Source organism: Phyllobates terribilis, unplaced genomic scaffold, assembly GCF_046119375.1.
Source record: "Phyllobates terribilis strain yellow unplaced genomic scaffold, ASM4611937v1 Scaffold_5__5_contigs__length_657084704, whole genome shotgun sequence".
Taxonomy (NCBI): Eukaryota; Metazoa; Chordata; class Amphibia; order Anura; family Dendrobatidae; genus Phyllobates; species Phyllobates terribilis.
The window spans coordinates 378,776,396-378,847,862 of record NW_027362765.1 but is presented as its reverse complement, the minus strand read 5'-3'; the positions used below and the strand labels follow the sequence as shown (position 1 = coordinate 378,847,862).

General features: G+C 47.2%; 2 protein-coding genes across 2 annotated transcripts; both read left to right on the top strand.

The window, feature by feature from the left end:
* The first annotated feature begins 35,350 nt into the window (after nt 1–35,350).
* LOC141273266 (tumor protein p63-regulated gene 1-like protein) lies at nt 35,351–39,348 on the top strand. Its single transcript, XM_073684864.1, has 5 exons — nt 35,351–36,570; nt 36,775–36,866; nt 37,232–37,408; nt 38,017–38,173; nt 38,893–39,348. The coding sequence occupies exons 1-5, from the start codon at nt 36,400–36,402 to the stop codon at nt 39,085–39,087; spliced, it is 792 nt and encodes a 263-aa protein (XP_073540965.1). The 5' UTR covers nt 35,351–36,399; the 3' UTR covers nt 39,088–39,348.
* A 4,269-nt stretch (nt 39,349–43,617) lies between these two features.
* Nucleotides 43,618–64,368, top strand: P3H3 (prolyl 3-hydroxylase 3). Its single transcript, XM_073684863.1, has 15 exons — nt 43,618–44,072; nt 47,170–47,322; nt 47,428–47,605; nt 48,002–48,133; nt 48,318–48,451; nt 49,473–49,562; nt 55,644–55,696; nt 56,973–57,004; nt 57,257–57,381; nt 58,222–58,317; nt 58,970–59,117; nt 59,198–59,315; nt 60,266–60,341; nt 62,049–62,189; nt 63,101–64,368. Exons 1-15 carry the CDS (start codon nt 43,713–43,715, stop codon nt 63,284–63,286), a joined length of 2,022 nt encoding a protein of 673 aa, XP_073540964.1. The 5' UTR covers nt 43,618–43,712; the 3' UTR covers nt 63,287–64,368.
* The last annotated feature ends 7,099 nt before the right edge of the window (nt 64,369–71,467 follow it).

Genomic DNA, 71,467 nt, shown 5'->3' with positions numbered 1-71,467 from the left:
TGCGGCACAACTTCCCCTTGTAAAGGAACAGTCGACTCTTCTCAGCCCACAGTTGTTTGGCTTCCTCCGGAGCGTCTGGGTCAAGGCGAGCCTCTGGCCGAGTCAGCATCTCCTTCACCAGTCGGACGGCAGGGTCACTGTCTTGCGTTTCCTCCCAGTTGTAGTGAGGCAAGGGGTTAAACGTAGCGGCTTGCTTACTCCTTACCCGATGGGAATACTGGATAGTCCCATGACGGTGGAACGCGGGGAGTTCGACTTCTTCCAGTCCCTCTGGATCTTCTCCTACGTCCGCTAGGTTTGGCATCCTGGACAGGGCGTCCGCGTTGGTATTGGAGCGTCCTGCCCGGTATTTGATTGTGAACTCGTAGTTGGACAGACGGGCCATCCATCTCTGCTCTAGGGCACCGAGTCTTGCCGTGTCCAGGTGTGTCAACGGGTTGTTATCCGTGTACACGGTGAACCGGGAAGAAGCGAGGTAGTGCTTAAAGCGTTCGGTGACTGCCCACACCACTGCCAGGAACTCTAGCTTAAATGAGCTGTAATTCTCAGGGTTTCTTTCGGTGGGTCGCAGTTTTCGACTGGCGTAAGCGATTACTCGTTCTTTCCCCTGCTGGATCTGGGACAGTACGGCTCCTAGCCCGATGTTACTTGCGTCGGTGTAGAGGATAAAGGGCTGGCTGTAATCAGGGTACGCCAGGATTTCATCCCCCGTGAGGGCCATCTTCAGCTGGCGGAAGGACTCTTCTTCTAACTTCTCCCATTTGAAGGGCGGCTTCTGGTTCTTGGCCTTCCGGGACTGGCCTATCAGGAGGTCCTGCATAGGAGCTGCCTTTTTGGTGAAACCGGGGATGAATCTGCGGTAATAGCCTACCAACCCGAGGAACTGCCGCACTTCCTTTACACTGGAGGGACTTGGCCATTCCTTAATTGCGGTGATCTTATCAGGGTCGGGAGCCACTCCGTCAGCGCTCACCACGTGTCCCAGGTACTGCACCTTTGGTTTTAGGAGGTGACACTTGGAGGGTTTTACCTTTAGGCCGTAGTTTGCCAGAGCTTCGAACTCTTCCGCCAGGTGTTTCAGGTGGTCCTCATAAGTCTTGGAATATACGATGACATCGTCCAGGTACAACAGGACCGTCTCGAAGTTTTTGTGGCCCAGACAGCACTCCATTAATCGTTGAAAGGTTCCTGGTGTGTTACAGAGTCCGAACGGCATGCAGGTAAACTCGCTAAGTCCCATCGGGGTGGTGAATGCGGTCTTCTCCCGGTCCGCCTCTGCTACAGGAACCTGCCAGTACCCGCTAGTGAGATCCAAGGTAGAGAAGAAGTTAGCAGATCTTAAAGCAGCCAATGACTCCTCTATCCTTGGTAAGGGGTACGCATCCTTGTGTGTGATACGGTTGATTTTCCGGTAATCTACACACATCCTCATGGTGTTGTCTTTCTTTTTGACTAAGACTAGTGGAGCTGCCCAGGGGCTACAGCTATCCCTGATCACCCCAGCCTCCTTCATGTCCCTAAGCATCCCCTTGGCATGTTGGTAGTGTGCAGGGGGTACGGGTCGATACCTCTCTTTTATGGGAAGATGGTCTCCCGTGGGGATGTGGTGTTCTACCCCCTTGACTCGCCCGAAGTCTAACGGGTGTTTACTAAACACTCTCTCGTACTCTTGAACCACCCGATAGACTCCCTGTCTCTGGTGTGAGGGAGTGGAGTCAGTACCCAAATGTAGTTGCTGACACCAGTCCTCCATTGTTTCCTTAGAGCCGTTACTTTCCTCCGGGGAAGATGGAGGCAAGGGTTCTACGGACTGTATGGAATTTTGATTGATGGTATACAATTTGGCTAGCGTGGCATACCGGGGCAGGTACACTTCCCTCTTCCCGATATTTATTATGCGAACGGGCACCCTCCCATGGCGTACATTGACCACCCCCCGTGCTGTCAAAATGGTGGGCCTACTGTCTGAGTAAACTGGTTCTACCATTGCCTGGTAATCTCTACCTCTCAGACCAATAGCTGCCCGGCACCAAATCATCATTTCACTTTTTGGGGGCATGGCAATAGGGAAAGGGTCACACATTCTTACGCTACCAATCTCACCACCGGAGAGTTCTATCTGTTGCCGTCGCATCAGTGCCCGGATCTCTTTCTGGAGCACTCGCTGCTGGCCGGAGCTGGCGTTCTTGGCAACCTGCTGTAAAAGGAAAATCACCTCTGCAAGACAATTTTCAATTACATTAGTTCCTAGAGTTATCTTTGGGTGACTCTCGTGCTTGTCAATGTCTACAATGATCAGTCCCTGTGCCGCCAGTTCAACTCTACCGATTTTAATGGTCACCTCTTTAAATCCAATCTGTGGCACGGGCTGACCATTGCTGGCGATGATACTCAAATCATCGTCAGGGTAGCGGGTGATATCCGAGTCATTCCAGTACTGCTTGAAGAGCACGTACGGGATAGTGGTAACCTGTGACCCGGTATCCAGTAGGGCACTCATAGGGATGCCATCCAGTACCACAGGCAAGACTGGAAGTCCTCCCACATATTTGTCGCGCCAGTTCGATGGGCCTGATGATCTTTTTCCTGGGGTTTGGCCCTCTACCCCAGGTTGTGCCAGTTTAAAGGACAGTACCTTGCCATATGTCCGGGTTGATTGCAGCGGCGGCAGATGGGTTGTCCGTCCTCGTTGTATCGGTCGCTGGGTCTTCCTCTGGCCGGTGGGGTCCTCCTTGGTCAACGCCACGGGATGTCCTCCGGTCCGGATGCCAGCTGGATCTTCCCTGGAGTGGAAACCTGTAAAGACTGCACAGTTCGGGTTAGCGCGGCAACGCTTTTAGCTAGCTCTTGGACCTGATGGTGCAGGTCTGGAGCCGGGTCATTGTTCAAAGCCTGCGCATCAGCTCCCACAGGCCCTGCCGACAAGGGCGCCGCCTCCTGGTGGTAAGTGGTAGTGGGGCGTCTGTGGGTCACAACGCCACCTGGTGCCGGTTCTCGGAGCACCCGGATGGCTCTGTCCTTGAACTGTGCAAATCCCAGATGAGGGTCCTGTAAGGCCATTGCCCGCAACTGGGTTCGGTGGGCATTGCAATATAAACCCTCTATAAATTGTTCAGTCAACAGCCTGTCCTCGTCTCCCACGCCGTCAGGGTCGGTCTGCTTAATGGCTCTCAGGGCCTCTTGTAGGTTCAGGGCATAGTCCCTTATACTCTCGTGTGCTCGCTGCTTGCACCCGTAGAATCTAAGCTTGATCTCGGCTGAGGTGCGGGTATCAAAGGTGTCCCTCAGCCGGGTTAGTATCCCTGCAACAGTCCTCCCCCCAGGTGGCCAGGACTTTACCTCCCTTTGGGCTGCCCCGGTTAATTGGGCCACCAGGATGCTCACTTTTTGCTCTTCTGTGAGGGGATACACCTGGAAGAGGCTATCCAGCTTTTCTCTAAAGTCATGCAGGGTATGGGACTCCCCTGAGTACTGGGGTAGCCAGGCCGCTCCCGGGATATAGGGCATGGTGAAAGGCATGACTGCAGCAGCGGTGGCGCTGGCGGGGGTTGAGGCAGTGAAGCTCTCCTCCGTATCCGACATCTTCCTCCCCCCTAGTGAACCGTGACCTACCTTGCGATGATCCTCTTCCGTAGGCCGCGGCTCCGCAGTGGATCGTCAGGGTTGAGGACCTTCCGTCGCGCTCCTGTGACGTCGGCGTCTGCTGGGCTCCTTCCAGGACCTTACGCAACGTCCGGACGTGAGGCGGGGCTTCAGTTCTCGCGCGCTTTCGGAGTCCACGCCCCTCTTCTTCCCGCGCGGCATCTTCAAGATGGCGTCCAACGGCGGGAAAACTCCACGGATGGCGGGAAGAAGGCAGAAGATGGCGCCGGATGGCGGGAAAACTTCGCGGATGGCGGTAAGAAGGTAGAAGATGGCGCCGGATGGCGGGAAACCTCCACGGATGGCGGGAATCTTCACCACTGGTAAGTTTGAACAGTCTTTTTCAGGCACGCAGTACCCGGTGGTTGCGGGCACGAAATCCTGCCGACTACGCCAAAAGCTGACGCACCCCTGGGCCTGTGTCGCACAGCGTTGCGCATGCAGGAGCTTACCCGGAGCCGGATCTGTTGAGGGTTGTAGTCTCGTGGCGGTGACCCGGTCCGTGCCCAGAGAGTCAGACTAAGTGGCGTTGTATTAGCGGTAGATGTTGGACAACTACGCCACCCGTTGAATGCAGCGAAGGAGCTGCCGCTGCAGGGCAGACCGCTGAGGCCGGTGGTAGGATTGTGCAGCGTGATAGTATCACCCCCAACGGGAGGGGTATGGCCTCAGGGCAGCCGACGTGGATGATGGGAGTAGCAGGAATCACTCAGAGACGATGCGGTGTAGTTCAGGGTCTTTACTGGTGATAAAGATAGACCCTCCCGGAGTACTGGCTAGCGATCGGGGCCTGGTCAGTCCTTGAGCAGATGGGATCTCCCCTGGCCAGGCGGAGTTGTAGGCCTCCCAAACTGACTGTACTCTTCTGGCTACCTTGCTAGAGGCGGGTATAAGTAGCCCACCTCCCTGAGTGTACCGTGTGGTGCTCACCCGTATGGCCGGTGACTCGGGGCCTTCTAGTGGCGTCCGCTCCACGACGGCGGTGCTGGTCCCACGCGTGTGACCGTGCCTTCGGGTTTCTTGGCCAGAGGACCTGAAATCCCCTGCCGGGCGGTTTCTGCTGCTGGGTAAAGATTAGTCCCCACAGCCTCGGACTCCGGGTCCGGTGATAGCTTCTCAGTCAGGGCGAGCTCTGCAGCTGCCAGCCCCTGACTCCTTATAGCACTGCTCCCACAGAGCTCCTGATGTTCTTTTCCTATATCTGCTGCTCTTCTCTGTCTCTACTTCTTCTCTACTCACTAACCCTGCCTCAGCCCTAGGTTTATATAGGGGAAGTTCTTCCCCTCCCAGGACTGGGCAGGAGGTGTGGCATGCATAGGATCCCTGACCAAGAGACCTCCCACCTGCTCTCAGACGTAATATCTCTATCACTGTGGCAACCAGACCCCTGGGGTGTCACAGATGCACTGCGCATGTCCAAAAAATCTTCCTGCTGTCTGGTGACCCGGATGTTGTCATGACGACATCGGGTCATCATGGCAACATCCTGGAAGCCACGGCAGTCAGCGCTGGAAGCCGGAAGAGGAGGTGAGTATCTGCGATCACCTCCCCTTGCCACCGCAATGCTGCGATCGACTGCGATTGACTTCGATCGCAGCATCGCGGGGCTTAATGTGCTGGGAGCGGTGCGTGACCGCTCCCTGCACATAGTACCGGGTGTCAGCTGTGACAATCAGCTGACACCCGGCGGCGATCGTGCCCGCACAGCCTGTGTGCGCCATGACGTACTAATACGGGTCTGGCTCTTAAGTCCCAGGGCACAGACGCATATTAGTACGTCAAATGTTGTTAAGGGGTTAACCTAGTCGGGGTTAAGGATGTGTCAGTAAAGGTGGGAAGAGTGGAACTGAAGGACCAGGGACTAATTGTAGTAGAGACTAATCCTGATGATACAGACTTGTATATGGTACTTGACACTAATATTGTTAGTAACTGTTTGAGAGAAGTGTTGTTCTTGCTCCAACAGATTGCTGACACTGCCAGACCAGGGCAGAGAAGGGCGCTGCAGAAAGAGATCCGAGCCCTTATGTATAAGCAACAGGTAAAGCTAACAGGCGGTGAAATAGGTAATGTACAGGTGACAGACCGGTACCCATTGTGATTCCCCCGATGAGTGAAATGCTGATTTGGTGTAGAGCAGCAATAGGTCTCAAAGGACGGAGCTACCAGGCGGTAGTAGAGCCCCTTAGCTCGAAACATAGGCCTACACTAGGGGTAGTGGATGTACGCAATGGGAGGGTACCCATACGCCTCTTAAACTATGGGGAGGACGAGGTTAGATTACCATGCTACGCCACTATTGCCAAACTGTACACAGTAAATAGCAACTCCATACACACGGCGGAGTCCTTAACCTCAACAGACGAAGTGGAGGATAATGACCCGGCAACCCAGGTGGAGGATTGGTGTTAACAGCTCCATGTTGGGACAGACACCACTCCTGCCCATCAGAAGCAGGGTGTACACCGGGTGGTTCAGGAATACGCGCAGGTATTCAGTAAGTACCCACTTGACTTTGGGAGGATTAAGGGGGTTCAACACCATATCCCCACAGGTGACCATCCACCCATCAAAGAACGCTACAGGCCTATACCACCAGCACACTACCAGAAGGCGAAGGAGATGTTGCACGCCATGAAGAAGGCAGGGGTAGTAAGGGATAGTTATAGTCCCTGGGCAGCTCACCTAGTTCTGGAAAAAGGACAGAAGCATGAGAATGTGAGTAGATTACAGACAAGTAAATCGCATTACACATAAAGATGCATACCCTTTACCACGTATAGAGGAATCCCTGGCTGCCTTAAAGTCTGCAAATTACTTCTCCACCCTTGACCTCACTAGTGGGTACTGGCAAGTAGCTGTTGCTAAGGAGGATCGGGAGAAGATGGCCTTCACCACCCTGATGGGACTCTGCGAATTCAATAGCATGCCGTTTGGACTCTGCAATGCCCCCGGAACGTTCCAGAGATTGATGGAGTGCTGCTGTGGCGCCCCTGAGGGTTCGGTCGCAACAGGGGAACTGCATCTCTTTAATGAGGTGTGGTATCTCTTACCTTCGAGGTAAGGATGGTGCAGCTGTCAGGACTAGTGTTGAGCGATACCTTCCGATATCGGGAAATATCGGATCTGATTGGATCGGACCGATACCCAAAAAATATCGGATATCGCCGATTCCGATACCAGAAACCAATGCAAGTCAATGGGACACTAATATAGGAATGAAATCCCAGCGTGAGAGAATTCTCCTGATTGTTTAAAAGCCGGCGTGTGGCAAAAAGCCGGCCGGCGGAAAAAAGCCGCCGGCTTTTAAACAATCACACCGCCCCATACTGCTTCCCCGCAGCCTCCCATCTCGATCCTCCGCTCCCCCCGCCACCTCACATCCCGATCGTAAGTTAGGACCGGGCGGGGAGCGCAGCACCAGGGAGCGGGGAGCTTAGGACCTGGGCAGGGAGGCCGGCAGTGAAAAGACTTCACCGCGGGCTTTCCCGTTCTGTGCTGCGCTCTCCCGCCGGTTATTTCAAATAAACAGCTGAGGTATCAGCTGATGCTGATCAGCTGTTCATTTGAAGTAGCCGCGGTGCCCTCAGAGGGTTCATGTGAGTTCATGCTTCACTGCATGAACTGACATGAACTTTCCCACGGCCGCACAGGTCAGCCACACCTCCCAGACCATCCCATCAATCCAGGAAGACGAGAATCCCATACCATTCCCGTCTTCCTGGATCATGGCTGAGCACCTGGGGTGGTACAAGAGGATGGAGATGATTGGTGTGTGCGCGGTGTCTGCGGGTGTTTGCGGGTGTCTGTGGGTGTTTGGGTGTGTCTGTGGGTGTCTGCGCTGTGTCTGTGGGTGTTTGTGGGTGTCTGCCGGTGTTTGCGCAATGTCTGCGGGTGTCTGCGTGCAGGCAGACATAGGCCGATGTGACACTACTACTCCCATCAGCCTATGTTTGTCCCCCGTCCACTCGTGCCAGCAGGATCAGCTCGATGGGAGCAGTAGTTCCCATCAGCCTGATCCTGCTATTTAAACTGCCCCATATGTTATTTTTGCCCCTATACATCTTTTATTCTTTTAGGCCCCCATATATTTTTTTTTGTTTTTGGTCCTCAATAAATTTTAAATACATTTCATTGGTGGCCAGTGGTTACCTAAAATAAATTAGTTTATACATTACCTGTCCCCGCCCATCGCCACCTAAAATAAAGTAAAAAATAAAAAAATACACCTATACTCACCTAGACACCTAATTCCCCGAAGCCATCGATCTCCTGTAATAAAATATAAAATAATAAACCACAACCTTATCCTAACCCCTCCGTAGTAGTCCACAAGTGTCCCACGAAGATCTCCAGTTTAGAGCAGCCACATAAAATGTGACCGCTCTAAACCGCTGCCGCCGCCAGAATGACGGGGCCGTAAAGCAGCCCCGTCATTGCATAAGTGGGTTCCCCGGAGTTCAGGCAGCGCTGTTCCGGTTAGCTCCTTTACGGCCCTGCTGTACCGTGAGAAATTCCCACGGTACAGCAGTGCCGTAAAGGAGGTCACCGGAGCTGCGCTGACTGAATGCACTCCAGTGACCTCAGTCAGGGGCTCACGCTGCCGGGAGTGGACGTGTTCCCGGCAGTGTGAGCTTACAGCAGCCATGACAGCTGTCACATCTCCAGATGTGACAGCTGTGCATGGGAGATCAGCGCAGGAACGTGGACAGGTAACTACTAAAAAAAAAAAAAAATAAGAATTAAATAAAATGGTGTGTTTTATTTCAAATAAATTATTTTTTTCTGGGTGTAGTGTTTGTTTTTTCTTTTTAACACTTTGTAGGTTAGTATTGGGGGTGTCCTATAGACGCCCATCATTACTAACCTGGGCTTCATGGCAGCAGGCGCTGACATGAACCCCACCACTATTACCCCCTGCCACCGCACCAGGGCAGTGTGGAAGAGCGAGGCTAAGCGCCAGATTTGGCGCACAAATAGGATGTGCCAAATCTGGGGCGGCTGAGGGCTGATATTATAGCCTGGGAGGAGGCCTATAAACATGGCCCCTTTCTAGGCTATTAATATCAGGTCAGAGCTGTCCGCCTAGCCTTTGCTGGCTCCAATTTATAGGGGGGCCCTATTTATTTATTTTTTTGGGGGGGGGGGGTCCCACCTGTAGAATGGGCTGTAAAGCCTAAGCTAACTGCTGCGGACTGATATTAATAGCAAGGGAAGGGGCCATGATCCTTGGCTACTTCCCAGACTATTAAATCAGCCCTCAGCCTTCCCTCATTTCCTTAAAAATACGCGTGAGCCCACCCTTTTTTTTTTTTTTTTTTTTATACATTGATTAGGGGTTGGACTAGGAAATGACATCAAATTGGCCTTTTTTTATTTTTTTTGTCTTCACTAACTTTATTTGTCTTCAAAAACGCACATAGAATCCGCATGCGTTTTTCTGGCAAGGAGATGCGGAAATGGTCAGGAAAATTTCTGCTTCATTTCTGCATTGTGGGCACATAGCCTAATATTGGCGTGACCCCATGAATTTCGGGCTTAGGGCCAGCGGATAATACAAAGCTGGCCCTAACCCCTTTATTACCCAGTGAGCCACCGCACCAGGGCCCTGGATGAGCTGGATACAGCGCCAGAAGATGGGGCTTCCATGAACATGACATTTTCTGGGGTGGCTGCGGACTGCAGTTCGCAGCAGGGGGGGGGCCCACAAAGCTTGGGCCACCCTGTGCTGTGGATTCCAGCCCCCAGCTGCTTAGTTGTACCTGGCTGGACGCAAAAATAGGGCGAAGCCCCACGTATTTCTTTTTTCTAATTATTTCATGAAATAATTAAAAAAAAAGGGCTTCCCTATATTGTTGTGTCCGGACAGGTACAAATAGGCAGCTGGGGGTTGGGGGCAGCCCGTTCCTGGATGCTGTACCTGGCTGGCATACAAAAATATGGCGAAGCCCACGTCAAAATTTTTGGGAAAAATTAATTTAAAAATTAATAATAATTTAGGGACTGCATCTTTATTAACCCCTCAAGTGTCATTTAGTGTTAAAATAAAGGATTTATTAAAAAAAAAATTGGCGTGTGGTTCCTCCTCTAGCGAAGGTTAAGCAGACACCTGGGGCAGATGTTTGAAGTCTGGGAAGGGGGTAATAACCACGGAGTTTCCCAGGCTACTAATATCAGCCCCCAGCTGAATACCTAGCCTTTACTAGCTATTAAAATGGGGGACCCCCAAAAAAATGAGGTGGGTTCCCCTTATTTTAATAGCTAGCAAAGGCTAGGTAGACAGCTGGGGGCTGATATTAATACTCCAGGAAGAGTGCCATGAATATTGGCCCCCTCCCAGGCTATAATATCAGCCCTCAGCCGCCCCATATTTGGCACATCCTATTTGTGCGCCAAATCTGGCGCTTAGCCTCGCTCTTCCACGCTGCCCTGGTGCGGTGGCAGGGGGTAATAGTGGTGGGGTTCATGTCAGCGCCAGCTGCCATGAAGCCCAGGTTAGTAATGATGGGTGTCTATAAGACACCCCCATTACTAACCTACAAAGTGTTAAAAAGAAAAAACACACACTACACCCAGAAAAATCATTTATTTGAAATAAAACACACCATTTTATTTAATTCTTAGTTTACTAAAAAAAAAATAGTTACCTGTCCACGTTCCTGCGCTGATCTCCCATGCACAGCTGTCACATCTGGAGATGTGACAGCTGTCATGGCTGCTGTAAGCTCACACTACCGGGAACACGTCCGCTCCCGGCAGCGTGAGCCCCTGACTGAGGTCACCGGAGTTCATTCAGTCAGCGCAGCTCCGGTGACCTCCTTTACGGCCCTGCTGTACCGTGGGAATTTCTCACGGTACAGCAGGGCCGTAAAGGAGCTAACCGGAGCAGCGCTGCCTAAACTCCAGCGAACCCACTTATGCAATGACGGGGCTGCTTTACGCCCCCGTCATTCTGGCGGCGACAGCGGTTTAGAGCGGTCACATTTTGTGTGGCTACTCTAAAGTGGAGATCTTCGTGGGACACTCGATTTGGACTACTACGGAGGGGTAAGGATAAGGTTGTGGTTTATTATTTTATATTTTATTACAGGAGATCGATGGCTTCGGGGAATTAGGTGTCTAGGTGAGTATAGGTGTAGGTTTTTATTTTTTACTTTATTTTAGGTGGCGATCGGCGGGGACAGGTAATGTATAAACTAATTTATTTTAGGTAACCACTGGCCACCAATGAAATGTATTTAAAATTTATTGGGGACCAAAATCAACAAAAAAAATATATGGGGGCCTAAAAGTATAAAAGATGTATAGGGGCAAAAATAACATATGGGGCAGTTTAAATAGCAGGATCAGGCTGATGCGAACTACTGCTCCCATCGAGCTGATCCTGCTGGCACGAGTGGACGGGGGACAGACATAGGCCGATGGGAGTAGTAGTGTCACATCGGCCTACGTCTGCCTGCACGCAGACTCCCGCAGACATCGCGCAAACACTGCTAGACACCCGCAAACACCCACAGACACCGCACAGACACACGCAAACACCCACAAACACCCGCAAACACCCGCAGACACCGCGCACACACCAATCATGACCAGGACATTCAGGTCCATCCTCTTGTACCACCCCAGGTGCTCAGCCATGATCCCGGAAGACTTGAATGGTATGGGAATCTCATCCTCCTGGATTGATGGGATGGTCTGGGAGGTGTGGCTGACCTGTGCGGCTGTGGGAAAGTTGATGTGAGTGTGGCACCCCAGGGGTCTGGTTGCCACAGTAATAGAAATATTATGTCTGAGAGCAAGTGGGAGGTTTCTCTGGTCAGGAGCCCTAAGCATGCAACACTGCCCGCCCAGACCTGGGAGGGGAGGAATCTGCCCTTATAAACTGGGTCTGGGGCGGGATTAGAGAGTTAGAGCTTGGAGAGGGAAAGATACAGCAGGAACTCTGTAGGAACAGTAGCTGAAGACCAGGGGCTGGAGCTGAGCAGAGCTCGCCCTGGCTGAGGACACTACAACCGGACACCGGAGTCCGAGGCTGTGGGGACTGATATACACCCAGCAGCAGAAACCAGCCGGCAGGGGATTCCAGGTCCTCTGGCCATAGAAGCCCGGAGGCTCAGTCACAAGAAAGGGACCAGCGCCGCCATCCAGGAGCGGAGGCTAACAGAAGGCCCCAAGTCACCAGCCATAAGGGTGAGCACCACACGGTATACTCAGGGACGTGGGCTACTTGTAACCGCTTACAGCAAGGTAGCCAGGAAATAGTGCAGATAGACGGGGAGGCCTACAACTCCGCCTGGCCAGGGGAGATCCTGCTTGCTCACAGACTGACCAGGCCTCTACTGCTAAACAGTACTCCAGGGAGGGTCTGCTTTATACCATCAGTAAAGACCCTGAACTGCACCACACATCTCTGTGTTTCATCGCCGCACCAGCACCATTAGTACTGGGACGCTCACACCATCACTCCCATCATCCAGACTAGCTGCCCTGAGGCAATACTTATCCCGTGGGGAGTTATCCCATACTTGGCTGCGCTTACAACATCAGCCTCAGCGGTCTGCAGCGCAGCGGCGGTCCCCACTGACCGCAATCCACGGGTGGCGTAGTTGGACATTTGTTTTTACACTAAGACTGCCACTGCTTTGACCACCCTGAGCCACGGACCGGGTCGCCGCCACACTGAGACTACCACCCCCAGCTTCCCACCAGAGGCCCGGTTCCGGGTTCCCCACGCGGCCCAGGGGGCGCGTCATGAGTTCATGCAGTCAAGCATGAACTCACATGAACCCTCTGAGGGCACCGCGGCTACTTCAAATGAACAGCTGATCAGCATCAGCTGATACCTCAGCTGCTCATTTGAAATAACCGGTGGGAGAGCGCAGCACAGAACGGGAAAGCCCGCAGTGAAGTCTTTTCTCTGCCGGCTTCCCCGCCCGGGTCCTTCGCTCCCCACTCCTTGGTGCTGCGCTCCCCGCCCGGTCCTAACTTACGATCGGGATGGGAGGTGGCGGGGGGAGCGGAGGATCGGGATGGGAGGCTGGGGGGAAGCAGTATGGGGCTGTGTGATTGTTTAAAAGCCTGCGGCTTTTTACTGCCCGCAGGCTTTTTACCGCCCGCCGACTTTTAAACAATCAGGAGAATTCTCTCATGCTGGGATGGCATTCTGATGACAGGCTGGATCGCAGCTGAGCGCTGCCATCCAGCTTGTCATCCTTCAGAGACACTGCAGAGCGCAGGCATTATGGGAACTTCCGATTCCGATATCCGATATTCTAAAAGTATCGGAACTCAGTATCGGAACTCCGATACCGCGAATATTGGTCGATACCCGATATTACAGTATCGGAATGCTCAACACTAGTCAGGATCCCACCTCTGCATTCATCACTATATCTCTCCACCTGTAGGGGGGGGCTTATATGCACTAGGGTGCTGCCCCAGCCGGGATAAGTGGAGATGGGGGAACCAAAAAAAGGGGGAATCTAGTAGTGGGTGAGGGTGGAGGACACACTTAGAGGTTACACATACTAAATTCATATTTAATAGCCAGCCATCTTAAGTTCAAGGTCTTTTGATTGTGATCTTCATCACTGAACGTGGCTTTCTGTGTGAACCTGCAGTTGATGGGGACACAGTCTTCGTACTCTGGCCTTGAGTCGAGGAGCGGACAAGAGTTAACGGCTGTCTCTACCTGGTCAAGGTCCCTACTTAAGAAGGCCTGGAGGGGAGCGGAGGAGTAAAGCTCCACAGGCAAAAGGATCCCGGAGAATACAGACGGAGCGGCATACGCCACCTGTACTCTTTATTCTGGCTTAGTCAGAGGGACTCCTGCTGCAAAAGGGGTACTGGCCCCTGATACCTGACTTTGTCACTTCATGTCCTAGTCAGGAAAGCCCGGAAGGCTCAGTCGATCCCACCGGGTAACGGACGGAGCGGAGTCGCCACCCATACCCTTGTTCTGTGCATAGACCAGAGGGAGACCTGGCCTTACCACACGTAGTACACCCGGACAGGAGAGGACTTAGTAAGAAGTCTAGGAACACTCTGGTGCGGGGTCCTGTCTAAAACACCTGAACTACTCGGAGGTTGTCGGACCCCCGGCCCTGGTGGCCGCAGAGCGCCGTGAGGAGCAGGGAGAAGCCTTGCAGCTGCATGCTCTACCGTAAGTAAAAACCTGGAAGACTACCCCTATGGCCTCCGGTCCTTTATTCTCGCGCCGCGCCGCACGGCACCAGAGTTCACTACTACTCCCTCCATCCGCGTCTCTGCCCTGAGGCCCTGCTCCACCTGTGGGGAGTAGCACCATCCACAGCAGCCACTATATCCCGCCTCGGAGGACTGACGCAGCGCTGGTGGCCATCACCAGCCACCACAGGTGGCGTAGTCAATACAACCACTCGATTAACACCAACCCTGAAAGCCCATTAAATCTTTTATGTGATGGCCCTGGGCATGGAACGGGTCCAGGCCACGGCTGCAACCCCCAACATCTGACCCGGCTCCGAGTACCCCCATATTCCCAGGGAGGGCTGAGAGCGTTACACTGCCTGGGACACCGCAACTTCAAGACTGTACTACTATACCTGGACGATGTGATAGTGTACTCCAAAACGTATGAGGACCACTTGAAGCACCTGGCGGAGGTATTTGAGTCGCTGTCCCGGTATGGGATGAAGCTGAAGCCCTCAAAGTGCCACCTGCTCAAGAGGAAGGTACAGTACCTGGGGCACATCGTTAATCCAGAGGGAGTAGCACCAGACCCAGAGAAGGTCACTGCCATCCAGAAATGGCCAGAGCCGAAGAGCCTCAAGGAGGTACGTCAGTTCCTGGGACTAGTCGGGTATTACCGGAGGTTTGTGAAGGACTATACTAAGAAAGCGGCGCCTCTGCAAGACCTCCAGGTAGGACAGTCCCCCAGAGGCAGAAATCCCCCGTTCCAGTGAGGTAAGGAGCAGGCTGAATCCTTTAATGTGATGAAGGAGATCCTGACCGGCGAAGAGATCCTAGCCTACCCTGACTACAGCCAACCATTCCTGCTGTACACTGATGTCAGCAACGAAGGATTAGGAGCTGTACTGAGTCAGAAGCAGAATGGCAAGGAGAAGGTGATCGCCTATGCAAGCAGGAAGCTCCGCCCGACCGAGAGGAACCCGGAGAACTATAGCAGCTTCAAGTTAGAGTTCCTGGCCCTGGTCTGGGCCATCACCGAGCTGTTCAAGCACTACCTAGCCTCCAGTAAGTTCACTGCCTTCACTGATAATAACCCCTTGACTCATCTGGAAACAGCCAAGCTAGGAGCCATGGAGCAACGATGGATGGCTCGGCTGTCAAACTACCAATTCACTATTAAGTACCGGGCGGGCCGCAAGAACGCCAACGCCGATGCCCTGTCCAGGATGCCTCACCAATTGGACACTGAAGAGGAAGTGGATGACCTGGAGGAGATTGAACTACCTGCCTTTCATCGGAATGGGATGGTCCATGAGCAACGAGACTCCAGGAGGCAACGTGGTAAGACGTTAAACCCCCTGCCTCACCACAGCTGGAAGGAGACCCAGGACAGCGACCCGGTTGTCAGTCGTATCAAAGAACTGATAACCCAGGAAGATTCCTCCCTGGAGAAGGAAGCGTCTCTCCAAGCCAAGCAGCTGTGGAGTGAGAAGAGCCGGCTGTTCATCTATAGAGAGAAGCTGTGCTGGAGGTACGTCAACACCAAAACCCATGAGATGGTATGACAGATAGTGGTGGCCAAGACAGACATCCAGATGGTGTTGGAGGCCTACCACGATCAGGCAGGGCACTTTGGCTGGAAGAAGCTAGAAACCCTGCTGAAGTGTCGGTTTTATTGGGCAGGAATGCGCAGTCCCATCGAGAGGTGGTGCCGGAAGTGTGGACCCTGTAGCCTCAGAAGAAAAGACTACAGGAGCCAGAAGGCACCCCTGCAACCCATCAAGACGATTCGTCCCCTGGAGATTGTGGCCCTGGATCATGTCAAGCTGTCACCCAGCAGGTCAGGATATTCCTATGCCCTGACCATGGTGGATCACTACTCCCGGTTCCTGGTGGTCGCCCCCGTCAAGGATCTGACGGCAGAAACTGCGGCGAAGACGTTTCAGGCGTACTTCTGCAGGCCCCATGGATACCCGGAGCAGGTGCTGACAGATCAAGGCTCAGCCTTTGAGGCCGAATTGTTCAAGGAGTTCTGCCATCTGTACGGGTGTAAAAAGATCTGGACTACACCGTACCACCCCCAAACCAACGGTCTCTGTGAAAAGATGAATAACATCGTCATCGACCTGCTGAAGACCTTACCACTAGAGGAGAGAAATCAGTGTCCAGACCTACTACCTGACCTGGTAGATCTGTACAACCACATACCTGTGAGTTCCACCAATTGTACTCCAGCATATCTCATGCGAGCCAGGCCCGGGAAGTTGCCCATGGACCTGGAGCTTGGTGTAGTAGAACCAGAAGCACATATGTCCACTGAGGACTGGGACACGACCAGACAGGAGCAGTACAGAAGAGTACAGGCCTGTGTCGAAGACAGTCTCACTCGGGTAAGGAACAAGCAGGAAGCCCACTACAATAAAAGTGCGCCCGCAGAACCCTTCACACCAGGAGAAGTGGTGTTAAAGAGGAAAAGGAGAAACCACAAACTTGATGACCAGTGGGAGAGAGAACCCTACACTGTGTTAAATTCAAGATATGATAATAGGAAGACCTGCCTAATTAGCAGAGACGGAGAAAGAACGACTGCAACGGTATCTAGAGACCATCTGAAGTTGTGTCTAGACCTGCTAAAGCCCCAAGAAGAAGTGCCTCTCATTATCCAGGAGGAACCTAAAGAAGCAGTACTCCATACTGACTTAAGAGATTTCCCAGCAGATTGGCCTCAACTAGGAGGAGCAATAATAATACCTATGATCCACTTCTTTCAACAGCCAGAAGACCCTCCACAGCAAGTAGAGCCTGTAAGTGCTTCAGAAGAGCCTGCTCAAGAAGAATCCCCAGAAGAAGGATCTCTGGTTGGAGCAGAGCAAGAAGGCCCAGCCAATGGTATACTTGCCAGTCCCTTAGAGAGGTTAAGGCAACCCTGCAGTTCCCCAACACTTAGAACTGACAGAATGGGAGGTAGTGCAAATACTAGTGCCTCACGCATCCCAGAACCACGTAGGTTGACACGTAGCACATGAGGTCAGACCCCTGTCAGATACAGAGAGTAAAGAAGGAAACTCTGACAGTGTAGATAGTTGCCCTTGTGGTATTATATTGAGTATTTTCATGTATATGTATTTATTAACTTGTGTTTTGCCTTATAATGGACAATCTAAGTGAAATGGACACTTTTCTTGCTTGCCTCTAACTACCCATCAGGGTACATCAAGAACTTTGTGGCTGAGAACTGTGTGCAGCCCAAAAACTATTTGCTGTAAATAATTGCACTCCCTGGAGTGCCCCTTTAGGTGACCTCAGAACAAAAACCTGTCTGGTGTGGCACAAGCGGAGGTCCAACTCAGGATCGCCATGCCCTGCAGCCACCCCAGGGCCTATGTGGAGGGTTTGCTTTGGACAGGTCCCTCAAGCTACCATGTACTCTAACCTGTGAGATGGACATCCTGTGGGGGAACCTCTCCGCAAGAGACTTGAAATCTGAGGTTGCTTATTGAATTGCATATACCTATTTATTATTTATGATGTTTTATATGTAACGTTTAAGCAAAGTGCCTCCCATAAAGGGAAGAGTTATTGTTATTGTTGTTATAAAAAGTACTTCAGTCCGGGAGTACTGAGCTTTGCTAGGGGGAATGTGGCGTCCTGCTGTGAATTGGTGCCACAGATCCCAGAGGGGTGCATGGACGGATTCCTCCACAAGAGGCCCTCCTAGCATTCACACATCTCCACCTTCCACTTCAGACCACCAGAGGGAGCCCGTTAGGGATATAAATAGGGAAGGTGGAGCTAGGCAGAAGTTCGGTCTGGTCTGAAGTCTAAGTCTGGAGTCCACAGAGAGTGCAGTCTGTGAGGAAATCAGTCCAGCCCGGACTCAGGCAATTTTTCTCATTTTTCAACACATTATATGATAAAATGAATGGTGTTGTTCAAAACTACAACACTATGCGTCAGCACACTGTGATTTGCAAATCTGTAAGATGCGTTCTTTGTGCTGTGAAAATACACAGCTGTGATATCTCACCAAATATTCATCGTGGGAACTTAAAATTATGTTTTTCTGCTATGATTAAGGATGGTTTGGATGTATGAAACATGTTGATGTTTTATTTCTATCTTTGTGGAATTAAGGCTGCATGAATCTGTCACCAGCCATTATCTGTATATGTACAAATATTAAGTGCTACTGAGTGCTGTAGGAAAAGCTTAGAATAGTGAGGTGATTTGATAGTCCTGCCACAAATAATCTGTTTCTACTGCACACTTAAAATCGCTGATAGTAGGAATGAACCTGATTGTCTGCAGTAGTGCACTCCTGAGAGGTGGGGCAGCAGAGAAAATGTCTTGGACATGAGAGTGGGAGGTCCTGATTATGGAGGATGTTAATCTTAGCTCATTGGAGTGTAGATATGGTAATAGACAGAGATGCAGGACTGTGCAGCAGTGTGGAGAGCTTTGTGGATGAGTGCAATGACTGGTACAGGGTGGAGGGACCAGTGTAACTGCTGGACAGAAATATGATTGACTGACTGCTGCATTAAGGATAATGAGAAATACATTTAGTGAGAAGAAGAGCAATTAGTGAGTTACAAGTATTTGTGAATTCAAGACAAAAAAGAATCAGAGCAACAGTAACTGATTTTACTTTTTTTTAATTAATAATGGGATGAATAAAATTGTGAACATTATCAATAGACTAAATCAAAGTCACGAAGATAGCCGGGGTCAGATACCAGGTGATCAGTAAATGACAAGTCAAACGAGCAGTATGAATACCGCGGAGCCCGATGACAGAGGCGTTACTGAAACTTGTCCAGGTTGACCAGTCAGAAGGCCACAGGTAGATGGTGAAGGTCCTTCTATACAGCTCCAGCAGTGATGGTGGATCTGCTGGACTTCAGGGCGCTGGATGCTTAGGTGTCCCGTCTTTTAGATGGTTTTAGGGCAACAGTGACAGCATGCAAATGCGCGAGCAGCCCTGGATAATCCACGCCGGCAGGATGATAAGATCCGGCGGAAGATGGAACCTATGAGAAGAGAAATAAATATAATGTAAGTGATGGGACTCCATATTACATGATAATGCTGTGCAGTCACTGTGGCCGGACGGCAGAGGAATATTATCATACAGAGGTCAGGGGTCATTGTCAGCCATCATACATGTGACAATCCCATCACTGACAGATGACATCTACTCCACATGAATTATTCTCACTGACATCACACAACATGGAGTTGATTCTCACACTTACCTCGTCTCTTTTTCCCATTTTTTCCATTTTCTGAGTTTTGTTGCTCCATACTCAGATTTTTTGCCGATTTTCTTTCTTCATGAGATGGAAATTCTGATGAAAAATTAAAAAAAAAATCAGTAACAATATATTCTTATAGGATCTGCTTTGTCATAATATGGATAACATAAGAGACCTATAGTATTGTATAAAAACCATGTGGGAATATTTGAGCCTTAAAGTCAACATTCACATTGCTGGTGCTGTAGACATGTACATACCTGGCAATGGGGACGAGGGTGGCAAGATGGTAACAGCATCGTCTGTATTACATACAGGAACAGATACTTTCTGCCTGTTTGAAGAAGAAAAACATGTAAATCTCAAGTAAACTCCGTATAAAAGGAGTTGTCTCACTAGAAGAACACCGACTATAAGGCCTAGTAGGACATATGACTGTCATAGTGGGGAAGGTCTTCTGCTCAAGACTACCTTTTATAGAGAGCTGAGAGGAAAACAACTACCAAGAATGGCCGGCATGTCATACTACATCTCTCCTACAGTGAGGGCAGCACTAAAAGTGCATGACCGGCCACAATCATGGGCTGTTACCTCCAACAATTCCGAAAGCTGAAAGCACAATGACCGATAACCATGGGGCGGTGGATGCTGCATTTGATATTATGGTATTTATGTCCTATATTTGGTGTTGTGCACATATATCAGCCTGGAGCTCCCAGTAATGACCCCATAATCTACTCACATTTCTGAGATGTTTGTGTTGGATTCTGGTGTACACTCTGGAGGGGCCTTGGGATCCTCGTTGTTCACCATCCCGTTAGTGGTGGTAGAGTGCTAAATGTGGATAACAATAAGTTATTAAATATATATACTTTTTAATTTTATAGATCCTTTTTTGTACATATTTTGGATTTATCGATCACATACTTACTTTAGAAAGCCTCTCAGAAGATGATGATGCAAATATTCGGAAGATAAAGTTCTCATCGTCCTCACTTGTGCCCTCCTTATCCTCTGAGACCAGATGGTTGTTTTCATCAGAGTGATCTACAAGACATAGGTAAGGAAGGATTGTTAGAGGGTGTCAGTATAACACAGTCGCTATATCTCACTAGGTTACTAGATGATACAACGTAATATACAGAATACATGAAAAAAAACTCCTGTACAAAATTAGGGAAATAGGGATACAGTACGAACCCATGGTCAACATAGCTGAGATCCATGAAACATGGATAACATAGTAGACCAGAAAAACCATGTGGAAATATTTGAGCCTTGAAGTCAACATTCACATTATTGGTGCTGTAGACATGTACATACCTGGCAATGGGGACGAGGATGACAAGATGGTAACAGCATCGTCTGTATTACATACAGGAACAGATTCTTTCTGCCTGTTTGAAGAAGAAAAACATGTAAATCGTAAGTAAACACAGTATAAAAGGGGTTGTCTCACTATAAGAACACTGACTATAAGGCCTAATAGGACATATGACAGTCATAGTGGGGAAGGTTTTCTGCTCCAAACTACCTTCCATGGATCAGAACACAACTACCAAGAATGTCTGGCAAGTAATACTACAGCTCTCCTACAGAGTAGGCAGTGCTAAAAATGCATGACCTGCCACAATTATGGGCTGTTATCTTCTGCATTTTCTGAAGCCAAAAGTACAATGACCATTAACCATGAAGGGGTGGATGCTGCATTTGATATTCTGATATTTATGTCCTATATTTGCTGTTGTGTACATAGATCAGCCTGGAACTCCCAGTAATGACCCTTTATAATCTACTCACATTTCTAAGATGGTTGTGTTGGATTCTGGTGTATACTCTGGAGGGGCATTGGGATCCTCATTGTTCACCATCCTGGTAGCGATGGTACAGAGCTAAATACGGATAAAAATAAGATATAAAATATTTTTTTTATGTACTTTTAGAGTTTTTTTTTATTTTTTTTACATATTTTGGATTTATTAATCACATACTTACTTTACAAAGCTTTTCAGAAGATGACGTAAAATTTTGGAAGTCAAGGCTCTCATTGTTCTCACTTGTGCCTTCCTCATCCTTTGAGACCAGATGTTTGTTTATATCAGAATGATCTACAAGAAATAGGTAATGAAGTATTGTTAGAGGTTGTCAATATAACACAGTCACTATTTATCACTAATATTAATGGGAACAGATGATCACATATTAGGGAAGATGAGACAAACAGTGGCTTAGTCTAGATGACGTCTCCTTCTACTTACTGATAAATAAGCTGGTGTCTGCATCTGAAACAAGCTGAGGAACATACTCCAGCTCCTTGCTCAGAATGTTGTCAAAGTCCAAGTCACTCAGGAATGGATGAACCTTGATCTCAAATGCTCCTCCTAGAAAAAGAAAAACAAAAGTGATGCGGACATAGTCAGGGATGGCTCCATATCTGAACAGTTTATCTTAATCTGAACTAATGACAAAACTGAGCCGACATGAAGGAAATAAACTGAAAGTCTTAGTTTGGAGAACTAGAAATGCAGTAGATGAGCTGATAGAGAAATGCTGATCTTCATGGACATGAGCGATATGTCCTTGGTCTAATAAGGGAATATTAATACTAGTATATCTGTTACCTGTCCCAAGTCTACGCACAGGATTTCTTCTGAGCAGCTCAGTGATGAGATTCTGAGCATCCAGGGGTGGAGCGCGATCACAATTCCAAATTAGTTCTCCTGTTACATAGAAAATTATAGAAAATAAAACCTCTTTACTGGACTGTAACTTAGAGCAAAGGAAATAACTAAACAAATGTAACCAATCAACGCAATGATCGGATTATTCTACTCACCAATGACAACCCTTTTATAAAGCTCAGTTAGGGAATCAGCATCAAATGGTACACATCCCAGCAGGAATTCATACAGGATGATCCCCAATGACCACCAGTCAACAGGTCTTCCATAGCCTTCTTTCAGGATGATCTCTGGGGCTATGTAACATGGGGTGCCACAGAACTGGAAACCAACAGAACATAGAGATGAGAATCGATGAAACATTTATTATGACAAGTTATCATCGTTAAAACACAATGCAGAAGATAAAATATTAGTGGAAAAGTTCTCTAGAAAGGAAGAACGTAGAGAAGAGACAATAGTGTGATGAGATTTGCAAATAACAAGCTAAGTTCTTGTAGGTGATGCTGACCTCACGGTCCTGGAACTCTCTGGAGATGTCCACTGCTAATTCCTTGTAGGTGTTGGTTTTCGGTATCATTAGACCAAGTTTTGAAATCCCAAAATCGGTAACTTTAATATGTCCAGTAGATGTAATCAGGAGGCTGCAAAAGAGAAGATGGTTTTAGCCTCACAGACTGAATGATAATAAATGACAACTTTCCCCACTTTATTATACTACGGGGGCACTTACTTTTCGGGCTTCAGGTCTCTGTGCACCACACCGTAACTATGCAGGTATTCCACGGCAAGTACCGCCTCTGCAAAGTACAAGCGGGCCATGGGGACAGAGAAAGGACCCCTGGTGCTTAGAAGGGTCCCACAGTCTCCACCTATAGAAGAAAGGAAATATGACCGGTGAGAGGTTTATACAGCAGATAACCATGATATACCACGAGCAGATAACCATGATGTATAATGAGCAGTGAGCGGAAACATCCTGGGGAGATCACACAGATAGTGGCGTACATAGAAATCACAAGACCCCATATCAAAAGTTGTAATTGCCCCACTCCCTAAAAAATAAAAAATAAATATATATATATATCCCTGTTGAAGTAGCTTTGTGTTCTCACCAGCAATACAACTTTTATGCCATTTTAGAGTATGATGCTCCCAAAAATGCCCACACCCACACTCAATGAGTATGGTATCCCCACAGTGAATCCTCCTAAGGAGGCCACCACTTAGAAGGAGGCCAGCCACAACCCCCTACTCGGTGTGAAGGCACCCACAGCAACCTCCCACTCAGGATAATGGTTCCCACAGTCCCTCACACAATATAATGGTCCGCATAACTCCCCACTCAGTATGATGTCCCCACACAGAATGGGGGCCTCCATACAGAGTGAGGACCTCCACAGCACCCCACTTAATATGATGACCTCCACTCAGCATTCACAGTCCCCCCATATCTATTCATACGGCCCCCTTTCAGTATTTTGGCCACTACTAGCCACCGACTCAGTATTTTTGCCCCCACCAGCCCCACCTCCTTGAAGAAGCAAATACCGCTGAAATTGTGATGACAGGTGGAGGGATGCTGCCCACTGCCGAGCGTCGACAGTCCCCCTCCGACTGATGAGCCCCATAGCGCCCCTGCACCAAGATCAATGAATTTACGAGCATCTTGGTAATAGATAACCTATAGTAAATGCTCTGTGGGGATGTAACCAACAATGTCCTAATGATATGAGCAGTGATAAGATGAAAGCAGACATGGGCTGAATATAATACAATAGATGTGTCTTACCTCCTACATACTCCATGACCATACACAGGTGAGATCTAGTTGGAAAGGAGCAGAGCATGGAGACCACAAAGGGACAATCAGCAAATGTTAAGATGTCCCTCTCCAGAAAGGCCCATTCCAATCTCTGTGCAGTATTTAGGTTCCGCTTAGCCATTTTCTTCATCGCAAAGGTCTGGTGTGAGTCTTTATGATGCACTAAGTAGACGGCCCTGGAGAGAAGGAGAATCCATCGGTTATAATAAATCCTTATTAATAATCCATCTATAGAAATCATTATATGTTTAATACTGGTATCCAAGGGGTAACATTTCTCCTTGCGGAGAGTGACATGTTAAGCATGTCAAGGTGAGGAGACTTTTAAGCCACAATGCTCCTCTGGGAAATATGCAAATTGTCTCTTCAGAGAGGAAGAGAACTAGAACTCTAGTGCCACCTATAGGAAGTAGTAATCCCAAAAGTCAATATCGACCCTTTAACGAGCCTTGTCACATGACATAGGATAATAGCCATAACCAAAATCTCAATTTTCGGACACTATGTTTTGGGGTACAAGCACTCATCAGTGCAAAGTGTGAGATATGGTTTGGCTGAGTGAGAGGCATCTGACCGGGATCCAAGGGGTAACGTTTCTCCTTGCGGAAAAAGCCATGTTAAGCATGTCAAGGTGAGAAGACTTTTAAGCTGCAATGCTCTTCTGGGAAATATGCAAATTGTCTCTTTTCAGAGAGGAAGAGAACTAGCACCCTAGTGCCACCTATAGGAAGTAGCAATCCTATTTCCCAGGAGAGCATTGCGGCTTAAAAGTCTCCTCATGCCCGCAAGGAGAAACGTCAACCCCTTGGATACCGGTCAGACACCTCTCACCCAGTCACACCATATCTCACACTTCGCAATGAAGAGGGGCAGTATCCCAGAACACAGTTCCTGCAAATTGAGATTTTGGTTTTGGCCATTATCCTAAGTCATGTGACAAGGCTTGTTAAAGGGTCGATATTGACTTTTAGGATTGCTACTTCCTATAGGTGGAGTTCTAGTTTGCTTCCTCTCTGAAGAGACAATTTGGATATGTTTAATACTAGAAGTCTGGCCGCCACTATAAATCCACATCTAGAAATACATAAAATAGCACTACATAGATCACCTATGGGAGGTCTCCACAATGCCACTTCTGCCGGAGCCATCACCCAGGTCACATTATAGATGAGAGAATCTACCGAAATTCTCTTTGGGCAGATTCGCTATAACTGACCAAATACAATTTAGTGCAATTAAAAATTGGTCCAACATGAATGTGCTCCAGGGCTCTCTTCTGCTGCTGAGGCCAGTGATTGGGCCCACATGGTCATGGTGGAGGGTGTAGATGTCATTGACGTCAATATGGTGTCACCCTTCATGTGACCATGTGTAGCCAACTTCTCTGATCAGCTTCATAATGGAGCCCCCCCATCAAAACAAAGATCAGAGTGGAGAGCAGAAAAGTTATAATTTCCCTATGATAACACTGAATGGCAGAGTGCAGGGGCAGAAGCATTGTCATAGGGAATCCTGAGAAATGTGGATTATGGCAACAGAAATATCACCCAAAATTTTCACTGCTGATGAGTTTGGAAGTTTCATAGTCGCTCATATGCGGCTTTCTCGCCGGAACCAATGAATCGATCACGCTCTATAAAAGAATAAGAAATAATACTGATTTATTGAAGATGCCGGAAAAAAGTTACAGATGCAAAAACTTTTCCCCCCATATTATGTCCCAGATGATTTACACTGATCTGATGTTGGGAGGATACAAACCGGACGCTCGGCAGACATGGCGCCAGCACCCAGCACACCCAGGCAAGTGCCGGGGCCCTGAGTAGGCGAGGTGCCCACTTGCCGTCGGGCACCCTGGCGCGCTATGGGACCGGTGAGCGGAGGAGAGCGGTGCCAAAGCCAGCTAGTGGGCCTTGCTCCCCCCCCCCCCCAATGCTTGCCCAGGGCCACGGCCGACACAATACTTACCTCTCCGCAGCAGGTGAGAAGTGAGGTGAGCATTTGATTTTTTTTTTTTTATGTATGGAGGTATGGGGCATTATATGGGGGGGAGAAGTGACATCCTGCATGGGGCATTATATGGGGGGGTAGGAACATCCTGCGTGGGGTATTATATGGGGGGGAGAAGTGACATCCTGCATGGGGCATTATATGGGAGGGGAGTGACATCCTGCATGGGGCATTATATGGGGTGAGAGGTGACATCCTACATGAGGCATTATATGGGGGTACATCCTGCATGGGGTATTATATGAGGGGGAGAAGTGACATCCTGCATGGGTCATTATATGGGGGGGAGAAGTGACATCCTGCATAGGGCTTTATATGGGGTGAGAGGTGACATTCTGCATGGAGCATTATATGGGGGGGTGACATCCTGCATGGGGCATTCTATGGGGGGGTGACATCCTGCATGGGGTATTATATGGGGGAAGAAGTGACATCCTGCATGGGTCATTATTTGGGGGGGGAGAAGTGACATCCTGTATAGGGCTTTATATGGGGTGAGAGGTGACATTCTGCATGGGGCATTATATGTGGGGGGGGACATTCTGCATGGGGCATTATATGGGGGGTGACATCCTGCATGGGCCATTATGTGGGAGGGGGACATCCTGCATGGGGCATTATGTGTGGGGGGGGGGGGGGCACAGCCTGCATGGGGCATTATGTGGGGGGTCAAAGCCTGCATGGGGCATTATGTGGGGGGCACAGCCTGCATGTGGCATTATGTGGGGGGTCACAGCCTGCATGGGGCATTATATGGGGGCACAGCCTGCATGGAGCATTTTATGGGGTCCATTATTCTATATGGAGCAATATATGGAGCTCATAATACGGTATAGAGGACTATGTGGTGCCATTATACTGTGTGGAGGACATTACTGTCCGGTCAGCACTGTGAGCTGTGAGGATTCGCCGTTTTCTGAGTTATTGTGGAATTTACAATAGATATCGCTCATGTAATGTAAGAAGTGAAATATTCAGGCTTGTACAGTACAGACCAAAAGTTTGGACACACCTTCTCATTTAAAGATTTTTCTGTATTTTCATGACTATGAAAATTGTACATTCACACTGAAGGCATCAAAACTATGAATTAACACATGTGGAATTATATACTTAACAAAAAAGTGTGAAACAACTGAAAATATGTCTTATATTCTAGGTTCTTCAAAGTAGCCACCTTTTGCGTTGATGTCTGCTTTGCACACTCTTGGTATTCTCTTGATGAGCTTCAAGAGGTAGTCACCGGAAATGGTCTTCACTTCACAGGTGCGCCCTGTCAGGTTTAATAAGTGGGATTTCTTGCCTTATAAATGGGATTGGGACCATCAATTGTTTTGTGCAGAAGTCTGGTGGATACACAGCTGATAGTCCTACTGAATAGACTGTTAGAATTTGTATTATGGCAAGAAAAAAGCAGCTAAGTAAAGAAAAACGAGTGGCCATCATTACTTTAAGAAATGAAGGTCAGTCAGTCCGATAAATTGGGCAAACTTTGAAAGTGTCCCCAAGTGCAGTTGCAAAAACCATCAAGCGCTACAAAGAAACTGGCTCACATGAGGACCGCCCCAGGAAAGGAAGACCAAGAGTCACCTCTGCTTCTGAGGATAAGTTTATCCGAGTCACCAGCCTCAGAAATCGCAGGTTAACAGCAGCTCAGATTAGAGACCAGGTCAATGCCACACAGAGTTCTAGCAGCAGACACATCTCTACAACAACTGTTAAGAGGAGACTTTGTGCAGCAGGCCTTCATGGTAAAATAGCTGCTAGAAACCACTGCTAAGGACAGGCAACAAGCAGAAGAGACTTGTTTGGGCTAAAGAACACAAGGAATGGGCATTAGACCAGTGGAAATCTGTGCTTTGGTCTGATGAGTCCAAATTTGAGATATTTGGTTCCAACCACCGTGTCTTTGTGCGACGCAGAAAAGGTGAACGGATGGACTCTACATGCCTGGTTCCCACCGTGAAGCATGGAGGAGGAGGTGTGATGGTGTGGGGGTGCTTTGCTGGTGACACTGTTGGGGATTTATTCAAAATTGAAGGCATACTGAACCAGCATGGCTACCACAGCATCTTGCAGCGGCATGCTATTCCATCCGGTTTGTGTTTAGTTGGACCATCATTTATTTTTCAACAGGACAATGACCCCAAACACACCTCCAGGCTGTGTAAGGGCTATTTGACCAAGAAGGAGAGTGATGGGGTGCTACACCAGATGACCTGGCCTCCACAGTCACCAGACCTGAACCCAATCGAGATGGTTTGGGGTGAGCTGGACCGCAGAGTGAAGGCAAAAGGGCCAACAAGTGCTAAGCATCTCTGGGAACTCCTTCAAGATTGTTGGAAGACCATTTCCAGTGACTACCTCTTGAAGCTCATAAAGAGAATGCCAAGAGTGTGCAAAGCAGTCATCAAAGCAAAAGGTGGCTACTTTGAAGAACCTAGAATATAAGACATATTTTCAGTTGTTTCACACTTTTTTGTTAAGTATATAATTCCACATGTGTTAATTCATAGTTTTGATGTCTTCAGTGTGAATGTACAATTTTCAAATTCATGAAAATACAGAGAAATCTTTAAATGAGAAGGTGTGTCCAAACTTTTGGTCGGTACTGTATGTATATATATATATTTATCTGCGGTATCTGTGCATCATGAATCGTCGTATGTGTTAAAGGGGCCACTGAGACTCTTTGGCCCAGGGCCCATGAAATCCTGGAGCCGCCCTGCAACGGTCATCATACATTACTATAACGTTCTGGATAATGTGGGAGATCACACAGAGGAGGACTTACAGGTAATCTGTCACCAGGTGTTTGCTATGTATTCTGAAAGCACCATGATGTAGGGGCAGAGACCCTGATTCCAGTGATGTGTTACTTACTAGGCTGTGTGTGGCTGTTTCAATAAAATCAGTAGATTATCACTAGAAGACTATCTGTCTAGCCAGGTAGTCCTATTCCTCTGTACCCCTGCCTCCACCACTGATTAGCAGCTTTCTGCCTATGCACAGTGTACACAGAAAGCTGCCAATCAATGGTGTGGGCGGGGTTATACAAGACTCAGCATTCAGAGCTCTGCAGCAGAAAAAATAGTGATTTTATCACAACTGCTCCACTGAGTAAAGTAATCAACACATGGAATCAGGGTCTCTGTCCCTACATCATGCTTCTCTCAGACCAAATAGCATAAACCTGGTGACAGATTCCCTGTAATTCAAATGTAATTAACACCATAGGGTCATCTACACTTAGAATAGAGACGTCCCATGGTTGTATGGGGGATAATACTGGACGAGTCATTCACACCCCATGATCTGATGACACACACGCATCCCCCTCTATGATACTTACGGATTCTTGGATCTCCGGGATCTCACTAATTCCATTGTTAGGATTCGACAGCTCAGTTGTTTCTAAAATAATGATGAAGAAATGAAATGTATTAGAGGATATTATTCCTACATAGATAATACAGCAATATAACGGAGAAATGACAAGATGTCTGTAAATGGGATTAATACTCATTATATGGGGATTCTAAATATGAGAACATACGGGGAATCCATAGATAAATGTAATGTAAATGATGGAGGAACCCCTTCATAAATAACAAAAGACTGACCATCACTTCCAAAAAGAAAATGGGTGTGAACAGGTGCATACTAAGAGTAGCCAACCAAATACATAACTAACAAAGTTGCACTCTGTAACGCTATAGCATGTAAACATGAAATAAATGAAATTTGAATTGCATTACTGCTGTAGAAAATAGGAAAAAAGGAAGATACCTAGCGCATAATTTGGCCAATTCATGCATGCCCAGCAGCAACGGCAAGGCGACCTTCTTTTTCTGGGTGCATGCCCAGTAGCCACGGCAAGGTGACCTTTTTTTTTGCTGGGTGCATGCCCAGCAGTCACGACAAGGCAACCTTCTTTTGCTGTGTGCATGCCTAGCAGCCACGGCAAGGCGACCTTCTTTTGCTGGGTGCATGCCCAGCAGTCACGGCAAGGCGACCTTCTTTTGCTGGGTGCATGCCCAGCAGTCACGGCAAGGCGACCTTCTTTTGCTGGGAACCTATCTCCACCCATCAGCCCGGGGTGGTTTTAATCACAACAGGATCCTACCTACCCATATAAATGTAGGCTTCAGCCTAGGAGAGGATTCACATTAGGAGAGGATTCCAACAAAAAGATCGCCATGTCATTGGCTGCTGGGCATTCATGAATTGGCCAAATTATGTGCTCAGTATCTTAGTTTTTTCCCATTTTCTAGAGCAGTAATGCAATTTAAATTTAATTTATTTCATGTTACTTGCTATAGCACTGCAGAATGGACCCTCCATCACATGAATGAGGAACCCCCCACCCACGCTGCACATATGAGTGATGGTAAGAGAGCTGAAACATAGGAGAGATTTGCAAATTAGCCTGGAAGTGCACTGGGGGCGTGTCACTGCACTTGGATTTCTTCTTTCACGCCCCCAGTGCACTTCCATTCTGATTTGTATATGGCGTCTACTTTACATTTCTCCTGACTGGCACAGTCTAGTAAATCTAACATTATCCTCCGTCCTCTGTAATATCTGGATATTCCTTGTAGAAGGTCGGGTGATCGCTCACCTGTAATCAGATCGCTGTTCAGCTCCGGCTGACTCCTATTAGGGTCAGGGATTTTCGGGGTCACATTTTGCCCATATTTGGCGTCGCCTTCTGTTGTTTCCTGATAGATATAATATATATAATTAATATGTGGAAGATTTCACTAAATCACCAAATACATAAATCATGAAGGACTAAACCAACATTTACAGATGCACCAATTGTAACGATACAAATCCCGCGCCATCTTCAGACCTTTTCTCAGAAAGTCTCCTCAGATACGGTGGATTAAGATACGTCTATTAATATTGATCCTTACCGGGCGTTCCAATGAGCGTTCTAGTATAGACAGGACTTTTTCAGCCAGTTCCTTAAAGACAGCCAAATCTTCAGTCTGAGATCTTTCTTCAGCCTATAAAGAAGGAAAAATGGAAAGGAGAATTTTGAGATGAGAGCATTCAGAATGGAGGCAGAAATTGTATGTGACATCGGTTCTCTGTCTGCAGATACAATGACTACATACTGTATTTGGGGACTCGTTGTGTTTTACCGTATTTTTTGGACTATAAGATGCCTTTTTTTCCAAAATGTTTGACCTCCTTTCTAACACTCTCGCACCCCTCCAATCTATCCTAAACTCTGCTGTCTGACTAATCCACCTGTCCCCCCGCTATTCCCTGGCTTCTCCCCTCGCTCCGCCAATCCCTTCACTGGCTCCACATTACCCAGAGACTCCAGTTCAAGACCCTAACCTTGGCATGCAAAGCCACCCACAACCTGTCTCCTCCATATATCTGTGACCTAGTCTCCCGGTACTTACCTGCACGCTACCTCCGATCCTCACAAGATCTTCTTCTCTACTCCCCTCTTATCTCTTATTCCCACAATCGCATACAAGATTTCTCCCGTGCTTCCCCCCTACTCTGGAACTCTCCACCCCAGCATATCAGACAGATCATGCAGGATGTCACCCCCCCCCCCCCTTATAATGCCCCGTGCAGGATGTCACCACCTCCATATAATGCCCCATGCAGGATGTCACCCCCTCCATATAATGCCCCATGCAGGATGTCACCCCCTCCATATAATGCCCCATGCAGGATGTCACCCCCCCCATATAATGCCCCACGCAGGATGTCACCCCCCATATAATGCCCCATGCAGGATGTCACCCCCCCATATAATGCCCCATGCAGGATGTCACCTCTCCCCCTATAATGCCCCATGCAGTATGTCACCCCCCCATATAATGCCCCATGCAGGATGTCACTTGTTGTCCCCCCCATATAATGCCCCATGAAGGATGTCACACACCCCCCTCCCTTATAATGCCCCATGCAGGATGTCACACACCCCCTCCCCCTCCCTTATAATGCCCCATGCCTCCATACATTAAAAAAAAATCAAATACTTCACTCCTCACCTGCTGCCGCTGCTCCTGACTCCTCAGTGTCGCCGGCATCTTCCCGCTTTGCGCTGTGATGGCTCAGGAGAGAGCGTGGTGTAAAAACATCACCGCGCCCTCTGACCTGAGGCGTCACAGTGCAGCAGCCGCAGAAGAGACGGAGCTGCTGTGGAGGCACGAGGAGAGGTATTCTGCCACCGGCTGCCGGGGCCCTGAGGAAGCGGGGGGGGGGGAGCGAGCGTTGACACCGCTCTCCTCCGCTTACAGGTCCCATAGCGCGGCGGGGTGCCCGACGGCGAGTGGGCCCCGGCACTTGCCTGGGTGCTGATGCCGGCACTGACTGGAGAGCTTCCTCCCAATTTCTGCTCCAAAAACGTCTCTAAAAACTCTGCCTTACTGATAACATTTTTTGAATGTTCTTTTCTTATATGCAAATTGCCTCTTCAGAAAGGAAGAGGACTAGAACACTAGCGCCACCTATTGGAAGTAGGAATCCTAAAAGTCACTATTGACCCTTTAACGCGCCTTGTCATATGACTTGGGGTAAAAGCCAAATCAGAATCTCTATTTTCAGACACAGTGTACAAATAGAGATTCTGATTTGGCTTTTACCCTAAGCCACATGGCAAGGCTCGTTAAAGGATCAATAGTGACTTTTAAGATCCCTACTTCCAATAGGTGGCGCTAGAGTTCTAGTCCTCTTCATCTCTGAAATGGCAATTTGCATAATTAATTTCCCAGAAGACCATTGCATGGCCTATAAGTCTCCTCACTCTGACATGTCAGGCCTGGCTTGTCACCCTCCACAAGGAGAAACGTTACCCCTTAGATCCTATTGTATTTGTACGATCTTTTTTTCCTTTTTTAAGCGGCTTTTTGGGTGGTGATTTTCTCAAGTTTTTTGACATCCGTTTTTTGTTTTTTTTTTAAGGCAAAATCTCTTTAAAAAAATACACTTAAAAAGATGCCCGGACTTCTTTCGGGTGTTTTTTTTAGCTTTCCCATTGAATTCTATTATAAAGTATGGAGCGGCTTCATAGCTCACTCCTTTAAAGCATCTTTGGAAACTTGAAGAAGTTAAAAAATGCTCAAAAGTCTGAATAGATGAGCAGCGAGTGATTTTACTGAATAGGAAGAGTCTTTCAAGCAGTTTTTTGAGCGCTTTTTCAGGGGATTTTCAGAGTGGACCTGCTCAAAAAATGCCTGAAAAAACAACCTGTGTGAACACAGTCTTAGGATTCTAGTTGACTTTTCTTCATTTATTGGATGATTCTTCCATAATCCTCAGTGTGGGGTCACCGCCGTCGCCCTGGCACATCCTTAGCCCCATCACACCATCGCTGGACAGTTCTGTTACCATAAAACTTACATCTCCTAAAATCCAGTGCACAAACATGTTCAGAGTTGTCCTCCGCTCTGAGCCGATCGTCTGCAGCTCGGTCCTGGCAGAAGTAACTGGACATCAGACGGCGTCGGTCTACAGTAATTGGGTCTCAGCTAATTGGAGGATGAATTGTTATTGTCTTGTGCGCCACGAAAATCATTATTCAAAGGCAGGAGGAAAAATATCAAGAGATTTCCCCCATAAAGTTACATTGAGCAGGTCAAGGCTGAGAAATAATACTCTGTGCTGCTCAAAAAGGGGTTGTGTCTGACGACCGCCTGTCTGTGTGTCCTCACATACGGACATAATAAAGGGGTCCTCCACTTGGCCGAAACGGAGCACAATACTAAAGGCAGCACCCACTGTGACCCACCCAGCTCATCTGTAACAGACGTGGATTCATGCAAAGAGGTGAGCTGTGACATCAGTCATTGTACAGGAGGAGGAGGAGGTGAGCTGTGACATCACCTATTGTGAATGGTGAATCCTGTGTGATCTACTGTATATAGAGGAATTATCAGTCATTGTACAGGAGGAGGAGGTGAGCTGTGACATCACAGGAGATTCAGAAGGAATGAGTGCGGGGACAGAATACGTGTCCTTCTTTGCCACAAAGATATTTATTGCCACCAGATTGGAGTTTTTTCCCCCAGAATTGAACATTGTCTCATAAAGCAGATTCTGCTCCGCTCCCGTCTATCACTGATATACAGTACAGACCAAAAGTTTGGACACACCTTCTCATTTAAAGATTTTTCTGTATTTTCATGACTATGAAAATTGTACATTCACACTGAAGGCATCAAAACTATGAATTAACACATGTGGAATTATATACTTAACAAAAAAGTGTGAAACAACTGAAAATATGTCTTATATTCTAGGTTCTTCAAAGTAGCCACCTTTTGCTTTGATGACTGCTTTGCACACTCTTGGCATTCTCTTGATGCGCTTCAAGTGGTAGTCACCGGAAATGGTCTTCCAACAATCTTGAAGGAGTTCCCGGAGATGCTTAGCACTTGTAGGCCCTTTTGCCTTCACTCGGCGGTCCAGCTCACCCCAAACCATCTCGATTGGGTTCAGGTCTGGTGACTGGAGGCCAGGTCATCTGGCGTAGCACCCCATCACTCTCCTTCTTGGTCAAATAGCCCTTACACAGCCTGGAGGTGAGTTTGGGGTCATTGTCCTGTTGAAAAATAAATGATGATCCAACTAAACGCAAACCGGATGGAATAGCATGGCACTGCAAGATGCTGTGGTAGCCATGCTGGTTCAGTATGCCTTCAATTTTGAATAAATCCCCAACAGTGTCACCAGCAAAGCCCCCCACACCATCACACCTCCTCCTCCATGCTTCACGGTGGGAACCAGGCATGTAGAGTCCATCCGTTCACCTTTTCTGCGTCGCACAAAGACACGGTGGTTGGAACCAAAGATCTCAAATTTGGACTCATCAGACCAAAGCACAGATTTCCACTGGTCTAATGTCCATTCCTTGTGTTCTTTAGCCCAAACAAGTCTCTTCTGCTTGTTGCTTGTCCTTAGCAGTGGTTTTCTAGCAGCTATTTTACCATGAAGGCATGCTGCACAAAGTCTCCTCTTAACAGTTGTTGAAGAGATGTGTCTGCTGCTAGAACTCTGTGTGGTATTGACCTGGTCTCTAATCTGAGCTGCTGTTAACCTGCGATTTCTGAGGCTGGTGACTCGGATAAACTTATCCTCAGAAGCAGAGGTGACTCTTGGTCTTCCTTTCCTGGGGCGGTCCTCATGTGAGCCAGTTTCTTTGTAGCGCTTGATGGTTTTTGCAACTGCACTTGGGGACACTTTCAAAGTTTGCCCAATTTTTCGGACTGACTGACCTTCATTTCTTAAAGTAATGATGGCCACTCGTTTTTCTTTACTTAGCTGCTTTTTTCTTGCCATAATACAAATTCTAACAGTCTATTCAGTAGGACTATCAGCTGTGTATCCACCAGACTTCTGCACAACACAACTGATGGTCCCAACCCCATTTATAAGACAAGAAATCCCACTTATTAAACCTGACAGGGCACACCTGTGAAGTGAAGACCATTTCCGGTGACTACCTCTTGAAGCTCATCAAGAGAATGCCAAGAGTGTGCAAAGCAGTCATCAAAGCCAAAGGTGGCTACTTTGAAGAACCTAGAATATAAGACATATTTTCAGTTGTTTCACACTTTTTTGTTAAGTATATAATTCCACATGTGTTAATTCATAGTTTTGATGCCTTCAGTGTGAAAGTACAATTTTCATAGTCATGAAAATACAGAAAAATCTTTAAATGAGAAGGTGTGTCCAAACTTTTCGTCTGTACTGTATATCGCATTATACTCGCTGTATACAACCAGTGAGCTCAGACCGGTACTGGGAAAACTGGTTTCGTTTCTTAGAGATAGTTCCTGCTTCCTGCGTACAGTTAGAGACAGCAGACAACACAAAGAGACAGGCAGCTATCGAGACAGAGCTCAGGAGAGCAGGACCAGGTCAGGAGCCTGATCAAGAGACAGCAGAAGACAGTCAGCAAGAGAGAGGACCAAGGAGAACACAGGACAAGAGACAGCAGGAGACAGTCAGCAAGAGAGAGGACCAAGGAGAACACAGGACAAGAGACAGCAGGAGACATTCAGCAAGAGAGAGGACCAAGGAGAACACAGGGCAAGAGACAGCAGGAGACAGCAGGAGAGAGGACCAAGGATAGCACACGACAAGAGACAGCAAGAGACAGTCAGCAAGAGAGAGGACCAAGGAGAACACAGGACAAGAGACAGCAGGAGACAGTCAGCAGGAGAGAGGACCAAGGAGAGCACAGGACAAGAGACAGCAGGAGACAGTCAGCAAGAGAGAGGACCAAGGAGAGCACAGGACAAGAGACAGCAGGAGACAGTCAGCAAGAGAGAGGACCAAGGAGAACACAGGACAAGAGACAGCAGGAGACAGTCAGCAGGAGAGAGGACCAAGGAGAGCACAGGACAAGAGACAGCAGGAGACAGTCAGCAAGAGAGACGACCAAGGAGAGCACAGGACAAGAGACTCAAGAGACAGGACCAAGGAGAAGTCAAATATACAGCAGAGAAAACCACAAAAAGTGACTGCAAGAGATTAATAAAAGGCGAAAAGACAGTAAGAGACAGTCACATAAAGGAAAGAACAAGAGACCGAGGAAAGTGAATCAGTGACAGCAAAAGAAAAACTGTAAAACAGGGCAAGAGACAGTCTAACGAGAGAGCGAACCGAACGACAGACTGCAAAAAGATAGGATCAAAAGAATAAAAAAAGAGACAGCAAGACACGATACTGAAAAAAAGAGACAGTCAGCGAGAGCAAGAACAGAAGAGGGTCTTAAGCAAAGACCCTAAACTGAAGAAAGAAGCCCCCAGAAGCGACATCACTGGACATTATAAGGATGAGCGAAGAGGAGCGAACCAGCGAGACCTTGTCACCCGCTGACAACACGGACCCCAAAATGCCCAGTCACCCCATGTACACGCTGAAGCCGCGAGAATCCTTCACCCCCCAGAACATTGATCCGGAAGTAAAGGAGAAACCCCCCAATGAGGACTACTTCATATTCAGGGTAATGTCAGCATTGCACGTGGTGGCGCCCCCTATATATACATTTATATGAACTCTCATTATTGTACATCACGTCCAGGGTTTCTCTTTTCTCCTTCTATTCCACTCAGCTCTGCTACATCCAGCGCCTAATGCTCCTCTCTAATTACCCACCATACTGACAGCGGCAGGGAATCCATCTCACCCTTTCTTTGTTACCCCATAGCCTACAGTGGTCCAGCAAGCCATCCGCGAAATCCAGAGCCACTTGTCTCCAGAAGAAGACGGGAACACGAGGAGCTCCTGGATCCTGGCGCAGTAAGGTTTCTCCAAGTATCCTCAACTCTGCATTACATTAGATCCAAGAAGAACAATGGGAATCTGATAGATAACATCCCACTATTGCCACCATCACCCCCTCATAAGGGGTACTGTATCAATAATTCCCATCTCTTCCTCCTCTTCTTCCTATCACTGGGTATGGAGATTTGTGGTCAGGCAATGCTTCCTGGGAATAAATTATGCAAATTAGCTCTTTTCCAGGAGGATGAAGGCTGCCTCTCTCTAGTGCCACCTACTGGAGGAATTAGGGACAGCCATAGTGAGCCAGCTGTGGTCCTCCTGGAGGGGAGCTCACTGACATGTGCTGCTGTTACCTCTCTCACTGTCTTCGTGTTTTGCAGGATGAGTCACTGGGGCACGGAGCGCGAAGTGATCGCTTTTCTCTGCGACCGATCACTACTGATCTGTTACTACGACTTTGTGGAGCTCGGTAGATCTCACGTGTTTCGTATCCCCCTGAATTATATAGAGACAGTGATATGGGGACCTCTGTCGTATCCCAAGATGGCTCTAAACAAGTAAGTAATTCAACGAAGCAAAGAAGCGGTAAAACCACTGCAGGGGCGCACTCAGGGGGAGGCGGGGGTTGGGGGCTTTGACTCTGAAAATCGAGCAGCTTGCAATGATAAATGTATCCTGCAAAAGCAAAACGGTTAAACGTGATTAATAAGAAATTGGGTCCAGGATTTTTTCACATAATACATGCAATGAAAAAAAAGATGTAAAATTACCCAGTATTCCAGTATCATGTATATCTGTATACAGTGAGCTCCCCCTAGTGGTGGCTGCAGACTGAATATTATCATGTATCTCTGTATAAAGGGAGCTCCCCCTAGTGGTGGCTGCAGACTGAATATTATCATGTATCTCTGTATAAAGGGAGCTCCCCCTAGTGGTGACTGCAGACAGAATCTTATCATGTATCTCTGTATACAGGGAGCTCCCCCTAGTGGTGGCTGCAAGCGAATTGAATGTTTTCATGCTACTACAGTAAGTTATTTTGTATCTGGAGCTCTGTATCGTAAAGAGCTCTGACTGCTATGAAGAATAAGTACAGTTAAATGATACTTCTTGCTACATTTTCCTGATATGGCGGTCTCTTTATATTAATATTTTCATTTTCCAGACGAGAGGGAAATGCGATCCAGATAAAGTGGGACAAGTTCAGGGCACCTCCGTCACTTCTGTCATGGTGGAATCCATGGACAGAAGATCTATCGTACATCAACCTGATCCAACACCCAGGAAATCCAAAAGACAAAGACTTGAGAGAAATGTGCCAGGTAAGACAACATTATCCCTCCTTCCATCATTCATATACTCTCAGTTGGATCATATGAGGAAGCAGAAGTTACTGATACAAAGTACAAGAATCCCCAGAAGCACAGAGTATTTCAGGAGAGAATTGGGTCAGTGACCTGTCCTCTTGTGTGGTTAGGTGAATGAGGGCAGCCTGGGGAAAATGGATGATGTGAAGGCGAGAATAGACACAAATGGGATGTAAAGAGTTTGATAATAAAAGGGGCAGGTTCCTACCGCAGCACAGAGTATTTCAGGAGAGAGTTGAAATGGGGCAGTGATCTTTTTCCATGTGTAATTAAAGATGGGGCTGTGAGAGGAGAACTGAATGATGTGAAAGTGGAAACAAATGGGATGTAAAGAGTTAGATAATAGAAGGGGGAGGTTCCTACAGCAGCACAGAGTGTTTAAAGAGACCTGTGATTACATTGAAGATAGGCAAAGGGGGATAATAGGGGGGTCGCCATTTGTTATCCATGTCTCCCCCACAGCAGATTATTATTAGACTATTTATTGCTGATAAAAGAAAAGAATTGAATTTTTGTAGGATTCTACAGAAATATAGCAGATGCGGAGTTCCTCAGCAGCACAGAGTATTTCAGGAGCTGATTAGGTGTGACCAGTGAGGTTAGACAGGAAGGAGAGTAGAGAAAGAGGTGGCACAGAGGATCCACATTATCCTTTTCTTCTGCTCTTCTTTCAGCTGAAGAAGTTCATGGAGCAGCTGGTGGAGATGGTGAAGATGGCACATGAATGTAGCCCCCTCCCTGGTCATGCCAACGGTCTGATGGTCCTCCAGAGGCCTGTGACCATAGATACGTCCATTGGACTTGTCTCGTTGTTCAACCAGAAGGTCCAGTTGGGCTATGCCAAGCCTCGATGGGGGTTTGGATTCTGAGCAATGAAGCTTCTATGAAGACAGATATTGTGGAAACACTAAAGTAGATGTGGACACCGGACCGCCCGCATCGCCGGCTCTGCTATCCCACTGTGACCGATCAGCTTCCTATTAATAGATGGAGTTTGTAATAAATAATATCATCCGCAGTGATACATTGTAGCATCCAGATGGCACAGACCACTCTGCAGGGGTTGGAGGTGGAGGATTAATATCTAAAGGGGTTTTAATCATTAAAAAAAAGGAAAGATTTCTCAATTATCTTCCTACTTGGTGCATCATTGCCTCGCTTTTTTCATGATCACTGCTTGTTGTCAGTGAATTGTAGCATTCACCTTTACATCCAGAGGCTGAAAGCTACTGACCAGGTCCCGGAATCACACTGATCAGATATAAATCTAGATATAAACTATCAATCCGTTCTTAAAGGGGTTGATTGATACAGAAAAAAAATGTAAATACCTTTTAAGACATTTTGGATGGGAGGAATGTCCTCTGTTCTGAATCCTCATCTGCCAGCAAGAGCAGAAACTGTATAACTACTAGAGAGTCTCTCACTCTGGAGGACCCAGCACATCCGTGCATTACCCAGACAGCGTGCTGAAAAATATGTAATTCTTCATTTCTCCACTGGTGGAGCTGCAGGTAAAAGGAGCACTTGCTACTAGGTTCTATAAAGATTACAGCTGATCACCTAGAGGAGTTTAAAGGGTGCATTTATCCTAGACGATTATCATGAACGAGCGTTTCCCAATAATGGTCCAGTGTAAACAGGATGCCGATCACCCGGCATCAATAAAAATCATCATTCTCTGCAGCACAATGTCCTGTGCAAACGTGCTGCCGAGAACAATGACAGCTTATGCGCATGGAGGTGCAGGTGGCCTGCTGAAACAGACTGACCACCAATCAGCAGTAGGTGTGCCGCTATTCTAAATTCACCCTATTGGCGCGTATAGTTTTAGGCATTTGTGGCTAAGCTGGAAAAGAGTCAGTCCTTAATATATGACAATGTGCACAAAAAGATGCAAAAAAGAAAAAAAGTGATGGAAAGTTTAAGTTTGAAGTTGTTATATTTCCTTTCTGTAGTTGTTACATTGTTTCTTCCTTCTCTGCAGTTGTTACATTATTTCTTCTCTGCATTTGTTACATTGCTTCTTTCCGCTTCTCTGCAGTTGTTACATTGTTTCTTCCCTGTAGTTGTTACATTGTTTCTTATCTCTTCTCTGCAGTTGTTACATTGTTTCTTATCTCTTCTCTGCAGTTGTTACATTGTTTCTTCCTGCTTCTCTGCAGTTGTTACATTGTTTCTTCCCTCTTCTCTGCAGTTGCTACATTGTTTCTTCCCTCTTCTCTGTAGTTGTTACATTGTTTCTTTCTGCTTCTCTGCAGTTGTTACATTGTTTCTCCCCTGTGGTTGTTACATTGTTTCTTCCCTCTTCTCTGTAGTTGCTACATTGTTTCTTCTCTGTAGTTGTTACATTGTTTCTTTCCGCTTCTCTGCAGTTGTTACATTGTTTCTTCCCTGTAGTTGTTACATTGTTTCTTATCTCTTCTCTGCAGTTGTTACATTGTTTCTTCCCTCTTCTCTGTAGTTGCTACATTGTTTCTTCCTGCTTCTCTGCAGTTGTTACATTGTTTCTTCCCGCTTCTCTGCAGTTGCTACATTGTTTCTTCCTGCTTCTCTGCAGTTGTTACATTGTTTCTTCCCTCTTCTCTGCAGTTGCTACATTGTTTCTTCCCGCTTCTCTGTAGTTGTTACATTGTTTCTCTCCTGTGGTTGTTACATTGTTTCTTCCCTGTAGTTGTTACATTGTTTCTTCCCTGTAGTTGTTACATTGTTTCTTCCCCGTAGTTGTTACATTGTTTCTTTCTGCTTCTCTGCAGTTGTTACATTGTTTCTTCCCTGTAGTTGTTACATTGTTTCTTCTTTCCTCTTCTCTGCAGTTGCTACATTGTTGTTTTTTTTCTTTCAGTTGTTACATTGTTTCTTCCCTCTTCTCTGTAGTTGTTACATTGTTCCTTTCCTCAGCAGTTGTTACATTATTTCCTCTTCCCTGTAGTTGTTACATTGTTTCTTCCCTCTTCCCTGTAGTTGTTACATTGTTTCTTCCCTCTTCTCTGTAGTTGTTACATTGTTTCTTCCCTCTTCTCTGTAGTTGTTATATTGTTTCTTCCCTCTTCCCTGTAGTTGTTACATTGTTCCTTTCCTCAGCAGTTGTTACATTATTTCCTCTTCTCTGTAGTTGTTACATTGTTTCTTTCCTCTTCTCTGCAGTTGTTACATTGTTTCTTCCCTGTAGTTGTTACATGGTTTCTTATCTCTTCTCTGCAGTTGTTACATTGTTTCTTCCCTGTAGTTGTTACATGGTTTCTTATCTCTTCTCTGCAGTTGTTACATTGTTTCTTCCCTGTAGTTGTTACATGGTTTCTTATCTCTTCTCTGCAGTTGTTACATTGTTTCTTCCCTGTAGTTGTTACATGGTTTCTTATCTCTTCTCTGCAGTTGTTACATTGTTTATCTCTTCTCTGCAGTTGTTACATTGTTTCTTCCCTTTTCTCTGCAGTTGCTACATTGTTTCTTCCCTCTTCTCTGTAGTTGTTACATTGTTTCTTCCCTCTTCCCTGTAGTTGTTACATTGTTTCTTCCCTGTAGTTGTTACATTGTTTCTTCTCTGTAGTTGTTACATTGTTTCTTTCTGCTTCTCTGCAGTTGTTACATTGTTTCTTCTTTCCTCTTCTCTGCAGTTGCTACATTGTTTCTTCCCTCTTCTCTGTAGTTGTTACATTGTTCCTTTCCTCAGCAGTTGTTACATTATTTCCTCTTCTCTACAGTTGTTACATTGTTTCTTTCCTCTTCTCTGCAGTTGTTACATTGTTTCTTCCCTGTAGTTGTTACATGGTTTCTTATCTCTTGTCTGTAGTTGTTACATTGTTTCTTCCCTGCAGTTGTTACATGGTTTCTTCCCTCTTCTCTGTAGTTGTTACATTGTTTCTTCCCTCTTCTCTGTAGTTGTTACATTGTTTCTTCCCTCTTCTCTGCAGTTGTTACATTGTTTCTTCCCTCTTCTCTGTAGTTGTTACATTGTTTCACCCCTGTGGTTGTTACATTGTTTCTTCCCTCTTCTCGTTACATTGTTTCTTCCCTGTAGTTGTTACATTGTTTCTTCTCTGTAGTTGCTACATTGTTTCTTCCCTCTTCTCTGTAGTTGTTACATTGTTTCTTCTTTCCTCTTCTCTGCAGTTGCTACATTGTTGTTGTTTTTTTTTCTTTCAGTTGTTACATTGTTTCTTCCCTCTTCTCTGTAGTTGTTACATTGTTCCTTTCCTCAGCAGTTGTTACATTATTTCCTCTTCTCTACAGTTGTTACATTGTTTCTTCCCGCTTCTCTGCAGTTGTTACATTGTTTCTTCCCTGTAGTTGTTACATGGTTTCTTCCCTCTTCTCTGTAGTTGTTACATTGTTTCTTCCCTCTTCTCTGTAGTTGTTACATTGTTTCTTCCCTCTTCTCTGCAGTTGTTACATTGTTTCTTCCCTCTTCTCTGCAGTTGTTACATTGTTTCTTCCCTCTTCTCTGTAGTTGTTACATTGTTTCACCCCTGTGGTTGTTACATTGTTTCTTCCCTCTTCTCGTTACATTGTTTCTTCCCTGTAGTTGTTACATTGTTTCTTCTCTGTAGTTGTTACATTGTTTCTTTCTGCTTCTCTGCAGTTGTTACATTGTTTCTTCCCTGTAGTTGTTACATTGTTTCTTCCCTCTTCTCTGTAGTTGTTACATTGTTTCTTCTTTCCTCTTCTCTGCAGTTGCTACATTGTTGTTATTTTTTTCTTTCAGTTGTTACATTGTTTCTTCCCTCTTCTCTGTAGTTGTTACATTGTTCCTTTCCTCAGCAGTTGTTACATTATTTCCTCTTCTCTACAGTTGTTACATTGTTTCTTCCCGCTTCTCTGCAGTTGTTACATTGTTTCTTCCCTCTTCTCTGCAGTTGTTACATTGTTTCACCCCTGTGGTTGTTACATTGTTGCTTCCCTCTTCTCTGTAGTCGTTACATTGTTTCTTCCCTGTAGTTGTTACATTGTTTCGTCTCTGTAGTTGTTACATTGTTTCTTTCTGCTTCTCTGCAGTTGTTACATTGTTTCTTCTCTGTAGTTGTTACATTTTTCTTCCCTCTTCTCTGTAGTTGTTACATTGTTTCTTCTTTCCTCTTCTCTGCAGTTGCTACATTGTTGTTGTTTTTTCTTTCAGTTGTTACATTGTTTCTTCCCTCTTCTCTGTAGTTGTTACATTGTTCATTTCCTCAGCAGTTGTTACATTATTTCCTCTTCTCTACAGTTGTTACATTATTTCCTCTTCTCTACAGTTGTTACATTGTTTCTTTCCTCTTCTCTGCAGTTGTTACATTGTTTCTTTTCTTGCTTCTTCTTGTTTCTTTCCAGTTGTTCCGTTGTTTCGTCTCTTTATGACTTTCTGCCTCCTGTGTGCCCCCGGCTCTCGTCCACGTTGCTCCTCACCTGCCCCCTCTCCCCTCCCCCGGCCTCCTCCTCCTCCTCCTCCTCCTCCTCCGGTTGGGGATGTCAGATTTGGCTGGGCCTCTCCTCCCTGGTTCCCCGGCAGCCCCCCAGCATGCAGGCCCCTCTCCTGCTCCTCGGCCTTGTGCACTCTCTGGCTCTGCAGCCCCCCGATGAGTTGCTCTGGGATGGGGTCTCTCTCTTTTCCAAGGGAGAGTGGTCGGAGGCCCGGGACAAGCTGTGGGGGGCGCTGCGGAGCCTGCAGGAGGTGCGGGGAGTGCGGCTGAGATGCGGGGAGGAATGTGGGCTCCGAGGGGCCCGACTGGAGGAGGCGGTGATGGAGAGAGCGGACTGTCTGCTGAGCTGCGAGCGCCTGCAGCTGGGGGAGCCCTCCCTATACCGCCTGACCCAGGACACGGAGAAGACCTTCCATAAGGGGGCGCCCTACAACTACCTGCAAGTGGCCCATTACAGGGTGAGACAGGGCGATAGTCTGCAGCACAGAAGGGGCGTCAGGGGGCTGCCTGCAGTGTGGCATCACTGAGAACCACTTATAGGTCAGGGTGTTATATATAGTGATGGTGCAATAGTCTGCAGGAGGGTGCAGTACATTGCAGATGGGTGCAGTGACACTGGTGCAATAGCCTGTAGGAGGGTGTAATGAGGGTGCAATAGTCTGTAGGAGGGTGCCATGACACTGGTGCATTAGCCTTCAGAAGGATGCAATGACACTGTTACAATAGTCTGCTTAGGAGGTTGCAATGACTCTGGTGCAATAGTCTGCAGTCCAGAAATGGGTCCCACTCGTGGGTAGATTGCTTTGCATGCAGTCAGTGTGTAACTGGTTGTCACAGATGCAGTTGTTAGATGCAATACTCTGCAGGGTAGGAAAGAGTAAACTACTGTTCTGGGTGGGATGTTCTGCAGTTGGTTCCAAAGATGCAAACACTGGTGAAAAATTGTGATAGTCTGCAATCCAGGCTTGTACACCACAACCAGAGTGTCTGCTGAAATGCTATGATCTGCAGGGAATCAGGGATATTTTACTTAAGGGGTCCCATAAACTAATACTGGATTTTGGGGGTACAGAGGTGACAGTTATCATGTATGGTATAATGCAATACTCTGCAGGAAGAGCATTCTTTGCTGGTGGTGATTTTTGGAAAGCTGTCCAGGAAAATGATCCAAGGGGTTAACTGCCCAGAATGCATTTCTGCCATGTAGGGGCTTGCACAGTGGATGTGTATATGGTGGGGGATGGGGAGGCGCCGTCTGTTTATGGAGACAGAAAATAAAACAAAATTGAAAATGTACAATAATTAACCAAAGAGGGGAAAAGCGCCCACATAGGCTGTAGCGTCTCGGGGTAAATATCTGACCACCATCAATTCTTCATTTATTCACTTCGGTCCAGTTACTGAAACCTCATCCGACCATTTCTGGGAAAGCCGAGTATCATCAGCACATCTGGATCTGACTCCTGAACACGTCCAGGTTTGCTGTTTAGGAGTCTGATAGATGTGGGATGTGAGGAAACATTGGCTCTAGGTCCTGGTGGGATGTGAGGAAACATTGGCTCTAGGTCCTGGTGGGATAACATTGAGTCTAGGTCCTGGTGGGATGTGGGGTAAGTAACATTGGCTCTAGGTCCTGGTGGGATGTGGGGTAAGTAACATTGGCTCTAGGTCCTGGTGGGATGTGGGGTAAGTAACATTGGCTCTAGGTCCTGGTGGGATGTGGGGTAAGTAACATTGGCTCTAGGTCCTGGTGGGATGTGGGGTAAGTAACATTGGCTCTAGGTCCTGGTGGGATGTGAAGTAACATTGGCTTTTGGGCCTGGTGGGATGGAGGTGTCATTGGCTCTACAGTAGATTCTGGTCGTATGGAAGTATTATTGGTCTAGGTTCTAGTAGGATGCATATATGGCCCTAAATTGTTGGGTGATGAAGGTATCATTGACTTTAGGTCAAGGACGGACCCAAACAAATGAGGGTCCCTGTGCAAGAACAGTATATGGGCCCTTTGCATCCCATGTGTCTGTGACCCAAGCTGTTTTGGAGGTGGACGTGGCCCCCTGACAGTGCCCTAACTATAAACTTCGGGGCCCCGGGGCAAAACTTCATAGTGGGGCCCCTCAACATTTCAATCACTAGAGGTTGTGCGGAACGTGGTGAAGCTGCTACGCTTTGTTGTATACAGCACACAGGCTTCACCACGTTCCGCATGACCTTTAATAGATATTGTTGTTTATGATGCAAGTTTTAGAAGTTAAATATTCAGTGAATATGTTTGGAAAATTAATAAGGTGAATAATTCCAAATATTGGACAATTTTCAAATAACTGTATATGTTTATTAAATAGCAGCCGGGCTTCTCACAGTTTGTCACAGAGATCTTTGTGTCTGCTGAGACTGTCTCCTCTCAATGATGCTGAGTGTTACAGTCAGTGTGCACTGCGCCGGCCTCGCCAACTCTCTGTGATCTCCAGACTAACATATTGTTACACATCTTGTGCTATGAGACTCTCCAGGCCAGTGCAGGTTTCCATTCATTGACAGCTGGCAGAGCTCCTGGAAATTATTGAAATGATAGTCTCTCCTGTCCTCCGGGTGACATTGTGTGACAGGAATATAGGAGCTGGGTATTTTTTGAGAAATTAAAATATTAAAATACAATTTTTTACCATCAGTTTGGGGCCCCTTGGGTGGTTGGGGCCCCGGTTGTAGTTACGGCCCTGCCCCCTGACATTTTGGGCCCCTATGAGACTGCACAAGTTGCACCAATGGTGTGTCCGCCCCTGATCTAGATTCTGGTGGGATGGAGGCATCATTAACTCTAGGTCATGGTATCATTGGCTCTAGGTCCTGGAAAGAAGAAGACAGTGGCTCTTATTCTTCGAAGCTTTTACTTAAGAATTCTGGATTAAAAAGCTTTGAAAAGTTGCAACATTTTTGTAAATGTGAGACTACACAAAAATGTAACGATTTTTGCCATTTTTTTACACCATCTTCACTTACTCTGCCAAACTGGGCTGAACTGGTATGAGGCCTGGCGACTCCCGCTCGTCTAATTCATGACCAGCATCGGTGTTCCAAATCCTACTTTTTGTGGCGAGGTGAGGCTGAGGCATACGCCACTTGTCAGACATGCCTCATTTCTTAATATGCAAATTGCCTCTTCAGAGAGGAAAAGGACTTGAACTCTATAGCGCCACCTGTTGGAAGCAGCAATCCTACAAGTCATAGTCGACCCTTTAACGAGTCGTGCAATATAACTTAGGATAAAAGCCAAATCAGAATCTCAATTTGCAGACACGATGTTTCGGGCTATTGCCCCTCGTCAGTCCAAAGTATGAGAACTGATTTGGGTGAGAGACTCTGGACTGAGGTCTAAGGGTTAACGTTTCATTTGTTAATAGTCATGCTTCACATTCCATCCTGTCCCCTCATCGGGACTGGTGTAAAAAATGCCGGTCTTGGTGAATGGGGGTCAAGGGCTTTAGATTCTGATGGAGCTGAAGTCTAATTTCTGGTGGGATTGACCTACGTCTGCTTTTCCTTCATCTTTCACAGTTGGAGGAATTGGATGAAGCGGCTGCCGCTGCCTACACTTTCTATGTGAGGAACCCCCATCATGAACAGATCCAAGGTGATGTTACCCGGTATCGCACCATGAAAGGGGTTAAAGAACAAAGCTTCCGAGACCTGGAGGAGCCCCCATACAAGGTAACAGCTGAGGCTACAAGTCACCGTGTTCCTCGTCTTCATTGGCATCCATTACTCTTGATTTTGCTCATCTCTGCTGACCACCATGGTGTCCTCTTATCCCAGGCTGTGTTTGCCCAAGCGTTGCCATTACTATCTCAGGAGCGTCCCACCACCGCCGTCCTGAGGCTGGAGGAGTCTCTGAGCTCCTGTCTGTCTACGCTCCACGATTGCCAGACCCTCTGTGAGGGATTACGAGAGCACGAGAATGAAACCCACCGAGACTTCCCCGAGGTCATTGCAGGTATCTGTAGATGTTTTCTGTGCCGGTCCATGACCTGCCGTCTCCCGGTCCGCTCTCCCGGTCCGCTCTCCCGGTCCGCTCTCCCGGTCCGCTCTCCCGGTCCGCTCTCCCGGTCCGCTCCCCCGGTCCGCTCCCCCGGTCCGCTCTCCCGGTCCGCTCTCCCGGTCCGCTCCCCCGGTCCGCTCCCCCGGTCCGCTCCCCCGGTCCGCTCCCCCGGTCCGCTCTCCCGGTCCGCTCTCCCGGTCCTTTTATATTGATGTTCACACATGGTGTGATCACAAAAACATGACTATAAACTGCAGTCAGTTTCCAAGGGTGATTTGCAGAATTTTGGAACAGCTTTGGATGTGCATGGAGTAAATGACCGTGTGACCGTTTTTTACTTTTGTCCCCCAGAATATTACACTCGGGTCTTGCAGTGTAAGCAGCGGTGCTCCCTCGAGGTGTCATTAACGCCGGGACAGAAGCGCTCCGCCCAGGACGTCCTCGTATCTCATCTGCAGCTGCTCCAGCGAGGATATGCCCAACGTAAGTAGTCTTCTCCTGGCTGTGCGTCACCTTGTATTGTGAAAAACTACAACTCCCAATATGTCCTGATGGCTGCTGCTCATCAGGGCATGCTGGGAATTGTAGTCTCATTAAGTGCCAAGGTTGGCGCAGCTGCAGGCTTGGTTGCAGGACTGTTCTCCCTCTTGTCCTTCTGTCTTTACAGTTGGGGACTGGAAGTCGGCTGTGCAGATCGCACGGTCGCTGCTACTTTTCCATCCACATAATGAGACCGTGCTGGAAAGTCTCCACGGATATGAGCAGAACCTGCAAAGCACAAGTGAGATCCGAGCACGCGAGGTAATAACCAAGTATGTGCCCATTCCAGATGTCCGTCCCCGACTGCAGCATGTTTGTCCCGAGCAAGGTTTAATAATTACATTATATGGGGAAAAGTGACCTTTAATAACTGGTTGCATCTATGTGATCTCCACAAATCAATCTCAAAAAGCAATGCTGCAGTATAAAGTATGGAAGAGGGGCAGATGATCAGCAGCAGCTGCTTATGAGACAGGGTGTGCATATCAGACTACTTCAGGCTTTAACGGTCGGTACAGTAAGCTGATCATCGCTGTGTCTTGAGTTGCACTTGTTCCCCACAAGCCAGTCTTGGAAAGCTTGGAAATCAAAGCTGCAGTATAAAGCATGGGGGGGGGGACAGATCAGCAGTTTGAGCCTCTTATGGGACGGGGGTGGATATCAGACCATCGTAGACTCAAACAAACAGTGTAGCTAAGCTGATGTCATTGATCATCTCTGTTTCCAGAGCTTAAATTGATCTCCATCAGCCAATCGCAGAAAGCAGAGATGCAGTATAAAGCATGGAGGATGATACGTAAGGGATGGCAAGCCAAGGGGGAAGACATTAGGTAATCTTAGCCTCGAATAGACAGAGAAACTAAACTGTAGTCACTGATCATCGCTGCTTCTTTTACTTACAAGACAATCCCCAAAAGCTGCGCTGCAGTACAAAGCATGGAGGAGACAGGGAATGGATATCACACCAGTCTCTAATAGACTGGAGCTAAGCTGTAATTTTTTATCTTTTCTGTGATCTCCACAAGCCTAGCAAAGCTGCAGTATAAAGCATGGAGGAGGGACAGCTCAGCCTGAAGAACGAGGATATCACACTATTTCAGATTCTAACAGACAGCGCAGTCACTGATTCCTCGGCATCAATGAGAAAATCCGTCCTCTCAGTATTACTCGCTGTTAATTATGGAAAGTTCCTTTAATTTTTCCCACTTTTTTCCCCCCATTCCTCGGGGCGGTGCCGCAAGCTTCGGAGTTATAAGATTATGATTTGTGTCTTGCTCTGCAGAACATCGCGTCCTATGTGCGCCAGGCGCTGTCCGAGAAGAAGCTGTTGTATTACGTCATGGAGAACCTGGGCATCGACTTTCAGGATCCGGTCAGACACATTTATTCATTCATCGTTTTATTACAATGTTCCTGGGGACGTGGATAGAAATGAAAGGTTGTGCAAACTTTTGCAATTCGCAGCTCCTATTATTGCTCCAATGCAAAGGACATAAAACGTGCAAAATTTGCATTTGTGTCTGCAGCGTCTGTGCGGTGGTGGCGGCTGCTGCAGCGCCTCCGTGGTCACAGACTACACACGAACCTCGGGTGCTCCGATCCGGACCTTATTTGGTCTCCTTTTTCTTATTTTATCGATGGATATGGAATTTGTAACATGTAACATAGCTCTGCATAAGACCTGTGTACACAAAACGGTAGATTTTCAAACAAGACTATTTGTAAAACTGCCTGTCTCATTTGTGAGGTATTAGAGCAATAATAGTTTTCCCGACTGAAGCAAATTAGAAGTAATCAATGTATCATTATAGAGGTTATCCTCCTTTTGGGGTCAATTATTTATTTTTTTTTTTTACTCAGACTCATGTATTTGGGGTTAAAAATAATTTTTGCACTTGGGTTTCATTAAAAATTTTGCAGCATTCAGCTTTTATTGGCTCTTTATTTTCCTGCACAGACCGATAAAAGAGTTACGAACTCCCCGTTAGACCGTCAAAGAGAGCTCACTGGCCGATTCTCAGTTAACCCATTCTGCAGCAATAGACAGTGCTATAAAAAGGCTATAGAAGGCGAACGGTGCAACATTTTTAATGATTTATAGCCTCAAACACATGCATTTAAGTTAAAAAAAATCATTAAAGGTGGACAACCTCTTTAAATTGCAAGTAATAGACATTTCCCTTTTTTTTTTTTCCAAGCTCTCAGCTTGGTGTCAATGAAAGGGAACATTCTTGTGCACAGGCTCCTGTACAGACCTAATACTTACCCATCCTATTCTAGCAACAGAGGGTTGTATCAATGATACATTTTCCCTGCACTGATACATTGTAGCAAACTATCAGCACAGGACATAATTGTGTTGCTGATGAGCTTAGTATATAACTAGAGATGAGCGTTGTTCGACTCAAACTGTTCGCCAATCTCAAATTCGAGCTGTTTTGGGTGGTGTTCGAGTCGTTCGACGAACTCTATTTGCAAAAAATTCGGCTGTTCGAGGTTATGTTCGATAACTGTTCAGGCACCAAAAGCGTAACTGGATTTTTTCACAGTAATACTGTTAATTAGTGATGAGCGAGCATGCTCGCCACTGCTCGGTACTCGAGATGCTTGGAGCTCGCCGAGTACTTTCGAGATGCTCGGGCGGGAGCTCGGGTCCCCGTCCTGCATGTCTGGCGCTATTTAGAGCACCAATCATGCAGGGATTGTCTGCCACTCACTGTAATGTCACAGCCATGGTGGTTGTGGCATTACAGTGGTTGCCCAAATCGATGGGAACAGTGCTCACAGTGAAACATGAAAAGCCGGCAATTCAGCAGCGGCATACACCGGTACCCCACAATTTAGAACAGAAAGAATAGAGCTTCACACATAGATTAGATAGATAGAAACATGTCAGTCACATATATAATAAGTACAGTGATAGTGTTGATTACTGTACTTGTCATTTAGTGTTAAAATAAAGGATTTATTTAAAAAAAAAATTGGCGTGGGGTTCCCCGTAATTTTAGTCTCTAGCGGAGGTTAAGCAGACAGCTGGGGCAGATGTTTGAAGCCTGGGAAGGGGGTAATACCCACGGAGCTTCCCAGGCTACTAATATGAGCCCCCTGCTGAATACCTAGCCTTTACTAGCTATTAAAATGGGGGGACCCCAGAAAAAATGACATGGGGTCCCCCCTATTTTAATAGCTAGCAAAGGCTAGGCAGACAGCTGGGGGCTGATATTAATAGCCCAGGAAGGGTGCCATGAATATTGGCCCCCTCCCAGGCTAGAAACACCAGCCGTCAGCCACCCCAGAAATGGCGCATCCATAGGATGCGCCAATTCTGGCACTTAGCCTCGCTCTTCCCACTGCCCTGTAGCGGTGGCAGTGGGGTAATAGAGCTGGGGTTGATGTCAGCTTATAATGCCAGCTGACATCAAGCCCAGGTTAGTAATGGAGAGGCGTCTATAAGACACCCCCATTACTAACCCCATTGTCAAAGTTAAAAAAAAACACAAACACCCAGAATAAAGTCCTTTAATTGAAATAAAGACACATTCCTTTAATGTTCTAAATTAAACCCTGCTTACCGTATCGCCCATTCCAGCTGAAGCCAATGTCTTCTGCAATAAAAGTAAAATAATAAACCAACCTCATCCTTACCTTTCCATGGTTCCCAGGACGGCTTCAGCTCTGCTACATTCACATGACAGGCTGGAGCGCAGCAGACCGCTGCCATCCAGCCTGTCATCCCGCAGACACTGAGAAGCTCCTCAGTGAAGCTCCTTAGTGTCTCGCTGTGACGGCATCCAGATGAGCCGAGTTCATGTCCAATGAACTCAGCTCACCTCATGCACGTCACTGACAGCGTGGGAGAATACTCCTGCTCATGCGGTGCCGGCAAATGAAGTCACCGCTTGAGCAGGAGAATTCTCCCACGCTGGGATGGCATTGAGATGACAGGCTGGATCGCAGCAGAGCGCTACCATCCAGCTCGTCATCCTTCAGAGACACTGCAGAGCGCAAGCATGGAAGGGGCAGTAATAGCCGATAAATCAGCAAGCGCTCTGCAGTGTCTCTGAAGGATGACAAGCTGGATGGTAGCGCGCTGCTGCGATACAGCCTGTCATCTCAATGCCATCCCAGCGTGGGAGAATTCTGCTCAAGCGGTGAGCGCAGGAGAATTCTCCCACGCTGTCAGTGACGTGCATGAGGTGAGCTGGGTTCATTGGACATGAACTCGGCTCATCTGGATGCCGTCACAGCCAGACACTGAGGAGCTTCTCAGTGTCTGCGGCATGGCAAGCTGGATGGCAGCGTTCTGCTGCGGTCCAGCCTGTCATGTCAATGTAGCAGAACTGAAGCTGTCCTGGGAACCATGGAAAGGTAAGGATGAGGTTGGTTTATTATTTTATTTTTATTGCAGGAGATCATTGGCTTCAGCTGGAATGGGCGATACGGTAAGAAGGGTTTAATTTAGAACATTAAAGGAATGTGTCTTTATTTCAATTAAGGACTTTATTCTGGGTGTTTGTGGGTTTTTTTTAACTTTGACTATGGGGTTAGTAATGGGGGTGTCTTATAGACGCCTCTCCATTACTAACCTGGGCTTGATGTCAGCTGGCATTATAAGCTGACATCAACCCCAGCCCTATTACCCCACTGCCACCGCTACAGGGCAGTGGGAAGAGCGAGGCTAAGTGCCAGAAATAATGCCGATCTCCATTTTTTTTCTGTCCCGCATTTACAATGGGGCGGTGCAGTCTGTCAGCCTATCAGCAGCGCACACACGCGGCGAAGTGGTTTTTTTTCACACAAGCAACGGCATGTGTCATTGGCAGTGTATGTCACATGTCCTTGCCCTATAAGACCCAGCCATTTTCCCCTTCGCCACCATTTTCTCACTGCTGCAGCTGAATGTTAGATGGCACCGCTGCTGCTGTGGGCGCTATACAGTATAACTGTGTGAATTGCGAGCGAATTTCCAGTTACATAGAGAGATAGAACTAGTCCCTACTCCCTAAACCTAATTACAGCCCTTTTGAGGGCTAGGTTACAGCAGTTCCTAGCACTTTTTGCCAGGCAGGTCTGTGCCAGTGCTGTGCAAGTGTTTTTCACAGCATTTGGCGAAATGTAGCTCAGCCAATCCTTTTGGACCTGTAGCAGTGTCTGCTGGTCAGCAGAGTAGCCCATCTGAAGCAAGCTACACCACCTGTGTATCTAATAACAATTTTTTACTGCATGTAAGCCAGCCAATCCTTTTGGGCCTGTAGCAGTGTATGCTAGTCAGCGGAGTAGCCCATCTGAAGCAAGCTACACCACCTGTGTATCTAATAACAATTTTTTACTGCATCTAGCCCAGGCAATACTTTGGGCCTAGTAGCAGTGTCTGCTAGTCAGCGGAGTAGCCCTGCTGTTAAGCAAGCTACACCGCCTGTAGATCTAATTACAAATTTTTAACTGCATCTAGCCCAGGCAATACTTTGGGCCTAGTAGCAGTGTCTGCTAGTCAGCGGAGTAGCCCAGCTGTTAAGCAAGCTACACCACCTGTGCTTTGGACATCGGGGAGGCGCCCCAAGGCAAAGGGGCTGGGACTGGCGGTAGGACGCCTTGCGGTGGACCGCCAAGCTCGATCCTTATAAAAGCTTTTTAACTGCAGCAGCTTTAGTGGACGCTACTGGAGCTGGAATTACCGCGGCTGCTGGCACCAGACTTTCGCTCCAATAGATCCTTGTAAAAGGATTTAAAGTGTATTCATTCAAATTACAGAGCCAATTTAAATTACAGAGCTTAGACCTGCCTCCACCGCGGGGGATCTCGACCCACCAGCGGACAGGCACCAGTATTGGGAGAGGGGGGATGGCCGTCAGGGTCCACCGCGGCTCTGGCACAAACCCGGTGACACGGAGGTCGCACAGGCAGGAACGGCCTGGCCGTGTTGGCTTTGCACTCCAGCGTAGTCCCTCTGCCCGCTCGCGCCCGTAACCTAAAAGGGATGCGCAAGCGGCTTTTCTTCCCAGGGCTGTTCCCCGCCCAGCAGGAACGTTTGGGAGCTCAGGTCGGCCTTCCACTGTACTCCCTTACCTCCCTCGCCCTCTTTCCTTCTTACGTTCTCCATCTAACCCCTCGGCTCTGTGGTGTCCGCTCTCCCTCCAGCTCTCTCCTTCTCACAGGTGGACTACCGCGTGTATTCACACTGTGGCGAATCTTTTGGGCCCAGGCATAAGAAGTTGTCGAGGTAATGGATAATATGTGCCCCCTTAGAAATGTCCATGTCGACCCATTCGAGGAAGCAACTAAACGCCTCAAATAGTGAGCTGGATCTGGAGCACCCCATGGGCAAACAGCGATCTATATAGTATGGTCCTTCCCCGAAGCAGCCCAATAGGTGGACACTATTCGGAGGCACAGGTAGTAAGTAACCGGAACGCCGCATCAATGTCTGTTTTGGCCATTAGGGTGACCCTTCCCAACTTCTTGATCCGCCTGATTGCCTTGTCAAAGGATGTACAGTATATACTACTGTACTTGGTTCCGGGTCGATGTTGTCGTTTACTGACCTGCCCCTTGGATATGACAAATGGTGGATTAGTCCGAATGTATTGGGTTCCGTTTTTGGCACAACTCACAACGGGGATACCACTACGTCTTGTAAGGAAAGTGTTCTGAATGGAACCCCCATTCTACCTAAAGATGTTTCTTTTTTTAATTTTGTTGTCACGACGTCTGGGTGTTGGTAGGCTGATTTTAGATTTTTCTCCAGCCTTTCTTGATTTTAGAAGAGCATGACATGCCTATATCTGTGTCTCCCCCTCCTTTTACTCCTCCACCTCTTTTCTTTTCGCATGACTATATGTACTTGTCACTTTTCCATGTGTTAGTTGTGTCTTCTGAGCAGTTTGTCAGCTTTTGGACACCTTTGAAGGTGTTTTCTATGTGTTTTTGTTTGCCTGCCATTGGTTTTAACGGTGTTCGACGAACCGAACCGAACCGAACCCGAACACTACGGGGGTGGCTCAACACTATATATAACCTGTGAGGTGTCCTACAATGCGACACCCTATACAATCGCCTGACCGTGTCTCTGCTGTGCATCAATTTAAAGGGGAATTCCCACAATTCAATGTTCCATAGGGTAAGAGATAACTCACTGATTACTGGGGGTCTTACCACTGGGACCCCCAACAATCCCAAGAACAGGCGGCCCCTGTAGATCCTGATCTGAATGGAGCAGAGCTACGCATGCGTCACCTCCGCACCATCCATTCTCTGAGACTGCTGGGAATAGCGCCCCCCTTGGGATCATACTGGATTCTTAATGTTCAGACCCCCAGCGATCAGTAACTTATTCCCTATTCTATAAATATTGCACAACTGTGGGAAAAAGCATTCAAGCCCCCAACACCCTCCCCTCGACGCCATTTTCTTGTCTGCGGCCGGTTCTTATAATTGTGACCCTCTGTCTTTTTAGGATCTTTGGACTCCAGAGGAAATTATCCCAGAGAGTCTTCGAGAGAGAATCAGGTGAGGTCACCCCCCCTAAGGCTCAGCAGCAGTGGGGTTACATTGGGGGGCCGCAGGGGCGCAGGTTTCTAAAGAAAAAGAATAAATTAGCAGCGGTGTGAGTGACGCCTAAGGCTATGTTCATACATTGCAGTTTTTTTTTCTGCAGCAAAACCTGATCTCTTGCCAGGAGGTTGTTCAGGATTTTTCTCTTTATGCATGTACATAAAGTTCAGTGGAAAAAAAAAAATCTCATTCTGGTTTTGGCACAAAAAACACTGAAAAACCTGACTTTTTTTCAACGTTTCAACACCCATTACTTCCAAAAAACGTTGAAAGAAGTGACACGCTCTATTCTGCAAAATAAACCATGCAAAGGAGAAAATACTGAACGAAAAAAAAAAACATGATGGGTTCATGAGATTTCTGGAATCTCATAGACTTTGCTGGTACTGTAAAACCCAGTTGGAAATAAAAACACATGAAAAAAACACTGAAAAAAATTGCAATGTGTGAACATAGCCTAAGATGCCCCAAACTTCTGACCAAAAGCCGCACTGCTCTCCGTCCACGCTACAAGACGGGGAGGGGGGGCATTATTACTTTTTCCGCATTACAACCCCTGGCAAAAATTATGGAATCACCGGGCTCGGAGGATGTTCATTGCATGACGATTTACCTTCTTCTAAGAGTTTGATAATCCTCTCCTTTGTTTCAATTGACATCTGTCGTGTTGGAGCCATGATTCATGTCAGTCTACTTGGTGCAAGAGCTCTCCAAGGTGTGATCACTCCTTTTTAGATGCAGACTAACCAGCAGATCTAATTTGATGCAGGTGTTAGTTTTGGAAATGAAAATTTACAGGGTGATTCCATAATTTTTTTCCTCAGAATTGAGTGATTCCATAATTTTTTCCCTCCGCTTGGTCTGAAAAAAATTACCCTTACTGATTACCACATTTTTTTTCTTGATTTCTTTTAGTATTTCTTAAAGCCCTAAAGTTGCCATTTGAAATGACTTTAGTTTTGTGCCATGTCTGTGATCTGCTTTTTTTCAACAACATTAAACAACTGAATGAACATCCTCCGAGCCCGGTGATTCCATAATTTTTGCCAGGGGTTGTATTACCTTTTAAAAGGATATTAATACTTTTTGAAGGGGAAATTATTTGTTGTAAGGGGGCGCTCGCGGACTATTATTACTGGGTTTTGCCCGGGGCGCCGCACCACTGCGCCAATCAAAAATCAGATCACAGATTTACTCTGTATAAATTTTTTTTGTTTTGTTTTTCAACTAGGGCTGAGAGAGCGACTGCAGAGGAGGCGGGCGGTGAGTACTGCGCATACGGTGAGTCCTGCACGTGCGGTGAGTACTGCACGGGCAGTGAGTCCTGCGCAAGCGTCTGCAGAGGAGGCGGGCGGTAGGTCCTGCGCGTGCGGTGATGACGTGTGCGGCTTATTGTGCCGCAGTGCCATGTTTCGTGCTGTCACCATGTGACGGTATAGACAGATGCGTATATGGCCGCGCACTTTTACACGTCATTGGATGCCACGACCAGTAAACGCGCGTCGTGTTCTGTAGGACATCTCCCATACGAGGAGGTGACGGTCACAATGACCCCCCGGCAGATGAACGGGACCTCCAGAGTCACCATGGATGGAGTCCTTACTGACGAGGAGTGCGAGGCATTGCTTGGACTCGTGCAGGTACGTGGAGGAGATGGTGGGAGAGCAGTTGCAGGTCCCCTGGTGGACGAGGGGTTAATGTCCGCTTTCCTGGTACTCTAAGATACGGGGTTAACCCCTTTATTTTTGCACAGTAATTTTTTTCCTCCCTCCCAGAACTTTTTATTTTTCCATCTTTTTTTCTTCCGCAACATGAGGCTTTGTCTTCACTTTACCATATAATGTACTGGAAAATTGGAAAAAAATTCCCAAGTCTAGTAAAATAGTGTAGAAGAAAATGCAATGCCGACATTGTTGTTTTTTGGGGGATTTTTTTGGGACAGGGTTTATTTTTACGGCATCGATTGGTAAAAAATGACCCGGTATATTTTGATAGATTGGACTTTTGTAGAAGAGGAAATTTATATATTTTTTTTTTAATAGAGAAAAGGGGGTGACTGGAATTTTTCAAAAATATTTTTGTAAGACGTTTCTTTTTTTCATTTTTCGCTGTATTTTTTTTGAGTTTCTATAGTGGACTTGATCCTGCGACGATCGCAGCAGGTAGTGAGAATCGCAGTCTCCTATTGGAACACCCCCCCCCGCCATGGCAGCCCATCGGCACCCTGCAATCATGTCATAAGTGGTCCGATGGGCGCCCCACTATGATGGTGCCACCACCAGAGATCAGCAGTGAACGTTTCATGCCCGGGGTGAATATGTGCTGCAATGGTCATGGAGATCCGCCTCTATGACTGGGCAGATTGCTTCATGGGCGCTCTGCCTGATCATTTGGTAGTTTTCATTTTGTGCTGGAATAATGAACACCAAAGTGACCAAGGTTGTTACGATGTTCTCTGCGTATCTTCTATCCACGCCCAGGAAGCAGAAGCCTCCGGAGAAGCGTCAAAGAGAAGACGATCCCCTCACACGTCCCATGAGCAAATCCAAGGCTTGACCGTCCTACAAGCCCTTCAGGTACCGATCTGGGGCAGTAAGAGCGGGTCCGTCCACCAGTCTGCCCTGACCGACTGACTGCACCAAGATGGCTGCCTCCGCCGATGAATGCTGCATGGTGCCGTCTGCGGGCTCGTCACCCAGCGTTAAGGCTTTGTGCACACTCTTCAAAAACTTGGGATTCTGGTCCAAAAACTCAGCAAAAAAATAGCATCATGTGCACATCCCCTTTAGAGTGTAGTCATTTAATAACTTTTTAGAAGCTTTACTCCCAAAATCTTTCTCAAAAACTGTTACAAAGCTATCCCAATTAACTTCTATAGCAAATCCATTTTGCTGTTAATGGGAGAAGTTTTTTGGGAGATTTTTTTTTTTTTTTTTTTCTTGAAGAGATTTTGAAAAACGCCTGGAAGGAAATTAAATAAGTTGTGAAGAGACTTGGCACTGTCCAATCAGAAGGCTGCAAATAAACTCTTCAAGAAGAAAAAAAAAAACTTTTCCAAAACTATTCAGGAAAAAGAGAAACTTTCCAAAAAATTAGTGGTTTGCTGCAGCAGTTTCTGCTTGAAAAACTCCTCATACCTTAGGCCTTAGGTTTGGGATAATATGGCTCCTGTTTGGTAATTATTGCTGATTACTGGTAACTTCCCTGATTCGGAGGATCTCTTTACAGATTGTCTCCTCTGGATCGGTGGATCGCAACCGCGCTCAGTTTCTGTACCACGCCACGGAGCGCGCTCGTGTTCTGACGCAGTCGTACTTTGAGACGGGGACGTTGCATTTCTCGTACTCGCAGCTTGTGTGCCGCTCGGCCATTGAGGGTAAGTGAGGCCCCTGCGGTCTATCACTATGGCCGGCATTATATACTTCCCTATATGTCGTCTCTTCTTTTTACTGTCAGGAGATCAGGAGGGGCGCTCCGATCTCAGTCACCCCGTTCATGCAGACAATTGTATCCTGGACCCCGAAGAGAAGGAGTGCTGGCGGGAGCCCCCTGCGTATATCCACAGAGACTATAGGTGGGTGATAGAGAGCTCACTGACGGATTCTCAGTTAACTCAGTCTGCAGCCAGCAATAGACAGTGCAACACAGAGGCTATAGAAGGCAAATTGTGCACAATTTTGCATGAAATCCAATTGCAAAATTGATTTTTAGCCCCAAATACATGTAAATAATTGTTCACAAAGGTCATCAACCTCCTAAAGTGATCATGCACCTACTTGCCAACAGTCCCAATTTTCGCTGGATAGTCCAAGTAGATGGGATCGTTGTCCTGGGAAGAACATATAAAGCCTTAACGGACACAGACGCATCCAGAGGTCTATTTTTTTTTTTTTACATTTTAACTATAATGCATGTAATTTGGGCTAAAAATAAGTTATTAGAAATTGTGCACCGTTTGGCTTGTACAGGCTCTTTGTTTCCCTGCACTTTACTGTCTGCAGAATGAGTTAACTGAGAATCTATCCGCGAGCTCGTTCTGACATTTCTAACTTTTATCTGTCTTGCTCTTAGCTCCTCTCAGCTGATTTATGACCACAAACTTCAGCTCAACTTTCATGTGGTTATAAATCAGCACGGAATTCAGAAAAAAAGACAGAGAAAAGAGTTACAGATCAAGAGGAGCTCACTGATGGATTTTCAGTTACCTCATTTTACAGCCAACAATGTACAGGAAAACAAAGAGGAAAAAAAAAAAGCCAAATGCAAAAATGTATTTTTATCCCAAAATTAATGTGTTTAAAGGAAAAACAAATGCCCCCATGTGGGTCCATACCCTTTAAATCTGTGTTACAGTCCCATTGAAGTGAATGGGAGACTTCTAGCAATTTGTTACTCTTCTTTACAGGCCACAGATCCTCCATCAGTGCGATCTTCTGACATGTCACCTTCCCTTTTAAAAGGGACTTGGCATTAGTTTAATTAGGACTGATATCCATAAACTCTCTCTGATTTATTCTGCCTTAGTGGGCTGCTTTATCTGAATGACGACTTTCTGGGGGGCGATCTCTTGTTCACAGAACTGGACGGGACGACGGTCACAGTGAGTGTGAGATTTGTAGATGTAGTAGCTTTTTTTTTTGGGGGGGGGGGTCGTTTGCAGTACCACTGGTCGCCTGTAGGTAATGCTGCTGATGTATTATAGTGAAGAGCAGCCGGTAACAATAACACAAAAACAACTAAAGACGCGAAAAGAAATTTCAACACATAAATCATCATCTGTATTTTGTGGTTTATCTAAAAATATTATTTATTTCACGGCAAATTCTGCAGCGAAGTCTTTGAAAGAATGAATTCCTCAAATATCCTTTATTTTTTTTAACTGTATGATAAACCAGAATATCTGAAAAACGGGAACTTGAGCTCGTTCTTTATGCTAATTAAGACGCTCCTCTGTCTGATTGGCTGACATTTGGTTTGGGGGGTGGCAAACTGGGCAGATGCACAAGGCTCCATTTTTAAAGGAGGGATTCTAAGAACAGAACGTCTGAATTTACAATTTGCTGCCTTGGAACACCAGGGAACATAAAATGAACCCCTTTACCACATTACACTGCCAAGGAATCTACAAATAACCCTTTTTATACCCCTAGACCACCAAGGATTTTAGAAATTATGATAAAAAAAGACCCCAAAACTTTGCATTACTTTTAAATTATCCAATAATAAAAAAAAGCAAAAAGTGGCACATTATCAAATGTTCTGGATTATCAAATGCAAAAGTAAAGCTATATGAGCAAAAGGCTGGAATCCATGTACAAATAATAATGATCTTACAGTAAAAAATCAGAAAAGCAAACTCTCTGTTGATCATTTAATTGAAGAAAGCTGCAGTCTTCCTCCTGCCCTGAAACGGCTGATAACAGAGAGGAGTAGAATAACGTTCAGCTGCTCTTTGCTGTGCAGTTGAGTGTGACGTTAATATCCCCACTTTAGTACTCCTTATTATTATGTCCAAAATTAGCCTTCCAAAAAGAAAAAAAGTCAGGGCTCCAAATTATAAAATTCTGCCTGTTGCCACCACTAGGGGGAGCCGAGGAGCTTTGTGCATACAGTGCTATTATTGAGTTCAGTGTTGTATGCAGTGTGCTCTACACTTCCTCTAGTGGTGTCTGCATGAAATGAGACTTCCATAAACTTATGTGTGCAGGGGATTTGGCGCTCTGTATCAGAACTTTTTTTTGTCTATTTGCAGTAAAAAAAAAAATTTAAAAAAATTATATATATATATATATATTATACTAGATGGTGGCCCGATTCTAACGCATCGGGTATTCTAGAATATGTATGCGGCCGACCGGGCGCAATCAGCAGAGCGGAGTTTAAATTTGCAATATGGGTGATTGGTCGCGGGTGGCGGCCGCGACCAATCAGCGAACTGTGTTAGTGAGGACCGGAGAGCTTGTTTAAATTTGGCGATAGGATCGCTGATTAGTCGCGACCGTGACCAATCAGCAGAGCGGTGTTTAAATTTGGCGGCAATATCGCTGATTGGTCGCAGCTGGCGGTCAGGAGCAATCAGCAGAGGGGTGTTTAAATTTGGCGCCAATAATGCAGATTGGTCGCGGCCAGCGACCGCGACCAATCAGCAGAGCGTTGTTTAAATTTTGCGCCAATCTCGCTGATTGGTCGCGGCCGCCACCAATCAGCAGAGCGGTGTTTAAATTTGGCGCCAATCTATATATATATATATTAGTCAAATAAATGGTTATTAAAAATGTTCATTTAATCCTCTGTATTTTACGAGCAGGCAGAGATCCGCCCCCGCTGCGGCCGCCTGGTCCTATTCAGTTCGGGAGGTGAGAATGCCCACGGGGTTCGTGCCGTGACACAGGGGAGAAGATGTGCGATCACATTGTGGTTCACGGGATCGGCAGAACATGCAGAACAGGTAACACCAGTGCTGAGTAAATGTCAGAGCCGGACCCGCGTCCTGTACACCCGCCTGCCTTGTTTTCACACCGTTTTTTCTACATTTTCAGAAAAGTTATGCTCCTATCATGTTATTTAATAAGTTTTACCTTTTTCTTGCATCTTCTCAAACTTCCCTCTAAAATGCATTATTTATACTAAGTCGCCTTCAACTATTTTTACTTAAAGGGGATGTCCACGCTAACTTTTAACTGGCCAAGAATATTTAAAAATATACAAAATATACCCTTGACCCTCATCTTCTAGTACTACCTGGGTCCCATACAACCTTTGTGCTTCTTCTTCCACCCATACGGGCATGTGATCATTGCAGGCAATCCCTGGCCACACAGGTGACCAGCCCCTGTGATTGGCTGCAGCGGTCACATGTCTGTATGGCCAGAATAGAATGTATATGGAGAGTGATATAAGCAGCACTTGGGAGGGGACAGGAGAGGATTAATAAGCTGAGCATATATATATATATATATATATATATATATATATATATATATATATATATAATTATTTTTTTTTTTTCCAGTCAAAACCATAGACCCTGACGGACCACCCCTATAAGTCAGTGGGGTCCGCCAGGCGCCTCTGGTGTCCATTGTGCAGCGGATTCCATCACATGGATGTGATATCCGACTGTTAAAAATGGAAGCGCAAGAGAGCGCAGATGTGAACATCAGGGAGCCTAAGAAAGCACAGCCTAAGAAACCTATGACGTCCTCACCTCCTGGTGACGTCCTCACCTCCTGGTGACGTCATCTGGACATGGAGGAATTAATGGACGACAGGCTGCATTGCAAATATCTGCTGCATCGGCTGGCGTCATCAATATGGCGTCCTGTACTGATGCGTTTTGTTTTTTTTTCCCCTTGAAAGGAAAGAATTAAAGCAAAACGCATAGTGACGGGGGAGGTGAGTAAAGCCAAGGAAGCAGAAGACAAACCCTCCAGGACCGGCAGGGAAACGTCCAGGACCGCGACCTCCGGGAATGAAGGGACCAAGAAACCGTCCGGAAGGCAGCAGAGGAGAAGAGTCGCCAGGAAAATCAGAGATGAACTTTAGAGGCCGCGGAAGAGACTGAGCATAATGCGGCCCCACCGGACAGCAGGAAAGGGGTTAACGAACTGACGCTCTGCGGGTCGCTCTCCCCATTGGGGATTCTGCAGGTTTGGGTGTAAAGGAGTGCGGCAGGTTATGGCCTGCAAGGGTTAATGGGTCGCCGGCTGTGAACATTCCAGATACGTCATGGAGTAATATGGCGGTTCTGGTCACATGACTCGGCTTAAAGGGGATGTGTTCTTTAAGATTGATATAGACGAAGGCTGATCAGGGGATAATGCAAAGTTCTGCAACTTTTTTTCTACAATTCTTCACCGTTTCTCAAGATCTGTGCTGTCAGCAAGTGGAAAAGCATATCCACTGACTGAAAAACCCCATAAGGACCTAAGACTTCTCACAGCTGAGAGTTTGTTACAATTGCATCTAATTTGGACTCCCGGCTGCTACATTTCACCGGCTCTGATGCATTGTAACAGACGTCCAGCGGGAGAGAGGCTTGGCTTTCTAAGGATTTGTAACCCACCTTCAGCTGTGAGAAGCTGGTTTCAATTTCTGGACGTCAGCGAAAAAGTTTCCATTTACTGACAGCAAGCGGCGATCATGGAAACGGCGAGAAATTGTTAGAAAGTGGCAGAAACTTTTCAGCGTTTCCTTCCAGAACACACTGAACCTACAGTCCACAGCATTATAAGGGGAGCTGCTGATAACAGCTGGTAATAGCACCCCAGGGGAACATATGATGGTTTGGGGGGCAGTTATGAAATAAGGAGGGAGGGATTTTCTTTTCTTTTGTTTTTAGGATTTCCTATTCCAAATCTGCAGCTTTTTAAATCGTATTAGCCGGACTGGCTGATAACAGAGAGCAATGAGCTGTGCAGAAAATTGAAAGGATGCGGACTATAGGTTTAATGCTGCTTAAAGTGGGTTATGTATTGTGTTCCTGGAGCCAAGAGCTCGACACGTACGTCTGTGCCGCCGCCACCACCACGGCCGCGGAGGAGGAGGCTGCGCCGGTCAGCGGAGGGTTAATGATGCGCAGCGAGGTTTTTGTATTTTTCTAATAAAGCCTCCAGTTCGCTCCGTGACCCGGGGGGAGAAGTGCATTACCGGCTCTGCCAAAACCCAAGATGTTTTGTACACAATAAGGTGTTTGTGAGCGCGGCCCCGGGGGGAGACGGGAGATGACTTTATATGGGGACGAGAGCGCGAGAGATGCACGGACAGAAAGAGAGACGCTTACAGAAAATCAGACCGCAGGATGACTTTATATGGGGACGATCCGAGAGAGAGAGATGGACAGAGACAGCCCCGAGGGTAGAATGAGACCCCCTGATCTTACAAGAGACCGTCAGGGGCAGCGAGATGGGACACAGTCATATAACACAAGTGGCAGAGAGAGACACCCATGCTGCAAAAATCAGACCGGGATATGGAGAGACATTATAGAAGAGAGAAAGGGCATCATATATAGAGATAATGAGCAAGAGACAGACTGCAAGAATAGAGACATCAAGGTGCAAGGGGATGGGAACACAGCATTGTATTGAGAACGTGCAGAGAAAGAGACACAGCAAAAACAGCCCTAGACCACCAGGGATGCTGACGTTACACCCGACTGCCCTAGACCACCAGGGATGCTGACGTTACACCCGACTACCCTAGACCACCAGGGATGCTGACGTTACACCCGACTGCCCTAGACCACCAGGGATGCTGACGTTACACCCGACTGCCCTAGACCACCAGGGATGCTGACGTTACACCCGACTGCCCTAGACCACCAGGGATGCTGACGTTACACCCGACTGCCCTAGACCACCAGGGATGCTGACGTTACACCCGACTGCCCTAGACCACCAGGGATGCTGACGTTACACCCGACTGCCCTAGACCACCAGGGATGCTGACGTTACACCCGACTACCCTAGACCACCAGGGATGCTGACGTTACACCCGACTGCCCTAGACCACCAGGGATGCTGACGTTACACCCGACTGCCCTAGACCACCAGGGATGCTGACGTTACACCCGACTGCCCTAGACCACCAGGGATGCTGACGTTACACCCGACTGCCCTAGACTACCAGGGATGCTGACGTTACACCCGACTGCCCTAGACCACCAGGGATGCTGACGTTACACCCGACTGCCCTAGACCACCAGGGATGCTGACGTTACACCCGACTGCCCTAGACCACCAGGGATGCTGACGTTACACCCGACTGCCCTAGACCACCAGGGATGCTGACGTTACACCCGACTGCCCTAGACCACCAGGGATGCTGACGTTTCTCCTGACTGCCCTAGACCACCAGGGATGCTGACGTTTCTCCTGACTGCCCTGGACCACCAGGGATGCTGACGTTTCTCCTGACTGCCCTGGACCACCAGGGATGCTGACGTTTCTCCTGACTGCCCTGGACCACCAGGGATGCTGACGTTACACCTGACTGCCCTAGACCACCAGGGATGCTGACGTTACACCTGACTGCCCTAGACCACCAGGGATGCTGACGTTACATCTGACTGCCCTAGACCACCAGGGTTGCTGACGTTACACCTGACTGCCCTAGACCACCAGGGTTGCTGACGTTACATCTGACTGCCCTAGACCACCAGGGTTGCTGACGTTACATCTGACTGCCCTAGACCACCAGGGTTGCTGACGTTACACCTGACTGCCCTAGACCACCAGGGTTGCTGACTTTACACCTGACTGCCCTAGACCACCAGGGTTGCTAACATGACACCTGACTGCCCTAGACCACCAGGGATGCTAACATGACCAGAAATCCAGTATCGAAGCTATATGCAAATCAGTCTGGGAGTGCACTGGGGGCGAGTCAGTACACTTGGAAGATGCTGGGACACGCCCTCAGTGCTCTTTCAGATTAATTTGCATATGTCTTCAACACTATATTTCTCATGACAGGTGCATGGGATCTCTACAAGAAAGGTGTCATTTTTATTGGGGGACAAGCGCTATGCACACAGACCGCTGCGCCCATCAGAAAATAGGATATGCCACCTCTGTCTCACCAGGGGAATAAGAAGATCTGTGCTGCTGACCTGTTTACCCCACAGACCACGGTTACACTGGATGCAACTGCAACAAACCCTCAGCTGTTTGTGAGAGTGTTGGCACCGAATATGATGGCCAAGTACCATACTGCCCAAAACATAATCCTCTCAGTATAAACTGTGTTATTCCGAGCGTGTGCCCATATGGCGTCGCATCAGAGCAGATGTCCCACAACACCGCAGTCATCACAATATATAACAGAACAACTACCCCCAGCAGGTGACCTGCCGCCCGAACCAAAGACAATGGGATTCTCCTCCACTGACCACCACATTTCATCTGGGGCCACATTGTATGACAAAGGCACAACAATCTGCAATAATTTATTATAACGCAGGAAATTCTCATTGACCTCGGATGGCAAATATTTCACAGAGAGCTGAGTACTGTGAGAGTGCTGATAGAGAGAGCTGAGTACTTTGAGAGTGCTGATAGAGAGAGCTGAGTACTGTGAGAGTGCTGATAGAGAGAGCTGAGTACTGTGAGAGTGCTGATAGAGAGAGCTGAGTACTGTGAGAGTGCTGATAGAGAGAGCTGAGTACTGTGAGAGTGCTGATAGAGATGAGTACTGTGAGAGGGCTGAATACTGTGAGAGTGCTGAGTACTGTGAGAGTGCTGATAGAGCTGAGTACTCTGAGTGCTGATAGAACTGGGTACTATGAGAGTGCTGATAGAGGAGAGCTGAGTACTATGAGAGTGCTGATAGAGAGCGAGCTGAGTACTGTGCGAGTGCTGATAGAGAGAGAGCGAGCTGAGTACTGTGCGAGTGCTGATAGAGCGAGCTGAGTACTGTGCGAGTGCTGATAGAGCGAGCTGAGTACTGTGAGAGTGCTGATAGAGAGAGCTGAGTACTGTGAGAGTGCTGATAGAGAGAGCTGAGTACTGTGAGAGTGCTGATAGAGAGAGATGAGTACTGTGAGAGTGCTGATAGAGATGAGTACTGTGAGTGCTGATAGAGAGAGGAGAGCTGAGTACGGTGAGAGTGCTTTTAGAGAGAACTGGGTGCTGTGAGAGTTCTTTTAGAGAGAACTGGGTACTGTGAAAGTGCTGATGGAGAGAGCTGAGTACGGTGAGAGTTCTGATAGACCTGAGTACTGTGAGAGTGCTGATAGAGAGAACTGGGTACTGTGAGAGTGCTAATGAAGAGAGAGAGCCGAGTACCGTGAGAGTGCTGATAGAGAGAACGAGCTGAGTACTTCGAGAGTGCTGATAGAGAACTGGGTACTGTGAGAGTGTTAAAGAAAAGAGAGCTGAGTACTGTGAGAGTGCTAAAGAAAAGAGAGCTGAGTACTGTGAGTGCTGATAGAGAGAGAGAACTGGGTACTGTGAGTGCTGATAAAGAGCGCTGGGAGTGCTGATAGAGAGCTGAGTTCTGTAAGAGTGCTGACAGAGAGAGAGCTGAGTACTGTAAGAGTGCTGATAGAGAGCTGAGTACTGTGAGAGTGCTGATTGAGAGAGCTGAGTACTGTCAGAGTGCTGATTGAGAGAACTGGGTGCTATGAGAGTGCTAATAGAGAGAACTGGGTACTTTGAGAGTGCTAATGAAGAGAGCTGAGTACTGTGAGAGTGCTGAGAGAGAGCGAGCTGAGTACTGTGAGAGTGCTGATAGAGAAATGGGTACTATGAGAGTGCTGATAAAGAGAGCGCGGAGTGCTGTGAGAGAGCTGAGTATTGTAAGAGTGCTGATAGAGCTGAGTACTGTGAGTGCTCATAGAGAGAACCGAGTACTGTGAGTGCTGATAGAACTGGGTACTATGAGAGTGCTGATAGAGGAGAGCTGAGTACTGTGAGAGTGCTGAGTACTGTGAGAGTGCTGACTACTGTGAGAGTGCTGAGTACTGTGAGAATGCTGTTAAAGAGAGCTGAGTACTGTGAGAGTGCTGATAGAGAGAGCTGAGTACTGTGAGAGTGCTGATAGAGAGAGCTGAGTACTGTGAGAGTGCTGATAGAGAGAACTGGGTACTGTGAGAGTGCTGATAGAGAGAACTGGGTACTGTGAGAGTGTTGATAGAGGAGAGCTGAGTACTATGAGAGTGCTGATAGAGAGAGCGAGCTGAGTACTGAGAGTGCTGATAGAGAGAGCGAGCTGAGTACTGTGAGTGCTGATAGAGAGAGCGAGCTGAGTGCTGATAGAGAGAGAGCTGAGTACTCAGAGTGCTGATAGAGAGAGAGGTGAGTACTCTGAGAGTGCTGATAGAGAGAGAGCTGAGTACTGTGAGTGCTGATAGAAAGAGCTCAGTACTGTGAGAGTTCTGATAGAGAGCTGAGTACTGTGAGAGTGCTGATCGAGAGAGAGAGCTGAGTACTGTAAGAGTGCTGATAGAGATAGAGCTGAGTACTGTGAGAGTTCTGATAGACATCTGAGTACTGTGAGAGTTCTGATAGAGAGAGATGAGTACTGTGAGAGTACTGATAGAGAGAGATGAGTACTGTGAGAGTACTGATAGAGAGAGGAGAGCTGAGTACGGTGAGAGTGCTGATAGAGAAATGGGTACTGTGAGAGTGCTGATAAAGAGCGCTGGGAGTGCTGATAGAGAGAGCTGAGTTCTGTAAGAGTGCTGATAGAGAGAGAGCTGAGTACTGTGAGTGTGCTGATTGAGAGAGCTGAGTACTGTGAGAATGCTGATTGAGAGAGAGCTGAGTACGGTGAGAGTGCTTATAGAGCTGAGTACTGTCAGAGTGCTGATTGAGAGAACTAGGTGCTATGAGAGTGCTAATAGAGAGAACTGGGTACTTTGAGAGTGCTAATGAAGAGAGCGAGCTGAGTACTGTCAGTGCTGATTGAGAGAACTAGGTGCTATGAGAGTGCTAATAGAGAGAACTGGGTACTTTGAGAGTGCTAATGAAGAGAGCGAGCTGAGTACTGTGAGAGTGCTGATAGAGAGAGCGGAGTATTGTGAGAGAGCCGAGTTCTGTGAGAATGCTGATAGGGAGAGCTGAGTATGGTGAGAGTGCTTTTAGAGAGAACTGGGTGCTATGAGAGTGCTGATAGAGAGAACTGGGTACTGTGAAAGTGCTGATGGAGAGAGCTTGGTGCTAATGAAGAGAGAGAGAGCTGAGTACGGTGAGAGTGCTGATAAAGAGAGCTGAGTACTGTAAGAGTGCTGATAGAGAGCGAGCTGAGTACTGTGAGAGTGCTGATTGAGAGAACTGGGTGCTATGAGAGTGCTGATAGAGAGAACTGGGTACTGTGAGAGTGCTGATAGAGCTGAGTACTGTGAGAGTGCTAGTAGATAAAGCTGAGTACTGTGAGAGTGCTGATAGAGAGAGCTGAGTATTGTGAGTGCTGGTAGAGAGCTGAGTACTGTGAGAGTGCTAATGAAGAGAGAACTGAGTACGGTGAGAGTGGTGACAAAGAGAACTGGGTGCTATGAGAGTGCTAATAGAGAACTGGGTACTGTGCGAGTGCTAATGAAGAGAGAGAGCTGAGTACCGTGAGAGTGCTGATAGAGAGAACTGAGTACTGTAAGAGTGCTGATAGAGAGAGCTGAGTACTGTGAGTGTGCTGATAGCTGAGTACTGTGAGAGTGCTGGTAGAGAGAGCTGAGTACTGTGAGAGTGCTGATAGAGAGAGCTGAGTACTGTGAGTGCTGGTAGAGAGAGCTGAGTGCTGGTAGAGAGAGATGAGTACCGTGAGAGTGCTGATAAGAGAACTGGGTACTGTGAGAGTGCTGATAAAGAGCACGCGGAGTGCTGATAGAGAGAGCTGAATACTGTAAGAGTGCTTATAGAGAGAGAGCTGAGTACTGTGAGAGTGCTGATTGAGAGAGCTGAGTACTGTGAGAGTGCTGATTGCGAATGCTGAGTACTGTGAGAATGCTGATTGAGAGAGAGCTGAGTACGGTGAGAGTGCTGACAGAGAGAACTGGGTGCTATGAGAGTGCTAATAGAGAACTGGATACTGTGAGAGTGCTAATAGAGAGAACTGGGTACTGTGCGAGTGCTAATGAAGAGAGAGCTGAGTACGGTGAGAGTGTTGACAAAGAGAACTGGGTGCTATGAGAGTGCTAATAGAGAACTGGGTACTGTGCGAGTGCTAATGAAGAGAGAGAGCTGAGTACCGTGAGAGTGCTGATAGGGAGAGCTGAGTACTGTGAGTGTGCTGATAGCTGAGTACTGTGAGAGTGCTGGTAGAGAGAGCTGAGTGCTGGTAGAGAGAGCTGAGTACTGTAAGAGTGCTGATAGAGAGAGAGCTGAGTGCTGATTGAGAGAGCTGAGTACTGTGAGTGCTGGTAGAGAGAGCTGAGTACCGTGAGAGTGCTGATAAGAGAACTGGGTACTGTGAGAGTGCTGATAAAGAGCACGCTGAGTGCTGATAGAGATAGCTGAATACTGTAAGAGTGCTTATAGAGAGAGAGCTGAGTACTGTAAGAGTGCTGATAGAGAGAGAGCTGAGTACTGTGAGAGTGCTGATTGAGAGAGCTGAGTACGGTGAGAGTGCTGACAGAGAACTGGGTGCTATGAGAGTGCTAATAGAGAGAACTGGATACTGTGAGAGTGCTAATAGAGAGAACTGGGTACTGTGCGAGTGCTAATGAAGAGAGAGCGGAGTACGGTGAGAGTGCTGATAGAGCTGAGTACTGTGAGAGTGCTGATAGAGAGAACTGCGTACTGTGAGAGTGCTAATGAAGAGAGAGCTGAGTACTGTAAGAGTGCTGATAGAGAGAGCTGAGTGCTGATTGAGAGAGCTGAGTACTGTGAGAGTGCTGATTGAGAGAGCTGAGTACTGTGAGAATGCTGATTGAGAGAGAGCTGAGTACGGTGAGAGTGCTGACAGAGAACTGGGTGCTATGAGAGTGCTAATAGAGAGAACTGGATACTGTGAGAGTGCTAATAGAGAGAACTGGGTACTGTGCGAGTGCTAATGAAGAGAGAGCTGAGTACTGTGAGAGTGCTGATAGAGAGAACTGCGTACTGTGAGAGTGCTAATGAAGAGAGAGCTGAGTACTGTAAGAGTGCTGATAGAGAGAGAGCTGAGTGCTGATTGAGAGAGCTGAGTACTGTGAGTGCTGGTAGAGAGAGCTGAGTACCGTGAGAGTGCTGATAAGAGAACTGGGTACTGTGAGAGTGCTGATAAACAGAACGCGGAGTGCTGATAGAG

What these genes read in the sequence shown, in the direction of transcription:
- LOC141273266 (XM_073684864.1), top strand. Translation starts at nt 36,400, where the DNA reads ATGAGCGAAGAGGAGCGAACCAGCGAGACCTTGTCACCCGCTGACAAC. An exon ending in AGGACTACTTCATATTCAGG is followed by an intron (nt 36,571 to 36,774) that starts GTAATGTCAGCA and finishes GTTACCCCATAG; the next exon opens with CCTACAGTGGTCCAGCAAGC. An exon ending in ACTTGAGAGAAATGTGCCAG is followed by an intron (nt 38,174 to 38,892) that starts GTAAGACAACAT and finishes CTCTTCTTTCAG; the next exon opens with CTGAAGAAGTTCATGGAGCA.
- P3H3 (XM_073684863.1), top strand. Translation starts at nt 43,713, where the DNA reads ATGCAGGCCCCTCTCCTGCTCCTCGGCCTTGTGCACTCTCTGGCTCTG. An exon ending in CCGTCCTACAAGCCCTTCAG is followed by an intron (nt 58,318 to 58,969) that starts GTACCGATCTGG and finishes ATCTCTTTACAG; the next exon opens with ATTGTCTCCTCTGGATCGGT. An exon ending in GTGCCGCTCGGCCATTGAGG is followed by an intron (nt 59,118 to 59,197) that starts GTAAGTGAGGCC and finishes TTTTACTGTCAG; the next exon opens with GAGATCAGGAGGGGCGCTCC.